The following is a 72,089-nucleotide window of genomic DNA, read 5'->3' on the forward strand; positions in this document are numbered from 1 at the left end:
TCCAGCCAGGCTCCGGCGCCTCCGATAACCTTGCTTCCGGTTCAGCCCCCTTCGATGACATCACTTCCTATACGGGCCTTTAAAGCCGCCATCTTACCACCAATGAATCAGTTCTGTTTTGGACTCAGTCTTGTGAACAACTCTGTTCTTTTCAAAAAGCCTTTTGCCTTTAGGGATGTTATACGGGTGGCTGCCCCAAACCTTTTCACGATGTCTGGTCTGTTTTTCTATCACAGTACATAGGAGGTGCGTGTGTGACGTGCGTGTGAAGATGGTTGTGCGTTTGTGTGTGTCTGTGAGGTGCGTTTGTGTGTGTGTGTGTGTGTGTGCTGGTGAGTGGACAGCCCGAGTGTTTCAAAGTGGGCTTATGTTAGAGGAAGCTGAATGGACTAATAAAGGTAATTGCACACCAGGCCAGGAGGGGGCAGCAGTGCACTAAACCTTCCTCGGTTTTTTCTGCAGACCAAATATGGGAAATTCTGCCCAATTCAGCTTTGATGACATCACTTCCTGTTCCAGCACCAAGAAATACATCACATTGCCTGTTCCGACCTAAATGACATCACTGAAGACCTTTAAAGTTTCGGATTCCAGCCCGGGCACATCAGTGCTACTTTTCAAGCCCTTTTGCAGTCTGGGGTGTTATATGGGTGGCTGCCCCAAACCTTTTCATGATGTCGGGTCTCTCTCTCTGTGTTTCTATCACAATACATACACTATATATATATATATATATATATATATATATATATATATATATATATATATATATATATATAAATTGTGGACAGCATACCCCCAAAACACAGACAGACCGACACCAGAATGTCCAAAACACACTTTCTTTATTCTTTACAGCAACACAATACCTTCAACCACCAACTCTCTTCCTTTCTCTTCCTTTCTCATCTTCTTTCTCTTCTTCTTCTTCTTTCTCTCTCTTGACCTCCTGTTCCCTCCTCACAAGCTTCGTCTCCTTCCTTCCAACTCTGGCTCGTCTACTGGAGGGAGGTGGCCCTTTTAATCATGACCCAGATGAGTCCCAGGTGCTCCCCTTGATGTCACTTCCTGGTGTGGCGGAAGTGTCAGGAAAGCACATGGAAGCACTCCGGGTGTCCTTGGAATTGCTTCCGGCAGCACTTCCTGGTATGGCGGAAGTGCTGCCATCCAGGATTCTCTAATTGTCCTGGCACCACCTGGCGGTGGCCACGTTCTTTCATAATGAGCGTCCCAGCTCTGTCCCTGTGGCCCCCAAATAGACCCGGGCGGCTGCCATCTCGTGGCTGAGGAGAAGTATCGTCCAACTCGTGGACAATCCAGGCATCCCAGCCGGGCAGTGTCCTCGCTCATTTGTGACAAAATATAAATAAAATGTATTTATACACAGTATGCAGCTGAGGTGATTTAAAGTTACCTACCCAGCTGGGAGGCCGGCTTAACAGACTAATCACGTGGAGTATTTGCTCCTCCGATGCAATAGGTGGGAGTCTTCCTGGGCTTTGGTGCCTGCATTGATATCCGCAGAGCGGCCTGGGAATTGCAGTTCCTTAAGACAGCCCTGCTGGGTTCCATGGGTGCTGCTTGGGGGAGCCATAGACATAGAATTACTAGACGCCACATGACCAGCAGCATCGTACGTCAACGTCGCCGCCATATTGCGAGTGGCACTGCTGTGGAGTGAAGTAATGGATAAAGATGCCTCACAAATGTGCTGCTTGGGATTGTACAAACTGCTCCAAACCAGATCCTGGAGGATTACATTTCATAGGTAAGGCTGAACAATTGTTTTGCTTATATCTGGCCATCAGAAAATCCCGTTTTATAATCTTAACTTTAGCTACGCCAGGCTAAGCTAGCAAAGCTATGCATTAATGTGCTCAAGTGAGCCTCCAAACAATGTTTTGGCTGAACGCATTTAGTCACTAACTATGTAGATTGTTGTTAGTCATTAACATTGGAAGGTCAGGTGGCCCATAGACTGGATTTGGAGAAAACTGTCCTGTGACGTGTGCCGTGCTAGTTTTGTAACAGACTCTGTACCGGCGTCATATGATCAAAGCTACCACTCACTCACATTAAGAAACAAAGGAGGTTTGATGATTCCTTCTGAGGGTCCAGTCAAGGTGGTCAAAGTAGCTGAGCGTGTTATCAACAGTCGACATGAGGGCAAGATGTCTGTGTGTCTTTGATCAATCAGTTTGTTCGGGCTGAGATTGGTTCAGATGAAGGAGCACATCGAGGAAACACAGTTTGAAATTGACAGCCACCATTTGATGCTCATGTCTTTAGCTGTGTCTGTCCTCCACAAACTAAGGCTGCACCACATTGACAGACTGAATCCTCTCAAATTACAGAGTGGCAACACACGGAAAAAGCTATGGAAGACAGTTCTGTTTCAAGGATTTTTAGATCCTATCTTGTATATATTTAAGTAACCACATTATGTGTGTGTGAGAGAGACAGAGATTGAGAGAGGAATGAGTGAAATGTTTTCAGAAGTTATTAAGCCAATTTGTATACAATGAAATTATTTATTTTTGTCATTGAGTGAATCATTTCACTGTTAAAAGAAAGACCAGACTGCCAGTTGCAGTCTTACTATTTTGATTTTCAGACATTGGCCAAGTTTTCATCTCAATAATTAATAATAATAATAATAATGCTGCAGTGGGCTGGGATTGGCACCAGCAGACCCCTGTGACCCTGTAGTAAGGATATAGGGGGTTGGATAATGGATGGATGGATAATAATAGTAATAATAATAATAATAGTAATACTACTACTACTACTACTACTACTAATAATAATAATAATAATAATAAAAATAATAATACTAATAATAATACTACTACTACTACTACTACTACTACTAATAATAATAATACTAATAATAATAATACTAATAATAATTAATAATAATAATAATGCTGCAGTGGGCTGGCGCCCTGCCCGGGGATTGTTTCCTGCCTTGCGCCCTGTGTTGGCTGGGATTGGCTCCAGCAGACCCCCGTGACCCTGTAGTAAGGATATAGGGGGTTGGATAATGGATGGATGGATAATAATAGTAATAATAATAATAATAGTAATACTACTACTACTACTACTACTACTAATACTAATATTAATACTACTACTACTACTACTACTAATAATAATAATAATAATAACATTAATACTACTACTACTAATAATAATAATAATACTAATAATAATACTAATAATAATAATAATAATAATAATAATAATAATAATAATAATAATGCTGCAGTGGGCTGGCGCCCTGCCCGGGGTTTGTTTCCTGCCTTGCCCTGTGTTGGCTGGGATTGGCTCCAGCAGACCCCCGTGACCCTGTAGTTAGGATATAGTGGGTTGGATAATGGATGGATGGATAATAATAATAATAATAATAATAATAATAATAATAATAATAATAATACTACTACTACTATTATTACTACTACTACTAATAATAATAATAATAGGGTGGCGCAGTGGTAGCGCTGCTGCCTTGCAGTTAGTGGATGCGGGTTCGTTTCCCAGGTCCTCCCTGTGTGGAGTTTGCGTGTTCTCTCCGCATCTGCGTGGGTTTCCTCCCACAGTCCAAAGACATGCCGGTTTGGTGGATTGGCGATTCTAAATTGGCCCTGGTGTGTACTTGGTGTGTTTGTGTGTGTCCTGCGGTGGGTTGGCACCCTGCCCAGGATTGGTTCGTGCCCTGTGTTGGCAGGGATTGGCTCCAGCGTGACCCTGTGTTCGGATTCAAAAGGTTGGATAATGGATGGATAAAATTAAACAACATTAGTAAAATTAAAACAAGAGAATGATAAATCAAAAAGCAATAATTAGCAAACAAACAAAGATAACTGGCAGTAACAGTGCAAAATTCACAATTGGTACACCAGTTTGGAAAGATACGTTTTGAGGGTAGTTTTAAAATTTGCTATTGAATCGAGCTGACGGATATGAGGAGCACTAGGAGAGACGCTCGAGCTCCCATAGCACTGAGTCTGACGTGTGCTACAGAAAGTCGAGCTGCAGATGAGGATCTGAGTGAGCGAGAGGAGTGTCAGTCTGGAGGAGATCAGTGAGGTGTGGAGAGCTTTAAATGTTTTTGTAAATGTATTGTAATCGGTAGTGAACAGGGAGCCAGTGAAGTCGAGAGAGAATCGGTGTGATGTGTGCAGTGGATTTAGAACAGCAGGTTATTATCCTGGCAGCAGAATTTTGAAGAAGTTGTAAGCGATGGATACGTTTTTGTGGGATGCCAGATAGAATAGCATTACAGTAATCTATACGTGAGGTGACTCGGGCATTGACCAATACTTCAGTACTGTGTTGGGTAAGAACAGGACTAAGTCTAGAAATGTTTCGGAGATGGAAGAAGGCAGTCCAAGAAATGTTACTTATATGGGAGGAATTATTTAATAACAATAATTATTATTATCTATACTAATAAAAGGCAAAGTCCTCACTGATTGACTGACTGACTCACTCACTCACTGACTCATTCATCACTAATTCTCCAACTTCCCGTGTAGGTAGAAGGCTACAAAAGTTAGGCAGGTTTCATTTCGAAATTCTACGCGTAACAGTCATAACCGGAACCTACTTACATACATATATATGGCCATAGCCTGCAGCTCGGTCGCCGGTGAGGCGGAGTTGCGTCTCTCATCGTCACGCCTCCCACGTAATTGAGTGCCTGCCCATATAAGGCCGTCCGTCAGCGGCAATCCAATAGAAACACTCTGCCGCTAAATATTTGCGGGTTTAGGGCCGCATACAAGCATATTCATAAGTGCAGCTACTGCGGAAACAAACCACGCGGTGGAAAAAGTCAATGTCCCGCTAAAGGAAGACGGTGTAAAAAAAAACCCGTGCATACAGTGAGTCACATCTCAGATAAAGAGGAAGACGAGCTGTTTATTGCTGCAGTAAGAAACAAATCGATGAATGAAACCTGTCATCTTTACAACGATTGACAAACACGGAATATAACTTGAACACAACGCATCCTACAAATACGAACCTGATTGAAAGAAATAATGAGAAGCAAATCCTTGATGACAGCAACACTCATAACAGTCACAAAACAATCACATTGACAATCAGGTTATGTTATTTTTAAAATGTTTCCTTTTCTTTTTCATAACTTCTTTAACACACTACTTCTCTGCTGCGAAGTGCGGGTATTTTGCTAGTTATTTAATAATTGCCATTATTAGTGTATAAATGGATAAAAATAATTCAAGGACTGCACACGAGCGATAGCTGTAGCCCCGGTGACTTAGGATCACAGGTCACCACTTACCGCTGGGAGCCGCCCGAGGGACACTACACTGCACGAGCAGCAAAATCGCCCCCCTCAGGCCTCTGCTTGCTGTGTCCCCAGGCCAAAGATGACGGAGTGGCAGTTACTGAGGCACATGCGTCACAGCTGTGGCCACGTTTGTAAGTCGTAGGTTGGATGTCCGTAACCTGGGGACTACCTGTATGTAAATGTTGTACCGCTGTCCTGGGAAATGTCATTTCATGCCATTGTATGCTGCAGTCTGAACTGAAGGGGGCACTAGAGGTTTATTGTGACTTTCTGGAATGAACTATAAGCGTGTTACCCACAGATGATAAATTTGGTCATTTCCACCATCAAATTTTGCCCAGCCAAAAAATATGTGTCCTGAAATATGTGTCTTTTAAAGCTGGGAAAAGACCCTGTAGCGTGTACAAGCTATCAATCTAATTATTTGGTAATTGATTTAATTGTTCCACCCATCTTCTAGCGCAAAAAAAAAAAAAAGATCAGAGATGTGAGATGTTACTCCAGTAAATGTTATTAAAACTCAGACTGAAGTAACTTTAAACGAGAAGACACTAATGAAATTGAAAGGCTTACATTGGAAATACACAGTCTTGCTTAGTGTGACCATCTTACTGTCCAAAAAAAAAGTGACCATAAATTACTTACCCCAACAATCTGTGAATTTCAACTTCATAAGCATCTTTTTTCAAGCTTAATCGGGGGGGGGGGTAAAACAAAGTGAGAAAATTGTGATTTGTATTGTCTACAATAAGCATAATATTCAGGGGAAAAAGAAAAAGAGGTGCCATATTCTTGGTGTGCCTTTTGAATTTATATAAGAATATAATGAGAAGTCAAGCAAAATGACACCCCCCTGAAGAGGGTGCCGGAGTTGCCTCGAAAGCTTGCATATTGTAATCTTTTAGTTAGCCAATAAAAGGTGTCATTTTGCTTGACTTCTCACTGCATTCATAATGGCTAACACGGTACAACACCCTAGTACAGGGGAGGCGAACTCCAGGCCTCGAGTGCCGCAGTGGCTGCAGGTTTTCATTCTTACCATCTTCTTAATTAGTGACCAGTTTTTGCTGCTGATTACTACTTTTAATTAACTTGACTCAGGCTCCATAGCTGTTTCTTTTTCTTTAATTAGCAGTCAAACAAACAACACTGCTCTCAGGAGTGGGCAGGAGGAGGAGTATAGGGACCTAATCAAGGACTTTGTTAAATGGTGCGACTCAAACCACCTACAACTAAACACCAGCAAAACCAAGGAGCTGGTGGTGGATTTTAGGAGGCCCAGGCCCCTCATGGACCCCATGATCATCAGAGGTGACTGTGCTGAGAGTGCAGACCTATAAATACCTGGGAGTGCAGCTGGATGATAAACTGGACTGGACTGCCAATACTGATGCTCTGTGTAAGAGTGGACAGAGCCGACTATACTTCATTAGAAGGTTGGCGTCCTTCAGCATCTGCAATAAGATGCTGCAGATGTTCTATCAGACGGTTAGTGGCGAGCGCCCTCTTCTACGCGGTGGTGTGCTGGGGAGGCAGCATAAAGAAGAGAGACAAACTGGTGAGGAAGGCAGGCTCTATTGTAGGCACGGAGCTGGACAGTTTGACATTCATGACAGAGCGACGGGCGCTGAGCAGACTCCTGTCAATCATGGAGAATCCACTGAACAGGATCATCTCCAGACAGAGGAGCAGCTTCAGTGACAGACAGACTGCTGTCATCGTCCTGCTCCACTGACAGACTGAGGAGACCCCACACTATGAGACACTTCAATTCCACCTAGTGGAGGTAAACGTTAACATTAGTTAGAGTGTATGAGATAATGTGGGAGGTGTGGAAGGAGACAAGAAGATTTTGTTTTTTGCTAATGTGGAAAGGATATGGAAGTACCATAAAATAAAACAAAATACATTGCACCCCCTACTGGTCCTTATATATATATATATATATATATATATATATATATATATATATATATATATATATATATATATATATATACTGTATATATATATATATACTGTATATGTATGTACAGTGCATACGGAAAAAATTCACAGCGCATCACTTTTTCCACATTTTATGTTACAGCCTTATTCCAAAATGGAATCAATTCATTTTTTTCCCCAGAATTCTACACACAACACCCCATAATGACAACATAAAAAAAGTTTACTTGAGGTTTTTGCAAATTTATTAAAAATAAAAAACTGAGAAATCCCATGTCCATAAGTATTCACAGCCTTTGCCATGAAGCTCCAAATTAAGCTCAGGTGCCTCCTGTTTCCCCTGATCATCCTTGAGATGTTTCATTGGAGTCCACCTGTGGTCAATTCAGTTGACTGGACAGGATTTGGAAAGGCACACACCTGGCTATTCACAGCCTTGGCTCAATACTTTGTCGATGCACCTTTGGCAGCAATTCCAGCCTCAAGTCTTTTTGAATATGATGCCACAAGCTTGGCACACCTATCCTTGGCCAGTTTCGCCCATTCCTCTTTGCAGCACCTCTCAAGCTCCATCAGGTTGGATGGAAAGCGTCGGTGCACAGCCATTTAAGATCTCTCCAGAGATGTTCAATCGGATTCAAGTCTGGGCTCTGGCTGGGCCACTCAAGGACATTCACAGAGTTGTCCTGAAGCCACTCCTTTGATATCTTGGCTGTGTGTTTAGGGTCGTTGTCCTGCTGAAAGATGAACCGTCGCCCCAGTCTGAGGTCAAGAGCGCTCTGGAGCAGGTTTTCATCCCGGATGTCTCTGTACATTGCTGCAGTCATCTTTCACTTTATGCTGACTAGTCTCCCAGTTCCTGATGCTGCCACCACCATGCTTCACTGTAGGATGGTATTGGCCTGGTGATGAGCTGTGCCTGGTTTCCTCCAAACGTGACGCCTGGCATTCACACCAAAGAGTTCAATCTTTGTCTCGTCAGACCAGAAAATTTTGTTTCTCATGGTCTAAGAGTCCTTCAGGTGCCTTTTGGTAAACTCCAGGTGGGCTGCCATGTGCCTTTTACTAAGGAGTGGCTTCTGTCTGGCCACTCTACCATATAGGCCTGATTGGTGGACTGCTGCACAGATGGTTGTCTTTCTGGAAGGTTCTCGTCTCTCCACAGAGGACCTCTGGAGCTCTGACAGAGTGACCATCAGGTTCTTGGTCACCTCCCTGACTAAGTCCCTTCTCCCCCGATCGCTCAGTTTAGATGGCCGGCCAGCTCTAGGAAGAGTCCTGGTGGTTTTGAACTTCTCCCACTTACAGATGATGGAGGCCACTGTGATCATTGGGCCCTTCAAAGCAGCAGAAATGTTTCTGTAACCTTCCCCAGATTTGTGCCTTGAGACAATCCTGTCAGAGGTCTACAGACAATTCCTTTGACTTCATGCTTGGTTTGTGCTCTGATATGAACTGTCAACTGTGGGACCTTCTATAGACAGGTGTGTGCCTTTCAAATCAGGTCCAATCAACTGAATTGACCACAGGTGGACTCCAATGAAGCTGCAGAAACATCTCAAGGACGATCAGGGGAAACAGGATGCACCTGAGCTCAATTTGGAGCTTCATGGCAAAGGCTGTGAATACTTATGGACATGTGCTTTCTCAGTTTTTTTATTTTTAATAAATTTGCAAAAACCTCAAGTAAACTTTTTTTATGTTGTCATTATGGGGTGTTGTGTGTAGAATTCTGGGGAAAAAAATAAATTTAATCCATTTTGGAATAAAGCTGTAACATAACAAAATGTGGAAAAGTGATGAAGCGCTGTGAATACTTTCCGGATGCACTGTATGTGTATGCGTACGTTCAGTACATTGCCCCATGTTTAAACTTTTGAAGTGTTTTGTGATTTTGACACGCTTTTTATTTTAAGACATTTTATCGACAGTCAACTTGCCCTTGAACTCTCCCATTTATGCAGCGCCTTTCATCACACTTCACTGCCATAGTTCAGTGGTGCTGCCTTCGTGACGGGTGGTCCAGCACTCAGTTCACTAAGCCAAGGGCTCTGCCCGTTTGTCGGGATCTTTCCACAGATGTGGGATCTGGAATTCAATCCACGACTTGCTGTTGTTCTGCCAGGGGACGACACATCTCCCACCCCTGGCGCTCCAAACCACTGAGTGGTAGAAAACAAACTATTAATAATAGTAATCATAAATGTTATTAAGTAGGACCTCCACCCTGTGGTGTGGCCTACAAAGCAGGTCTTGAAATTGCAAAATTGTTGATGGAACAAATCAAAGAGGCTGAGATGCAAACATCTTTAAATTGGGTAAAGGGGGCCATGTGCAGGGTGGGAGGCCACACGGCACCCGATATTCTCGCCACATATGTTTTGGTGTTTGCACTCGGGTGGGACGGTGGTGAAGTGTTTAGCTGCAAAGTCCTCCTGACAACGAATAAATGTCTATGTGAACACAGCACTCTCCTTGTTGCTTCAAGTTCAGCTCATTTGTGCCACAGATGTCCTCACTGCGGGTGTGCATGTGACTTTGTCCTGCCATGCTGCTTTCTGTCATGTTAGGCATTTGACCCCAGAAACAGAATGAGGGGAGCCATCCTACAAACGCCATGGAGGAGCCTCTCAGCTCCATCTCCACAGATACCCGACCTGAGGCCACACATCAGTGGGACTGCAGGTCCACCGACTCAGGAGCCATCAGCTTTGCTAAACAAGAACATGGACACCCCCATGAAAAGGGCTGTGAGGACCCCGGCGTCTACTACAGGGGCCATCAAGAACAGAAAGACGACAGGGCAGAGCTCAGCGACTGAGGGGACTGATCTCAGCAGCCCATCCTCCAGTTCACTTATATGAATAGTCAATTTAAAATGGGGGTCGTCCCCCAGCCTATCAGTCTCTGTGTATATACACCGGCCACTTTATTAGGAATGCCGTGCAAGAACCTGGGGGTCGGACCCCCTGTGGCCCTAATTCTTCATGGCAGAGATTCAACAAGATGCTGGAAACATTCCTTTGAGATTTTGGTCCATATTGACATGACAGCATCACACAGTCACTGCAGATTTGTCAGCTGCACATCCATGACGTGAATCTCCTGTTCCACCACATCCCAAAGGTGCTCTACAGGATTGAGATCTGGTGATTGTGGGAGGCCATCTGAATCCTGTGACCTCATCGTTTTGTTCAAGAAACCAGTTGGAGATGATCTGAGCTTTGTGACCTGGCACGTCATCCTGCTAGATGGAGCCAGCAGAAGACGGGGACACTGCGGTCATAAAGGGATGGACATGATAATCCAGAGGGGACTGGGCGGTCTCATGGTCTGGAATCCCAGCAGAGTTTATTTTTTTTCTCCAGCCGTCTGGAGTTTTTGTTTTGTTATTTCTGTCCACCCTGGCCATCGGAACTTACTTTTATTCTATGTTAATTAATGTTGACTTATTTTATTTTCTTATTGTATCTTTTATTTTTCTATTCTTCATTATGTAAAGCACTTTGAGCTACTGTTTGTATGAAAATGTGCAATAGAAATAAATGTTGTTGCTGATGATCAGCAACAAGACTCAGGTAGGCTGTGGCTCAGTTAATACTAAGGGGTCCAAAGTGTGCTAAGAAAATATCCCCCACACCATCACACCACCAGCAGCAGCAGCCTGAACCGTCGATACCAAGCAGGATGGACCCCTGCTTTCATGTTGTTGACCCCACCATCTGAATGTCGCAGCGGAAATCAAGAATCTGCTGACCAGGTGACATTTTTCCAGTCATCTGTTGTTCAATGTTGGAGAACCCATGTCCATTATGGACAGGAGTGTCACCCGGTGTGGTCTCCTACTGCTGTAGCCCACCTGCTTCAAGATCTGACATTTTCAGAGCCGCTCTTATGCACACCTCACTTGTAACGAGTGCTTATTTGAGTTCCTGTTGTCTTTCTATCAGCTTGACAAAGTCTGGCCATTCAGCCTCTGGCCACCTCTGGCATCAACAAGGCATGTAAATCCCTGAGATGTTTGTGTGTGAAAATCCCAATAGATCAGCAGTTTGTGAGAAACTCAGAGCAGCCCGTCTGGCACCAACAGCCCTGCCACGTTCAGAGTCACTTCAGTCCCCTTTCTTTCTCATTCTGATGCCCGGCTTGAACTTCAGCAGGTCGTCTTGACAAGGTCTTGAGTTACTGCCGTGTGATTGGCTGATTTGATATTTATGGTAGCAAGCAGGTGTACCTAATAAAGCGGCCGGTGAGTAAAAAAAAATATTATGTATATATATATATATATATATTGACAGTTTAGGGCTCTCTCGCTCCCTTGAACACTCAGACCACTCGTCGGACACCAGGTAAAAGTCCAATAGTAATATTTATTATTATAAATAATTGCACAATGATAGATAGATAGATAGATAGATAGCATGCTCCTCTCCACAATTCTCAATAAACCAATCACGATAACAATCCTCCAAACTCCCAGACTCTTAGCCACCCTGCCTCCCAACTCAGCTCGTCCGTCTGGGATTTCCCAGAGTCCTTTATAGTCCTTGACCTGGAAATGCTTCTGAGCCCTCAGTCCATGTGATTATCCAGCACTTCCGGGTCAGGTAAAAACTTCTCTTTTTCTTCAGTATATTATTTCTTTGGTTCCCGTGACTTGGAAATACTTCTGGGCTGTACGGAAAATATAAATCCCTGGGCCTCCCAGCAGCGACTCCTGGTGGCCCCCATGGTATCCAGCAGGGCTGTGTATTATGACTCCACTGTCCATGATTCCCTGCTGGCATTCGGGGCACCTCTATGCTGCAAGGAGGGCTCCATCTGGCGGCCTGGGGTATTGGCCGGGATGAATGGCTGGCCATATCTCACAATATATATATATATATATATAGTATACTGCTCAAAAAAGTTAAAGGAACACTTTTTAATGAGAGTATTGCATCAAACTTGTGGTCTGTTGATCTGGTCAGTGAAGGAGCAGAGGGGCTTGTTCATCACTTTCATCTTCTTTGGTGCACTAGAGGGGCAACAATGAGACGAACTCCAAAACGGGAATGAATGGGTTACCAGGTGGAGCGAGGCCACTGACATCTGTTTTGTCACTTGTTTTCCTTTTGGCTACGGTCAGTGTCACTACTAGTAGCATGAGGCCATATCTGGACTCTACAGAGCACAGGTAGTCCAACTTCTCCAGGGTGGCACATCAATACGTGTCATTGCCAGTAGGTTTTCTGTGTCTCCCAGCACAGTCTCAAGGGCATGGAGGAGATTCCAGGAGACAGGCAGTGACTCTCAGAGAGCTGGACAGGGCCCCTCATAGAAGGTCCTTAACCCATCAGCAGGACCCGCCGGTATCTGCTCCTTTGGGCAAGGAGGACCAGGATGAGCACTGGCAGAGCCAACAAAATGACCACCAGCAGGCAGGCAGGCCACTGGTGTGAATGTCTCTGACCAAATAATCAGAAACAGACTTCATGAGGGTGGCCTGAGTGCCCGACATCTTCTAATGAGCACCGTGGAGCTCAAGTCACATTCGCCATAGAATACCAGAAGTGGCGCCCTGTGCTTTTCACAGAGGACAGCAGGTTCACCCTGAGCACATGTGACAGACGTGAATGTGTCAGGAGAAGCCGTGGAGAACATTAAACTGCCTGTAACATCGTTCAGCCTGACCGGTTTGGTGGGGGGTCAGTGATGGTATATCTGGGGAGGCATATCCATGGAGGGACGCACAGACCTCTACAGGCTAGACAACGGCACCTTGACTGCCATTATGTGTCGGGATGAAATCCTTGGACCCATTGTAAAAAACTATGCTGTTGCAGTGGCTCTTGGGTTCCCTCTGGTGCACGACAATGCCTGGCCTCATGTGGCGAGAGGATGAAGGAAATGATACCATTGGCTTCCCCCCCATTCACTCGCCTGACCTCAATCCAATAGAACACCTCTGGGTGGGACATTATGTTTGGGTCCATCTGACACCTCAGCCTGTCCTGGAGCTCAGTGATGTCCCCAGGACACCATCCAGTGTCTCATTAGGACAGTGTCAGGCATGTATAAAGTATCTAGATAGATAGATAGATAGGAAAGGCACTATATAATAGATAGATAGATAGATAGATAGATATGAAAGGCACTATATAATAGATAGATAGATAGATAGATAGGAAAGGCACTATATAATAGGTAGATAGATAGATAGGAAAGGCACTATATAATAGATAGATAGATAGATAGGAAAGGCACTATATAATAGATAGATAGATAGATAGATTGATAATTTCACTGCTGCTAACTGTATTGGTCCCCTCCCAGCTCATTGGCAAAGTGCTGCATGCCTCTTGTCATGTGATAACGTAAATATAAATTGTCCCCCATGTCCCTGCATGCCTTTGAGTTGTCACCAAGCAAAGCAAAGTACATGTGACAAGAGAGTCAAGTATTTCTAATTCCACAAAGATCTTCTAAAATTGCCTGGTCACATTTGTTGGGACCCCTAGATAAGATCGTAAATCATTGAATTTGAGAGATTTTCCCGTCTCGCTCTTCTCTTGAATTCATATCCCACGTATCTCCAGTCATTTAGACATTTTAAATGGAGAGAGTCGTCTCTCTGCTGTTTGATGTCATCGTGTGTCCCCCACCCTGGATATGGAGCAAAGAAACCAAAGGAGAGTGTCATCTGAGGAGATCAGAAAGCAAATGATAGATAAGCATGTGGAAGGTGAAGGCTAGAAGACCATCATCTCCAAACGGATTGATGTTCCTGTGACAACAGTGTTAAATATTAGGAAGAAGTTGAAGGTCCATGAGACTGTAGCCCACCTACCTGCATGAGGCCACAAGAGGAAGACCTATCCCAGAATGGACAGAAGGGCATTAAAATGGTAGACAAAAAGTGAAGGACAACTTCCGAAGAGATACAAGCTAAGCTCCAAGGTCAAGGTTCCATCAGTGTCTGACCGTACCATTTGTCACTTTTTGAGTGACAGTGGGCTTAATGTAAAAAGACCCCGACACACACACCCGTCACTCCGGAATCAGTTCGTGTCCCGGGATGCCTCGAAGTTGGAAACTCGTTGACAACTCCAAGTTGACATGGCCGTCCCGCTTCATTGCCTGCCGAGTGTGTCTGCGACACTTAAGTTATTGGGGGTACGGGGGTGTGCGTGTATGGGTGGGGGTTATCAAACACAGTTCAAAAGACAAAAAGGTGAAACACCGGAGAAGGTGACAAAGGCAACTTTTAATTCAGCGGCTTTACAGACTGACACGGGGTCCAATTCACGTAGCCCCCCATCCCACCCCCCCAGCGGAGCCCCGTTACCTCCCGTCTGGCCGAGCCGCCTGTTCTCCTTCACGTCGGCACCCTCAGCCCGTCCTTTTCTGTTCTTTTATTTTTCCATCTTGGCAGCTGCAGCCTCCGCATTCCAGCGCCGCGTCCTCCTCAATCAAAAGCACATGGAGGTTTTTGGCAGAACTCACTGAGCGATGTGAACGGGGAGGGGAGAGGGGATGAGGGGGTCGGGGGTCCACTCCACGGTCTGGCCATACAACGATGGCGTGAGAGGCGATATGTACATACTGATTGCTCAATATAGTGCCTTCCACCCCACCCAGCACTTGATCTACCAAATCATTTCGCCGTTGTGCGCCCCCAAGCACTTACTGACTGATATAGCGCCTTTCGTACTAACACCGGAATTCTCGTGTAATTCGTGCGCTGTTTTCCTTTGTATTCCTCTTACAAAGGGCTTGTAATGAAACCGGCTGAAAAAGGCGCTATAAACAGCCGATGGCTGTGGCCTTTTATTGCAGTATCCAAATTACGCGGTTGTTTGTTTTCCTTTTTGTTTGTAATATACATCCCACTCCCACGGGACCCTGAACTTGGTTAACAAGGTGGAGAATGTGGTGGTTGTTAAAATATCGCATTAGTTAAACAGAAGCTGACAGTGCACGGCGCTATATAAAGGCTGATTGGTAACCTTGCACTTGCACCTTATAGTAGGATTTACTTTATAAAGCACCTTTCTCGGATATGGCGCCGTCTTCACGAATTGTCCTATAGCTTTAATTTTTTGAGCCCTGCGTCTCATTTTCGTATTCATATTTCGTTTGCCAAGTGTCCCTGTGGCCATTGGGAAGAGCGGCAACGCAGAGTGACTGCCTGTCAGCGCGCCCTTCACTTATCTTGTCACTGCTTTTCGTGTAAACGGCCTTGCGATTGTGCTCGGTATTCACACAGGTGGCGCAGTGGTGGCGCTGCTGCTTTGCAGTAGAGGTTCGCATTCCCGGGGCCTCCCTGCATGGACAGCGCTTTGAGTACTGAGAAAAGGGACATACCGAGGTGTGGCAGAAAAGTAATGAGACTGGCAACACTGCAAGCGATCTGGCAGCGCTGCGCTGTTGTCCTTGATAGAGCCCGTGTATCAGTGCCCTCCCATAGCTCAGTGCGAGTTTCAACTCCTTCCGTTAACTACGTGATTTTTGTGACTGCTATTAGCGAAGTTGTGTTTTTGGTTGTGCGTCACGCATAATGGAACAGCGGAATTTGGAGCAACGTTGTGCCATTAAACGGCAAGTGTGACGTTTGAAAAGTTAAAACAGGCCTATGGGGAACATTCTTTATCCCGAACTCAAGTTTTTCGCTGGCACAAATCATTATTGGAAGGCAGAAAACACGTTGAAGATGAACACCGTTCAGGGAGGACTTCAACTTCGAAAACCAATGAAAACATCGAACGTGTGAAGACTCTCGTGAGATCAGACCGTCGTTTAACATTAAGAATGTTGAGTGAACAATTAAATTTGAACAGATTTACCGTTCATCAAATTTTGACTGAACATTTGCACATGAGAAAGGTCTGTGCCAAAATGGTGCCGAAAAACTGCCCTCTCCATAACAGAATTTTTGACCTCAAAAGGCATTCCTGTGGATCCCCAGCCCCCTTATTTACCTGACCTCAGTCCTTGTGACCTAAACTGAAAAATGTCCTCAAAGGACGTCATTTCGGGACTTTAGAAAACACCCAAAAGAGTGTAATGGACATGCTGAAGACCATACCGGTTTAAAACTTCCAGCGCTGCTACCAACAGTGGGAACAACGTCTCCATCGGTGTGTGGCTGCCCAAGGGAACTACTTTGAAGGGGATAACATTGATGTTTGAAAAAAATAAAAACTTTGGTAACTAAAAAATCAGTCTCGTTACTTTTCTGCCACACCTCGTATAAATGTAAAGAATTATTATTAAAGAAATTACAGGAAAGGTGTAAATATTTGGTGACAGTGAAAGGCGCTATATCGGATTTTAAAAAATCACTTAGTCTGACAGACGTGTAACTGTTTGACGTCAGTGAAAGGGGGCATAGCAAATGAAATCTGGGCAAGTGTGACCATCTGATGTTAGTGAAAGGCGCTATATGAAGTTAAGATACCAAGTGCCACAAGAGAGATGTAAATATATGACGCGGATGAAAGGTGCTATATTAAATAAGAGTACCATCGAAAAAGATGACAGTGAAAGGCGCTATATCGGATTAAAAAAACACTCAGTATGACAGACGTGTAACTGTTTGAGGTCACTGAAATACGGCATGTCAGATAAAATCTGGGCAAGTGTGACCACCAGATGTTAGTGAAAGGCGCTATATGAAGTTAACATACCAAGTGCCACAAGAGAAATGTACATATATTGACGCAGATGAAAGGCGCTATATTAAATAAGAGTATCATCGAAAAAGTAAATGTGAAAGGCGCTATATCGGATTAAAAAAAAACACTCAGTATGACAGATGTGTAACTGTTCGGCGTCAGTGAAAGAGGGCATGTCAGATAAAGTCTGGGCAAGTGTGACCATCTGAGGTTGGTGAAAGGCGCTATATGAAGTTAAGATACCAAGTGCCACAAGAGAGATGTAAATATATGACGCCTGGGAAAGGCGCTATATTAATTAAGAGTACAACAGAAAAGGTGTAAATATTTTGTGATAGCGCCCAAGTTTGAACTCAGGGAAAGACACTGAGATACCAAATACTAAACAGACCAAGTACGCGAAAAAGTGAATGTTGGTGCATTGCGGCACTTCTTGTGTGATATTGGGCTATACAAAAATACATTGTATTGTATTACATTGTACACTTAGATAAGTGTAAAATATCGGATGCTCGTGACAGTCGTTACATCAAATTCAATCAGACCAAATAGGTTAATGTCTGATGTTAGTGAAGGGGCTATATCAGAATTAAAAGATATCAAGTGGCACAAGGAAAGTGTAAATATTACGTGTACGAAAGGCGTTACATGAAATAAAATCAGACCACTTACGGGAAGTGTGAATGTTTTATGTTAGTGAAAGGCGCTATATCAAGTTATAAGATACCAAGAACCACAAGTGAAGTGTAAAATGTTTTAATATTTCTGTGAAAGGCGCTATTATCAGATTATTGTAATAAATATGCAGATCCCAGTCGAGAAGTCAAAGGCTGACTTCAAGGCGTCTCTAATTAACCAGCTTAAGGTGTGAAAGGGGTCAACAGAGGTCTAGTGCCCCCTACAGGGCTGATTCCTTACATCTGCTAATGGCTGCTGCAGCGCTACACAGCCCTCCCTGCCTGGCAAACGAATAGATGACAAATTTGATTGGCTGTTTAGATTTGTGCCTGGTGATGGACTAGCGCCCTCTGTTGGGTCCGTTGTTATACTGCAGCTGTGGGGGCTACAATGCCGACAGCATACCTTTTATAAGACATGAATGGTGGGCTGTGACAAACTGGCGCCCCCTGGTATCAGAAAATGGCCATGCATGGGGTGAAAGTCTGGCGCCCCCTCCAGGCCACTCGGTTTCTATCTTGCACTGCTGTTTACTGGGGTGGGTTTCACCCTCCTTTGACTCTGTATGGGAAGCGATGCTTGACTTCTGTTTAAATGACCCAAGTGATGTGTATGTGGGGGGCAAATTGATAGGTACCCCCTACAGGACAGGCTGCTACCTTTCACTTCTGGGATCAAAATGGGCCATGCATAAGAAATGTAACTTTGGCAGTGGCCTTTAAATTCTGTAGTGAGCAGTGAAGGTCTAGCGCCCCCTCCAGGATAGGCTCCTACCTTTGCCCTGCTGCTTATTGGGGTAGCCTCCACCTTCCCATAGCGTGACTGGCAGAATGCCGTTTTAATACATTTTAATTGATGTGAGTGTAGATGTGTGCGTGGATTGGCGGCCCCTACAGCCCCTTATCGCTGATATGATTGGCTCCACCTCCCCATGGCCACCCGATGAGAAAATGAATGAAGGAATTCTGACGTGTCTCCTTTCATCGTCTGACCAAAACCAAGTATGTGGAGCATCAAGGGACGGGTGGCACAAGGAGTGTGGTGTCAACCACCACCAACAACCTAGGAACTCGATGTCATCGGCTCCAATATGAAGTGGCTGTTTGTCTTTAAGGTGAACTTGGTGTGGATTGTTAAAGGTTAAGGGAACCAAAGATGTAAATGCTGTGTCCTAACTTTGGTGGGGACAAATGACATTGACAGCCTCCATACTAAACAGAAAGTCACCAACACAAGGGCTCGGGTGCCACTCTATGTGCTGCTCGGTTTGGGCATTAGAGGACAAAGAGAATGTGGGGGTCACTTATGTGGACACGGCTACATGTCTGACAACCCATGTTCTTCACAACTCGACAAGCTAAGTATGTGGGATGCCATTCTATATAGCGCCTTGCCCAGGCTAAGTGGCTAGAACCTCATGTGAGTCCCTGAACCATTAGAACACTAGGGGGCAGCAGAGGTAAGCTTACAAAATCAATGTGGGGTTCACTTAGGGGGTCAGGCTTATTGCTCTGTTCACACCTGGTCTTCACAGCTTGTGGGGTGCCACTTTATATAGTGCCATGGTCATGGTGTCTGGCTATGACCTAACATGAAGTCCCTTCATCATTTGGCCACTAGGGGTCAACTTATAAAACGAATGTGGGGGTCACTTGTGTGGACAGAGCGATATGCCTGGCAGCCCCTGTTCTTCACAACTCAATAAGCTTATTATGTGGGATGCCATTCTATATAGCGCCTTGCCCAGGCTAAGTGGCTAGAACCTCATGTGAGTCATTGAACCATTAGAACATTAGGGGGCAGCAGAGGTAAACTTACAAAATCAATGTGGGGTTCACTTAGGGGGGTCAGGCTTATTGCTCTGTTCACACCTGGTCTTCACAGCTTGATGAGCCAAAAACATGTGGGGTGCCACTTTATATAGTGCCATGGCCATGGTGTCTGGCTATGACCTAACATGAAGTCCCTTCATCATTTGGCCACTAGGGCTCAATTTATAAATTTAACGTCGGGGTCACTTGTGTGGGCAGAGCAACATGCCTGGCAAACCTACTGTATGTTCTTCACAACTCGACAAGCCAAATATGTGGGTGCCATTTTATATAGCGCCCTGCACACAACTTACACCTAAAACCTAATGCGAGTCCCTGAATGTACGAATGTAGTAAAGGAGCTTTATGATGGGGGCTCAGAAGGGTGGCCACTAGGGGGCAGTATTTTCACTAGCTATAGCTAGAGCCTCAGCTGAAGCAGGACTACATTATGAGCCTTTAGGGGTATTATGGGGTATAACACCCCAGCTGGAGTGCCCGCTACCCTGGGCAATGTTATTACTGCCCACTACCTGCCAAGCACAAAGTAACCGTTAGCATTGAGAATGGCTGCCAGAGGAAGGAAGCGAGAGGCGTTGAAACACTGTGAGGGCATGAGGCTCAAATTGGGCAGCCAGATGCCCCAGACTAGTTAAGCCCTCATCAGGTGTTGCCTGGGCTCAGGTCCATGCTTTGGCGCAGAATCCATTCACCTCAAGGCTCATGAGGATGAGTGATGTGATCACTGTGCCAATTTGCCACACACACCCCAAGGTACAAGATTTGCATTGGCAGCAGTGCTGCCCAGGAAGTGTGAGCCAGCCATATTGTGCATGCTGGAGGGGGAAGCAGGTGTGCCCGCTCTGAATGTGCCATGTCTTTGGGGTGCCAACTACATCTGGCATTTTCTCACAGATGAAGACTTGTGGCAAACCCTGTCGGCCCTAAAGGAAGGTGACGTCGTCCTGAGACTGGACCCAGCGCCAGTGGGCATCGTATTCCAAATGGATTTTGCCACCCAACTTGTAACCATCCAGGTGCAGCTTGCCATTCTTGTAGGGCTTCTGCTTCGGACTTGACTTCGTGGTCCCCGACGAGGTGGTACCGTTATCCGTCACCGGCTTGTCCAGGTGCCCCTTCCGTTGCTGATCTCTCATGGCTTTGCTCTGCTCAGCTTTCCCAGGCTCCATGACAGGCTTGGTCCACACCGGCTCGTCCCGCTGAGAGTCCACTTTGTGCGATGGAGAACCCTGACCCGGCGATCGGCCCCGGTCCCGCTGCTGCTGCTGCTCCAGTGCACATCGGCCCAAGGGGCCATTCTGGCCACCTGGAGGAGGACACGTCAATGGTTCAGAGGTTGAAGAACAGTACTCGTCCATTTCGTCGGCCAGCGTGTCCAGATAGCTGCCGATGGAGATGTTGTCCAGCTTGTCGTTGGGGTCCTGGAGGCTGTTCCAGCTTCCTCTGCGGGATGTCTCCAGGCTCTCCACCAGGCTGTACTGGCTGCTGGTCAGGCTGCTGCAACGGCTGGTCAAGGTCCCCTTCTCTTCCAGAATCCATTTGACAGCCTCGATGCCCTCATTGACTGCTACCAGCTGCTGGAGGATCTTCACGTCAATGGAGCGCAGGTAGGCCTAAAAAAAAAAAAAAAAGAAAAATTGTGGCATGAGCTCCAGTGCAAAGATGAAAAGGTGGGGGGGACGGTGGGTGGGGGGTTGACTGTGCAAAACCCTGGCCATTAAACACAACTTTGAATTATTTATTATCTGTATATTATTAGCTGATTTTTTTCCATCTGGCACTGACCCTATGCTGGGTGTATTCAGTGTTACTTTTTGTGAGGTGCCACCTGTTAGAATGCATTCTAGAATGTATGTAGTGATAAACTGCACTGCAGTTTCCATTCCAACAGATGGTGACCACATTAGCTCTTCTGTTAAGTATCCCATAGAAAATGCTGTCATTCCAACAGATGGTGCCCACATTAGCTCTACTGTTAAGAATGCCATAGAAAATGCTGTCATTCCAACAGATGGTGCTCGATGGTGACCACATTAGCTCTACTGTTAAGAATGCCATAGAAAATGCTGTCATTTCAACAGATGGTGCCCACATTAGCTCTACTGTTAAGAATCCTTGATGCTTAGCTTAACTGATGCAAAACAGAAACTGCACCTACAACTTGGTAAAGGAAAAACTAAATAGAAACAAATGTCTGCGTCATAGAAGTCAATTTCTGTCCTCAGGACACGCTCACTGAGGTCACTCACAACATGTCATCCAGCATCCCTTGGGTAGCGCTTGCTGATGTCATGGCTCACCATCAACCGTTGGGATGTGCCTACTGATGTCACTCACAACTTGTCCATCAACATCTCTCAGGACACGCCCACTAATGTCACACCAGAGCAAGAGTTAGAAATAAGGATGTTACTGAATTTGCAGTAATTGGTTTAAATTTCTACATTCAGACAAGATGGAATATAGTCAGCGTTAATATTTACAATGCTCCATCTATTAGAACATATTTTGCAATGCATGTAGTAAAAGCATACATTGCAGATTTCATTCCAACAGATGGCGCATCAGAAACATTAGCTCTGCTGTTAAGAAGCCCATAGAAAATGCTGTAGAAAGTATGTGCCTAATGACGCCACTCACCGCATGCCTACCCACCTTCCTTCAGGACACACCCACTGATGTCACTCACTACATCCCTGATGACATTCTTACAGGACTCATGACGTGCCCGCAGACAGCCCACTGGACACCCCCACTTAGGCCATGACAGAGTTGTAGGTAAAGCAAGGCTTAGAAATGAAAACAATAGTCAATTTGCTATAATTGGTTTACACTTTCAACTTCTGACAAGATGGGAATATACTCAGTGTTCATTTTTACAAAGTGCCACCTATCAGAAAATATTTTGTAATTGCATGGAGTAAGAATTTCATTACAGCTTTCATTCCAACAGATGGTGCATCAGAAACATCAGCACTGCAGTTTAGAAAAGACAACTAATCCTGACAACTGTACCTGTACAATATGAGCCAATTACTGTCTTTGGACACGCCCTCTGATGTCACTCACAACATCCCTGCCAGCAACCATGGAGACATTCCCATTGATGTCATTCCTAACTTGCTCCCCAACAGTTCTCAGGACACACCCACTGATATCATGAGGTAAAGACTTTACTGAATTTACTGCAGTTGGTTTAAATTTCTATGTTCAGACAGGATGGAATATATTCAGTGTTAATATTAACAATGGTCCCATCTATTAGAATGACTTTTGTAAGGTATGTAGTAAAATCATACATTGCAGATGTCATTCCAACAGATGGCGCATCACAAACATTAGTTCTGCTGTTGAGAATCCCTTAGAAAACACCGAAAAACTGAGGCAACAGACAAACTGACACTACAGCGTAACAAAGTATGTGCCCAATGACGCCACTCACCACATGCCTACCCACCTTCCTTCAGGACACGCCCACTTGATGTCACTCACAACATGCCCACCGACATTCAGTTGGGGCACACCAACTGATGTCACTCACGACATGCCTGCTGATTTTTGTTCAGGAAAATCCCACTGATGTCAGTCATGATGTGCCCACTGACAGCCCACCGGACACCCTCATTTAGGCCATGATAGAGTTGCAGGTAAAGCAAGACTTAGAAATGAAAACACTGGTCAATTTGTTGTAATTGTTTGACACTTTCAGCTTCCGATGAGATGGCAGTATATTCAGTGTTCATGTTTACAAAGTGCCACCTGTTAGAATGTGTTTTGTAATTGCAAGGAGTAAGACATTTCATTACAGCTTTCATTCCAACAGATGGTGCATCAGCATTGCTGTTTAGAATCCTATGGAAAATGTTGGATAAAACACAAACTGGTCCTATAAACTTATTAAAGGAAAAATGAAATGGAAACAAATACCTGTATAATTTGAGCCAATTTCTGTCCTTGGGACACGCCCACTGAGGTCACTCACAACTTCCCTGCCAGTAAACATGGAGAACTACCCAGTGATGTCACTCATGACATGTCCACCAACAGCCTTGAAAACACACCCATCCAGTCTTCATTATCAGAAGTCAATTTAATGGCAGTCAGTTTATTGAGAAAAGCAGAAAGATCGACATGGCAGAGTATGAGGCAAAGCCAGAGATGGTGTGGGGACGCGTGCCTGCTTCAGGACCTGAGTGACTTGCCATCACTGAGATGAGCATAAATTCAGAAGGTAGTGATGGAGAACATCTGGTCATCGGTCTGTGATGTGAAGTTCATGCAATTCTGAAATTCAACCATCTGAGGCACATGAGCAAGACCGCCTCAAAATTAAGGTCCTGAAGTGGCCCAGTCATAGTCTTGACTTGAAACCCAACAAGATCCTGTGATGCCACCATAAATGTGCAGTCCATAGTTAAAAACCAATCTGTGGAGGAGAGTTGCATTGCTGTTTCTGCTGTACTCATTTTAGGGGGGCTTATTACTTTTTCACACAGGTGATATGTATTGGCGACCTTTTTTTCCCTTCAATAAATCAGATAGATAGATAGATAGATAGATAGATAGATAGATAGATACATTATTAATCCCATGGGGAAATTCACAAAGGGGAAATCAAATGATCATTTAAAAAAACAGCACATTGTATTTACTCAGGTGGTCTTTTGTTTTCAACTAAATTTGTATGGAGATCAGAAACAATAAAGCACTACAATGAAGACAAAAACAGAGGAACTCAGGAAGGGGACCAATACTTTTTCACGGCACTGTATGCTCACATATCATTGTAGTTTTGTTTATTGAGCATGGATGGGTAAAGTGCTATATAAATAAAATCCATCCATCCATCCATTTTCTAACCCGCTGAATCCGAATACAGGGTCACGGGGGTCTGCTGGAGCCAATCCCAGCCAACACAGGGCACAAGGCAGGAACCAATCCAGGGCAGGGTGCCAACCCACCGCAGTATATAAATAAAATGTATTACTAAATTATTATTATAATTATTATTGTCAGATTTTACAATACATTTACTGATTTGTGTATTTATTTATTTTTGTTTAAATTATTCCTCCATAAACAAAACATGAAATACGCCTCAAAATGAAAGCTGTCAATTCCACCCATCAAAGCTGAGAGGGCGGGCTCTAGCAAGTGCTGCATTTTGATTGGCGGATCTTCAGTTTAAGAGTTGTGACCTTGTGAAGTAGCCACTTTAGTTCAAGGTGGTGTGGTCTGCTGTAAATGGGGCACTTGATGGCCGATGATCCCCATCCACTCTACTGACAACTGACCAATACTGACAAACCTATCACTTATGCGACAATTTTTACGTGTGGCTTTACAGCATCAAAAGGGTTAAAGCTGCAGTCCTGCGTGCGCCCGCCCTTCGGCGCCCTTATGTGATGCACTCCCACGCCGCAGCCTCTTAAATCAAGCGCCTCTGCTCCCACACAGGCCGCCCTGGCGCTCCCTTCACGACGTCCTCCGTCTTATCGGTCGGCAGGCAGGCGCACCCTCTGCACATCTGCTTCACATTGCAGCCCCTCCTCCTCCCCCTTTCCCAAAATAGGTCCATCCGAGCGGAGCAGCTGCTGACCGCAAGCTGACCGTGACCACCGAGGGAAAATGAAAGGAGGCACCGGGGCTGGCCGGGCAGGCGAGCGAGCGAGTCTGTGAAATGAATGGCCTGCGCAGTCTTGAGTGTCGGCGTGTGGACGGCCAGAAAGAACCCAGGGATCGGAAGAGGTGAGGGTTAAGCCAGCAGGGGGCTCTTACTCTGTGGTCTGATCCTAATGTCCCAGTGCAGTGACGGGGACGCTGCGGCGTGAAACTCACACAAGCTTTCGGACGAGATGTAAAACTTGAGGTGCTGACTCTCTGTGGTCATAAAACACCCCTGGGCATCCTTCAAAAAGAGTAGGGTGTGCCTGATGTGCTGACCTAACTGCCCACTGTGACATTGTCCATTGTGGCCACCTGTCCCTTACTGTCTAACTCACCTCTTCACCATCTAACACATGATGTGTGGTGAGTGAATAAAACAAGAATGGCTGCCATCACATCATCCTGCTGGGTGCTCCAAATGGGTGGTCATTGAAGTGGCTCCCCCTGTTTATGTGATGTGTTTTGAGTAGGTTAGAAAGGCGCTATATACATATCATTAATTAATTATTATTACTAGCTGTGCTGTCTGTCTAAGATGGATTGAACATCTAAGCACTCAGACCTCAGCGTATTCTATCTTAATGTCTGCAGTGCACCATCCTATTGGAATATATTGTGTAATGTATGTAGTAACAAAATGTACTGCATCTTTCATTCCAACAGATGGTGTATCACAAGCTGAAGTGCATCTGTTCATCACGTACGGCAATCAGAATGTTCTACTCGCCCTTTCCTTTAATGCTTTCGGACACTCCGCCTGTTGCTCTTCTTCACAAGCACAACTCTTCCTCCATCGGCAGAGTCTCACTTTCTCAGTGGTGACAAGGTTAGGGAGGTGACATTGACCCAAAACTGCCATTTAAGGACTAGGAGAATGTCAACATGCTGATGCAACGGGCCGCAACACAAATAAATATGCTTTGGCTGCTGAAGGCGCGCACATGCGTGCTTTATGTTTGCGGCCTTCATGTGGGGCGCATAAACAAGCCCACCAGAGGTGACACGCACCTCAAAAAAGTCACAGCAGAGAAAGCGAGGAAGGGCAATCACTGACTTGCTTCTTCCTACATCTTCGTCTTACTCCTATGTGGCGTTGATGTGCTTGACCAACCTTCTCCAAACAGCTCAGCCCTGCACCTCCTCACCAGATCTTCTTTGACTTTCTCCATCCACCTCTGCTTTGCCCTCCCTCACTTTCTCTTCTCCTATTCCATCACTCCTTTCCCTACATCATCACTTGTCCATACCACTTCAAGCTTAGTATTCTGCCCCACTTTTGTTGGACCTCTGATTGTCACATTTCTTATTCTGTCTGTTTTTTCTGTAACTCCACACAACCATCTCCATATTCTCTTTTCTGACACATCTCACTTCTTCATAATACATATGCTTGGGAAGCAGTCAGTGGGCTCAACTAACAACGCCAGACCAGGGGTTGACATGGTGTTACTAACGTCTCTCTTCCTTCCTCTGCAGATCCCCAGAAGCAAAACCTACCTAATGTCACTTCTGATCCCTCCAAAGAGTGGACTTCTGGTCCCGCTCCCAGAGAACTCCCGTCCAATCCCAAAGCACTCGTCATTTCCGTTTTCAGTCTCAGAGACACGCCCCTTCCGCCACTATAAAGCCGCCATATTCCCATCATTAGTCAGTCAAACACTTGCCTGACTCCATCCTACAAGATCCCTCTGTGGCATTGCAGTTTTCCTTTCTTTTCTGTTAATTATATAGGGGGGATTCTCCAAATCTTTTTCTTTGTTCTTGTCGTTCTTGCAGCCCCATTTACTGTCCACGTCTCAACTCCATTGCTGTTCTTAAAAATCTTCACCTTTAACCGTCGCCTTAATTCTTCAATCACTCGATACTCTTGATACCTTCTCCTAATTGTCCCATCCACACTGCCCTCTATGGGTTATCCCCACTTCTAATTCTCCATCTTGGGCTCCCGCTGATCCTAAACACTTAAACTTCTCCACTCTTTTCAATGGCTCACCCTGCAGCCTAACTTCTGAATTCTGATCATCACTAAACCTCACATATTCCCTCATCCTCTTCCTATCAGACCCTTCTCCTTCACATCGTCTTTGACTTTATCCATCCATTTCCGCTCTGGACTCCCTACTTTTCTCTTCCCCTGGACTTCCATTCCCATCACTCTTTATTGTCTTTCCTCCTCACAGGTTTATACCACTTCAACCTCCTTTCCTGTATTTTCTTAGATGTCTCTCCCATTTTTGTTTTAAATCTGACTGTCTCATTTCTTATTGTGTCCATTCTTTGTAGCTCCACACATCCATCTCCACATTCTCACTTCTGACACATCTCACTTCTTGGGCTCGACTAAGTGTGTGGTGACGCCGGACCATTGGTGGACAGGGTGTGCCAACTCCTCTCTTCCTTCTTCTGCAGATCCCCAGAAGCAAAACCCACCTAAAGACACTTCCAGTCCCACCCCTAGAGAACTTACATCCAATCCCAAAGCACTTGTCATTTCTGCTTTCAGTCTCAGAGACACGCCCCTTCCGCCACTATAAAGCCGCCATATTCCCATCATTAGTCAGTCAAACACTTGCCTGACTCCATCCTACAAGATCACTCTGTGGCATTGCAATTTTCCTTTCTTTTCTGTTAATTATATAGGGGGGATTCTCCAAATCTTTTTCTTTGTTCTTGTCGTTTTTGCAGCCCTCTTTACTGTCCACATCTCAGATCCATTGCTGCTCTTAAAAATCTTCACCTTTAACCGTCGCCTTAATTCTTCAATCACTCGATACTCTTGATACCTTCTCCTAATTGTCCCATCCACACTGCCCTCTATGGGTTATCCCCACTTCTAATTCTCCATCTTGGGCTCCCGCTGATCCTAAACACTTAAACTTCTCCACTCTTTTCAATGACTCACCCTGCAGCCTAACTTCTGAATTCTGATCATCATTAAGCCTCACATATTCCCTCATCTTCTTTCAACCAGACCCTTCTCCTTCAGATCATCTTTGACTTTATCCATCCACCTCTGCTTTGGACTCCCTACTTCTCTCTTCTCCTGGACTTTCAATCCCATCACTCTTTTGCCCACATCTTCATTGTCTTTCCTCATCACAGCTTCATACCACTTCAACCTGGTTTCCTGTACTTTCTTAGACGTCTTTCCCACTTTGTTTTAAATCTGATTGTCTCATTTCTTATTGTGTCCATGTTTTGTAACTCCACACATCCACCTCTATATTTTCATTTCTGACACATCTCACTTCTTGGGCTCAACTAAGTGTGTGGTGGTGGAGGACCAGGGGTGGAGAGGGTGTACCAACTCCTCTCTTCTGCAGATCCCCAGGAGCAAAACCCACCTAATGACCCTTCCGGTCCCTCCACAGAGTGCACTTCTGGTCCCACCCCCAGAGAACTCCCATCCAATCCCAAGGCTCTCATCATTTCCGCTTCCAGCCACACAGACACGCCCCTTCCGCCACTATAAATGTGCCATATTCCCATCATTAATCAGTCAAACACTTGTCAGACTCCGTCCTACAAGACCACTCTGTGGCATTTCAAGTCTTTTTTCTTTTCTGTCAAGTATACGGAGGGGATTCCCCAAATCTTTTTCTTTGTTCTTGTCATTCTGACAGCCCCCTTTACTGTCCACGTCTCAACTCCATTGCTGCTCTTAAAAACCTTCACCTTAACTCTTTGATCACTCGATACTCCTGATACCTTCTTCTAATTGTCTCACCCACACCTAATTCACTCGCTGATCCTAAACACTTATACTTCTCCACTTTTTTCAATGGATCACCCTGTAGCCTAACTTCTGAATTCTGATCATATATTCCGTCTTCTTCTTCCGATTCATCTTCAATCCTCTATCTTCTCCATTCTTCCAACTTCCTCTCCACTTCCTCTTTTCTGTGGCTACACAACACAATGTCCTCTTCACAAAGCCCACACCGTTATGGGGGGACTGGTCTTTGTATCCCACAAGTCAACACATCCATAACCATGAAAGAAATGGAGTGTCAAACTTATTGGCCAAAAGTGGTGAAAGAAGGCAGAATGGATATTCTCATGAGTGGGGGTCCTACGCGATGACAGTTTTGCATGTCTTGTCTTGCACTTTGATGAGCTGCTGTGTCACATTCAGGTCTTTCATTCCTCATTCTGACACTCGTGTCACCCTAACCCTCACCTTCAAATTCAAAACAGCGTGGCCTTCATATGCTGGCAGTGTGGTGTAGCGGTTAAGGCTTTGGATTTCAGACCCTGAGGTTGGGGGTTCAAATCTCACCACTGTCTCACCCTGAACAAGTCACCTGACCTGCCTGCTCTTCAATTGGATAAAGAAATGGAAGCAATTTTATCATAAATGACTAGGGGGCTTCACTCTCCATCCCGGCCTGCGCTACGCGCCTGCCACTTATGTACATGGATTTCACTTTCACCAAACAAATGTTTTAATTCTCGTGGATACGCCTCTTCATTGGGAAGAAACACTACTTTTACCTGATGGCAACACGAATTAGACAATCTACAAGTCTCAAATCCAAACAATATATTCAATCGCTTTTTGCTGTTCCGTTATTTCACCGAACAATAATTTCCGTTTGTTTGCTCTAATGCGATCTTTACTATCATTTTTTTGGAGACTTTCGAATTTTCGTATTTTCATTATCTCTAACCTGCCCTGCATGTGTATCGCACCAATGTTTTTGAATTCCTTACAACATTCTACTTTGTCTTCTACTCTTTGTCTTTTATTTCCGGCCCCGGGCCTGGTTAAATCTCTTGGCACACAGTCTCGTCTCCCGGGACGTGAAAGTGTCTCTCTGAAAACGATCACATCTCGTCCCATGATTTTTTTTTTATTATAATAGAGAGATGTAAGTCAGGATAAAGGCGTTGACCCAATAAGTCAGTGTAAATGCCGAGTTACTGTCCACGCTGATTAATCAGTTGGGGTATGAAATGTGACAAGACCACTAGGGGGCGTACCAGCCACCCAACCTAACACAGACAGACACAGGAGGCACACTTATAAAAACAAAGTGCTTTTATTTTTCTTCGCCTTCCCCCTTCGCACAGGCACAACACGGTCCCAGCACTAAGCACAGAACCACACCAATCCACCAGTCTCTTTTCTTTTCTTCTCCACCACTCCTCTCCGGCAAGCTTTGTCTCCCTCCTCCCGACTCCGGCTCCTGGTGTAGTGACTGCTAGTTCCCGGAAGTGCTCCAGGTGCTTGAGTGCTGGTTTCCAGCTGCACTTCCTGGTGTGGTGGAAGAACCACCCACACAGGCTTAGGAACCACTGCAGCCCCGATGGCACCCCCGGATCCCAACAGGGCCAAAGAGAACTCCATCTCCCATGGAGCCCTGTGGACATCTGAGGCACCACTGCCACCCAGGGAGGCTGCCCTCTAGCGTCCTGGGGGAGGTATTGAATAGCCGATGCCATAAAGGAACCATTTTCGGTTCCCAAAAGATCCATCCACATGAAGGTTCCAGAAAGAAGCCATTGTTTATTTAGGTCCGTGCCAGGCACCTAATCATGGATAGAAGGTAAGAGATTTGAGAAACACCAATGGCTCCTGATGTTAAAAGGACCCTCGCAGCACACCATAACTCAGGCTAAGCTCAGGTTTCCTTAACCTGTTAAGTGTCCTGCCAGGCAGCCAACCAGACATTCAAGATTTCAGGCTTCATTCACATATTTAGGAAGTTTTTCAAAGTACAAAGAGGCAACTTCAGAAGCAAAGAACCTGTCCCAGAATGAAATGCGGCCTGAATAATCAATGGCTCTACGTGGAACCACACCACCAAGTGAAGAACCATAAAATGCCACTCATGAACCAGAGGGGTCTAAAGAGTCAGTCAGTATCCAACCCGCAGTATCCTAATACTGAGTCACAGGTGTCTGCTGGAGCCAATCCCAGCCAGCACAGGGCGCAAGGCAGGAACAAACCACAGGCAGAGTGCCAGCCCACCATAGGGCACACACAACAAGCACAATTTAGGATCACCAATCCTGCATGTCTTTGGACTGTGGGTGAAAACCCACGCAGACACGGGGAGGACATGCAAACTCCACGCAGGGAGGACCCGGGAAGCGAACCCGGGCCTCCTAACTGCGAGGCAGCAGCGCTTACCCACTGCACCACCGTGCCGCCCGGTCTAAAGAGTGTCAATTGAAAATACTGGCTCTCCAATGGCACTTTATGGGTTCTGTTAAGTAGCTCCATTGTTTAACCAGGCACCATTTAAACTCTGGGACGGGTTCTTGGCTGATGAAGCTGGTTCTTCGCGCTTTGCAAAACATCCTCATATGCGGAAAAAGACGTCGATCTTGAATGTATGGTGGGCTACCGAACACAAACATGTATGCAGCGAGGGTCCTTCTAACATCGGGAGCCACTGCTGGTTCACAGATCTGTCGTCACCCGTTCACGGTTAGTTACTTCATGGAGCACCTTATGGATCCAAATCAATAAAAGAGTCTTTCTGGAAGTGTAAGAGCCAATCTTAGAAAGTTCAAGCTTTAAGTTAAACTCATATTAGTGTTTGCTTAAGTAGAATACAGGTGCATCTCAATAAATTAGAATATCATCGTAAAGTTAATTCATTTCAGTAATGCAATTCAAACAGTGAAACTCCCATATTCTATTGATTCATCACACACTGAGTGATATATTTCAAGCATTTATTTCTTTTCCTTTTGTTGATTATGGCCTACAGGTAATGAAAACTCAAAATTCAGTATCTCGAAAATTAGAATATTGTGGTAAAGTTCCATATTGTAGACTCCCTGTGGTGGGCTGGCGCCCTGTCCGGGGTTTGTTTCCTGCCTTGCACCCTGTGTTGGCTGGGATTGGCTCCAGCAGACCCCTGTGACCCTGCAGTTAGGATATAATGGGTTGGATAATGGATGAATGGATTGTAGACTCCTGGTGTCCCACTCCACTCAGATAATGAACCCAACACACATGCAAAGGGGTCCTGAGCCTTGAAGTGGTCTCTCAGTCTGCTTCAGCAGGCCACACAATCAAACCGCTGACTTGACAGTTGTCCAGAAGACCGCAGCCAGCCATCTACCAGGACATTTTACAGCACTTCATGTGCACCTCTGCTGACAAGCTTTATGGAGAGGCTGACTTCATTTTCCAGCAGGACTTGGCACTTGCCCACACTGCCAAAAGTACCAATACCTGGTTTAATGACCATGGCGTGTATCACTGGGCTTGACTGGCCAGCAAACTCACCTGACCTAAACCCACTAGAGAATCTATTGTCACAAAAAGACTCCAGACAGTCAGAAAGGTTTGGGGCAGCCACCCGTATGTTATGATGCAGGCAGCAAAAGGTTGAAAATTGAGTCCAAAACAGAGCTGAATACGTGGAGGAAAAGAATGTGGTTTTAAGGGCTGGTGGAGGAAATGATGTCATCTATACCGGAAGCGGAAGTGACGTCATCAGAGGTGCCAGGACCTGGCGGGATTTCCCGGGAATGGTCTGCAAGTAACTGAGAGAGAGAGACAGTCAGCCCACTCCGCCACCCCCTGGTCTGATGTAGTATTACACTTACTCAAGCCCTTTAGCTGTCTCTTAATCGCACGTGTGTGACACTATCAAGAGGAAGATGAGAGACAGCAGAGCCGACAATGCAGACGAGCTGAAGGACGCAATCAAAGCATCCTGGGCATCCATAACACCTCAGCAGGGCCACAGGCTGATCGCCTCCATGCCACGCCACATTGATGCAGTCATTCATGCCAAAGGAGCCCCGACCGAGTATTGAGTGCCTACATGGACGGACTTTTCAGTAGGCCAACATTTCTGTATTAAAAATCATTTTTTTTATTGGTTTCATGTAATATTCTAATTTTCTGAGACCCTGAATTTTGATTTGTCATTACCTGTATGCCACAATCAGCAAAATGAAAAGAAATAAATGCTTCAAATATACAACTCTGTGTGTGATGAATCTATAGAATAGAGGAGTTTCACTTTTTGAAGTGCATTACTGAAATAAATTAACTTTTCAATGGTATTCTAATTTATTGAGATGCCCCTGCAGAATATCATTTTCATTCGTAGTTATACATTATGGTGTACAGTATAGCCTTACCCCCTGTAAGTTAATATGCACTTTCTTAGCTGTATCTGTAATTCAGTGTGTGTTTTGGAATAGGAACATTGCCAGCATGGACTGACAGACCCACTTGCAGTTTGTGAATGGGGCAGGCCGGCAGTTTTCTAACCGTTTAGAAACCGTATGAGCAAACTTAAAGAATGAAACAACATATGTAAGTTTTTAACAGAACTTTTCTTTTCTTTGCTATATCAATTTTATTCTCTCTATTTTTGTGTGAACCGTTTTATGTCACACGGTTGCCAGAATCTCTAAAGCTGCAGAACTTTGGTACTTTTCGGCAAACGCAGGAACCTTCATGTGGACGAGACTTTTGGGAGCCAGAAATGGTTCCCTTATGGCATTTGCTCTGAAGGACCAATCTGGCACCTTGATTTTTTAATTAAGAGTGTATAAGGTGTCACACACGTGTGCATGGGAGGCAGCTAAAGGGGCCCAAATGAAGGCAATTCATGCCAGACCAGGGGGTGGTGGTGGAGGGCACTAACTCTTTCTCTCACTTCTCTGCAGTTATGGGGAAATTCTGCCTGGGTCCAATGACGTCACTTCCAGTTCCAGGGTGTGTATATGTGTGTGTGGGGTACTGATGACACCACATCCGGTTCTGGCCCCAATAATGACGTCACTATCTCTGCTCTCCATTAAAGCCGTCGTCTTTGTGCCAGCAAATCAGTTCAGTTGTGGACTCCACAATCTGTACAAATTATCCATCTGAAGCCAGGAATAATATATGGGTGGCATAACGTGAGCTACCAGAGCTATGCTGATAACACACAACTGTTATTTATCTATAACGCCTGATGACCCCGACTCTCTTGATTCACTGACCTCAATGTCTTACTTGTGTTTCAGAATGGAAGAGTACAAATTTTCTCAGACTAAATGAGGAGAAAACAGAAATCTTAGTGATTGACAGAAATGGATATAATGAGGGTATTAGGCTTAAATGTCAAGACAGAGGTAAAGAATTTAGGGGTTAACTACTGACTCTGACCTGAATTTTAAATCGCATTTTAATCAGATCACTAGGACAGCATTTTTTCACTTAAGAAAAAAAGCAAAAGTTAGAACATTATAAGAGGCTGAAAAATTAGTTCACACTTTTGTTTTCAGTCCACTGGATTACTGTAACGTACTCCTCTGAGGACCACCCAAAAAAAGACATCAATCGATTGTAACGAGTGCAGAATGGAGCTGCTAGAATCTTAACTAGGAAAAGAAAATCCGAGCACATCACGCCAGTCTTAGCGTCACTACACTGGTTACCTGTGCCATTTAGAATTGACTTTAAAATACAGCTGATGGTTTACAAAGCCTTCGATAATCTGCTCCATCTTATATTTCAGAATGTCTGTCACCTTACACTCCAAATCGTAACCTTAGATCTTCAAATGAGGGTCTGCTTAGAATTGCAAGAGCTAAACTTAAAACAAGTGGTGAGGCGGGCGGGCGGCCTTCTGCTGTTATGCACCTCAAATCTGGAACAGCTGACCGATAGAAATTTGCCAGACTAATACGGTGGAGAAAACTGCTAAAAACTCATTACGGTAACATGGCTTTCTCATAGCTTTATTTTAGTGTAACCCCGATATTCTGTATATGCATTGAGTTATCATTTTTCTTGTGGCTCTGAAATCTGTACTCACCCCTACTTTCTCTGCTGTTCTCTTTCTAGTTTTCTGTGATGCCAATCTGTGCCACCACCACCTAATCAGGGCACCGTGCAGTCCCTACATCGATGGATTGAAGGCCAGAGGTCAACATGACAATCATCGTCTAGTTCTTCCACGTGAAGCCTGAAAACCACAAGGACTGATTGAGGTCATTTATGTTAGGTAGAATGCCTAGTGGGGGCCGGGTGGTCTCATGGCCTTGGAACCCCTGCAGATTTTGTTTTATTTCTCCAGCCCTCTGGAGTTTTTTTTTGTTCTGTCCTCCCTGGCCATCGAACGTTACTTTATTCTTTGTTAATTAGTATTGCCTATTTTTTTTTTTCTTTTTTCTTTCTTCATCTTGTAAAGCACTTTGAGCTACGTTATTTGTATTTGTATGAAAACGTGCTCTAGAAATACATGCTGTTGGTGTTTTTTTGTTTTTGTGGCTCCTTTGTCATGCTTATGATAAAGGGTACATACATACTGTATATTTATTTCCTCATTAAAAAATAATTAATGTATGGGCACACCCCATGCCAAATGAGGCTGGTGGTCACCCCCCAAAAAAAAAAAAAAGCCTGATCAGAGCGTCCGGGGTCGAAGTGGACATCGAGGGTTGATAACATTTATGGGCCAATTGTGCTGCCGTAGACCCCCTTTACAAATTGTCATAAATAAATGAGTGCACTCATTTAGTACATCAGTAAGAATGAACATCACCAGGGTTCACTTCCTCTGCCCAAATAAATACCACTGCGGCACGTTGTTCCAATGATGGTGCAATCCCCGCATGGGAGCATCCAGGTGTCTTTGACTTCGACTTCAACAAGACTAACAGCAGGGCACTGAGCCGCACATATTCACACTACCCATAAGCCATTGTGACGCGTTGTATCGCGTCCACTTCTATCCATTTCCAAATTGATGTCTTAACCCTCTGTCAATAGCAGATGAAAACTTTACAGACTTTACCTGCAAACAAACTGATGATTTTTTTTAAAGACAAATTCATCCTCGGTGGTCTCGGCAGGAAAACTCTGAAGGCGTTTTTAAGAGGACAGATTATTTCAGATCTTTTTCCATGTAAAATAACTTGGAAACCAAGAAGGCATCAGAGTTAATCAGTGAGATTACCAGAATAGGTGAAGAATACGCCAGGTCTCCAAATAAGGCACTTTATTGGCAGAGACGGGCTCACTTTACTTCTGGACAACTAAAGTAATGGAACAGCTCAATGTTTGAATTACAAGGTTATTACTATGAACACGGACAGAAGGCCAATAAGATTTTCTCTCAACAAATCCACAAGTAGGAGGTTCAAAATGTAATAACAGAAATTACCAACACAGACCATAAAAATACAACACACGTTTCGAGAGTACTAGAAGTTCTTGTATTCTACAAAGAAGATAAGACACAATCTAATGGCGCATCACTAATACCACACTTAGATACTCTTAGTGTAGAGGAACTGGATAATCTGGACAAACCTCAGACACTCTCAGAATTACTAGATTGCTATAAACTCACTCCAATGTGGGAAAACAGCAGGCCCTGATGGCAACCCAGTGGAATTTCATAAAACAATTTCAAATGAGTTAGTTCCACTACTGTTAGCAAAGTATATTGAAGCTAAAGACAACAAAAATTCAACTTCAAACTTTTCACCAAGCATTAATTACCGCCTTTCCTAAGAAAACTAAATAAATAAATAAATAAATAAAAGAAAAATAAAGACTTACTACAATGTGCATCATACAGACCAATCTCACTTCTGAATAACGATGTCAAGATACTTTCCAAAGTTCTAGCTAGGAGGAGGTGCTTCCTCCTGTAACATCACAAGACCAAATGAGATTTATTAAAGACAGATGCTTAGCTTCAAGTCTCAATGTTTGTTTAATGTAATATACAGTCACACACCTGCACATGGGAGGCAGATAGAAGGACCAAAAGAAGGTAACTCCACACCAGGCCAGTGGGTTGCAGGATGTAGTAAACCTTCCTGCAGACCAGACACGGGAAATGCTGCCTGATTCTAACGACGTTGTAACAAATCTGCTTGCCACGCCGAAACGGGTCGATTGTTACCGTTAACCTATTCCTACTTTAAGGCAGATGATAAAAATGATAGGCCAACATCACACCCTGCAGTACACCACCGTACAGGCCTTCTTTAAAAGTTCATATAGCTGGTGGTCAATATTCATAAACATTGAGAAATATATCAAAGAAAAGACAAGAGGAGAAAAGAACAATAACAATCCCTTTCATCTGCCCCCACAACCCAAAAATCAACGTGCCGATAAAAAAAAAAAAAAATGGAAAACCCGGGTTCGCTTCCCAGGTCCTCCCTGCATGGAGTTTGCATGTTCTCCCCGTGTCTGCGTAGGTTTCCTCCCACAGTCCAAAGACATGCACGTTAGGTGGATCGGTGATCCTAAATTGTCCCTAGTGTGAGCTTGGTGTGTGGGTGTGGGTGCCCTGCCCGGGGTTTGTTTCCTGCCTTATGCCCTGTGTTGCCTGGGACTGGCTCCAGCAGACCCCCGTGACCCTGTAGTTAGGATATAGTGGGTTGGATAATGGATGGATGGACAGTTTAAAAGTCTAGGAGTAAACATCACAAGTAAATATAAAGATCTTTTTCAACACAATTTTGCTATCCTCATGGAAAGAAAATCAAACAAGATGTGAACAGATGGTCTACCCTCCATCTCACATTCGCAGGGAGTGTCAATGCTGCCACGATGGACATCCACCAGGAGGTGACGTCAGGGGGAGCACCTGGGACTCATCCGGGTCCTGATAAAAGGGGCCGCCTCTTTCAAGTAGATGAGCCAGAGTTGGGAGGAAGGATACGAAGCTTGTGAGGAGGGGACAGGAGGTCAAGAGAGAAAGAAGAAGAAAGGAAGAGAGTTGGTGAGAGAAGGAGAGAAAGAAGAAGAAGAGAAAGAAGAAGAAAGGAAGAAGAGTTGGTGAGAGAAGGCATTGTGGTGCTAAGAATAAAAATAAAAGAAGTGTGTTTTGGACAATCTGGTGTCGGTCTGTCTGTGTCTGGGGGTACGCTTTCCACAACAGTTAGTATATACCAGGCGACTGCCAGCAGTCTTTATGTTTGAGCAGCACCGCGGGCGCCAGATGATTTTCAAATTAATTAGAATTGGCCGGTCCCGAGCATCAACTGGATGATAACATACATACAAGACTGCAAGACAAGGACATTAGTGAGTCTTTATTGTTTGTTAATTGATTTTTATTTTTAAAAGTTGTGTTTTTCTCAAACAATTAAAACATCCGGAATTAAAACACTTAAGACATCTGTACAGATAACGTCTTCAGATCCGGCTGTCCCTCCAAACTGGATGGAAGAGCAAGGAGGAAACTGGTAAGAGAGGCTACCGAGAGGCCAATGGCCACTTTGATGGAGTTACAGGATTTGAGCGGTCATTAATGGTGTGCAGGTGACAACAATTTGACAAGTGCTCCTCCACCATTGTGGTTTGTTCAGGAGGGCTGCACTTCTCAAGAAAGGCCACATTAAGGCTCATTTGAGCTTTGCCAGAAGGCACCTTGAAGATTTTGATGCCAAGTGGAAAAAGGTCTTCTGGTCAGATGAGAGCAAAATCAAACTATTTGGCCTCAATACCAGACGGTCCACCAATGCAGCTCACCATCCATAACACACCATAACGACAGTAAAGCATGGAGGGGGCAGCATCCGGTTATGGGTGGCCTGGGGCTCTCGTTAGGGTAGAAGGAAAGATGGATGGGGCAAAATACCATCAAATTCTTGAGGGAAACCTGCTACCCTCTGCCAGAAAGTTGAAGATGGGCAGAATATTCACCTTTCAACACGCCGATGAACCGAAGAACACAGCAAAATTGAGCACACAGTGGCTGAAGGAGAAAAAAGTGAATGTCCTGGTGTGTCCAGTCAGAGCCCAGACCTAAATCACAGTAAAAATCTGTGGAAAGATCTGAAGACAGCAGACCACCAACACTCACCATCCAATTTGAATGAACCTGAACAGTTAAACTGGAAAGAAGAGTGGGGGGCAAATATCCAGTGGGCTCAGTCTAGATGTGCAAAGCTGATTGAGAAGAATCAACAGACTCAAGGCTGTCATTAAAGCAAAAGGGGGGTCAACAAAATGACATGGGGGGGGGTGATCTTTTATTAATCTCAGTAGGTCTTGTTTTTGATTTTTTAATATTCTTCTGAACTGTAGCTGTGATGTCTTTCACTTGCATGTTAGAGGTGGCATTGAGTAAGTAAAGCTGGGAAGAAATATTCTTTGCGTGTGTTTTCAGTTAAGGGGGGGATTCTTTTCTATTTCCGCTGTACCTGTACTCTACAAGACAAAACCCTTCGCCATGCCAATGTGTGGCTCCAGCATCTACAAGCGGGCACTGAAAGGATTTTAGGAGTTGTAGGTGCCTCTTTTTTGTCAGTAGTTACCAAGGCAACGTAATAATAATAATGCCCTCCCCTCCACCAGTATATAGGGGGTAGTCTGTATCTTGCCACTCCAGGGCTGAAAGGCACTCTGACAGCATCCCCTACCGAGGGGAATCTTGATTAAGAAGTTGTGTAAAATTTGTAATGCATCACGAGGAGAGTCAAGAAGCTGGGAATGATGTCATACCTGGAGTTGATCACGTTACAGTGAAACAGTTGGAAAACCAATATGGATGCATCCAGGAGAATATTTGCAGTGCTAGCAGATGATAACAACACATTACTCTGCATTTTATATATCCAGAAAATGAAGCAACATGTCCACGGTTAAAAGTTGGACAGTACTGTACGTATGGCTAATTTAATGAGACGTAGATGGACAGAAGTGCAGTTGAATATTATAGCGCCTACTAACATTCGCGGTGTTTGCCGCCATTTTGGATTGACGTCATCATCAAACTTGGACTTGATAGGCCAGTCCGAGTTGGAAATCCGACTTAAGGGGGCGTTCCAGTTGAAAATTCTGACCGCGAACTCCCCACTTGAAATGGAACGCGGCGTCATTTGTCTCCACTGTGTCCTCTAACAATGAACGGCTATTTCAAGTCGCAGGTAAAGTAGACGAAAACGTCGCCCCCTGTTACCAGCCCTGCATGCAATTCTTTGGGAATGTGGATAAAAAAAAAACGCAATGGCCGAAGGGAAACCCACACAGACAACTCGGAGTGCGTTTGGACGCAGGACCTGTGAGAAGGCGGCGCTCAGCACTGCGGCACCGTGCCACCCCATATCGCTCTTCTTATAGTCTGTGCGGCAGACACGCGAGACGATTTATGAAATCAAATCTACACACATAATCTCTGAGTGTTTCGGCCACATGTTCGGCTGTTGATGATGACTGCCCAAAGTGCCTGAGTATCGATTTCTCTAAAGGTTCTAACTGCGGGGTCCATGACATTGAAAGCGTTAACAGACTGGGGTGTCAGCCTCGCCATGTATCGATGACACGGCTGGCAGGTCTCCCCGCCTTGCAGTGACTCGGTGACGCCACGGATGAAGTGACGAGAGAAGCCGGTGAACAGATGGCAGCCAGTTAATAATAACCACACACACACAAACACCCCTGCCGCCTCTTCCGATCTCTCCAAAGAGCGCAGTCAGCCCGCCGACTCAGTGAGTCACTCCGCGCCCGATCCGCACAGACTCTCGACGAATCACGTGATCGTCCTTCACAACTTCACGCGCCCTAAAAAAACACCAAAGCCGCCAAAGTTGTCGAGCTGCCCAGCTGCTAAACATTGACGTCACGCGCGGCCGCGAAACGCGACCAATCAGCGCGCGCGTGGGAGAGAATCTGCAGCAGAAGCAATACGAGTAATGGTGGGCATGCTGCGCTAAGCGCTTTGCTCTAATGGACGACCATTAATTGACCGGGCATTGTCTGATGGGAATTGCCTGAATCAGATGGAAAGATTGCGTCCTAAGAGGGTGGGCACTTAAGAGTGTCCGACCTGAGCGACACTCGTATGTTGCCAGTTAGCCCAAAAACGGAGCCACCGCGGAGAACGGCGTGTGGTCTGAACCCTGAACCCTGGACACTTCAGTCAGCGGCGGTGGAGTTAGAAAAGGAAGAAGACTTGTGCTGCTTTCCACCGGAGCCCCACGTCCATGGAAAAGGAAGGCGACAGACCCGCGTGCCGACCCCAGAAACCCATGTTTGACTGTCACTTGCTCCTGAGGACAACTGGGCCAAAGTCAATTACTCACCGACACTCGACCAGCTTGTCAATTAGCGATTCTAAATATACTGACATGGACCAGGGCAGTAAGTCTATACTTGGCACCCAGAAACAGAGCCAGCCAGTGCTGCCCATTTATCAAGGCTATCCATTGTTCTACTGTACTGTATATCCATCTGGGGTCACGGGGTGGTTGGAACCAACCTCAGCAAGCATCAGGCACAAGGCAGGAAAAATACCCAGGGAGTGCCAGTCCATCCCAGGGTAAACACACGCTATTATGTATTTGATTTATCGTTTCCCTGTTTATCCTTTAATGTTTGTTTCTTGTTCCATCTGTTATCCATGCCAACAGATCAGAGCAACCATCACTAAAGTTTGTCCTGGCAGTTACTGGGCACTTCAAGCCACTTCAAGGTGGCGCATGAGTCCGCCTCACTTACACTTCACCAATTCGCTGCAGACACAAAGGGAATGAAAAAAAAACAAAAACAAATGAAGGCTACACAGACACGGGGAGAACAAACAAACTCAGCAAAGAAAGGGATATTTGCGCTGGGAGATGTGCGCTAAGCACTGCACCACCCTGCTGTCCAAACATTTTATTAAACATAACACTTCAAAGATTTTAAAGATGACGCAAGGGTGCAAGCTGGCACCTGCCATTCACCCCACCAATACCCTGCATGTACTCTAAGTGGTGTCAGCCATCACATTTAATGAACTATGTGTAAAACACTGCGGGAAAGGATTAAATGTTAAAAGGCGCTATGACAAAATCTCCAGGTGACCCTCACCTCTGAGGGGTCACATCACAGAAATTTGGAGTCCCATTCATAAGTCACCTTAGGATGGAAATCGGTATCAAAGGCGCTATATGCAACCACAAAGGTAAATCTAGGCTACTGCCCCCCTTGGCGATCCTTCCGCACTGCAGACATAAGGAAACAATTTTGCAAAACTTGCACAGCAACTTAATGAATAAAACGCCCCTAAGGAAAGGTGCTATATACAAAGACATATGTGACATGTGACCCTGAGTAAATCATGGCAATGACCAGCATTAGAAACACATCTACTGTAGTAGGATCAAAAAATACCAAGGCAGGGTGTGCACTACGGAAAGGCGCTATATAAAACACATAGGTAAACCTTTAGCATTAACTACCAGCAAGTCACCTCACCTACTGCTGCTGCTGAAAAGGGAGAAACCAGAGAGCATAATACATTCCTAAGGAAAGGCGCTATATACACACACACAAGTAAACCCTCAGTGCTGGCTAGTGGTGAGACCCTGAGCAAATCTTTTCTTCGTCCAGCACTCTAAATACAGAAGTACAGGGAAAAGAATGAGGGAACTTATAAAAAATACCATGACAGGTGGTGCACTATGGAAAGGCGCTATATAAAACACATCGGTATCCCTTAACTAGTAGCAAGTCGCTTCACCTACTGCTGCTAAAAAGGGAGAAACGTATAAAGAATTTCACAACACCGGTGTAGCACCAAAGAGCATAATAAATTCCTAAGGAAAGGCGCTATATACAAACACATATGTACACTTTTGGCACCGGCTAGTGGTCCTCAGCAAGTCACTTCACCTGCTACTGCTAGAAAGGCACAAATATTAAAAGAATTTTACATCACCTGTAAAGAATCTTAAAATGATCATCTCCTTAGAGTCCACACTCCATCCTTTATCCAACCACTATATCCTAACTACAGGGTCACGGGGGTCTGCTGGAGCCAATCCCAGCCATCACAGGGCGCAAGGCAGGAAACAAACCCCGGGCAGGGCACCAGCCCACTGCAGGGCACACACACCCACCTACACACCAAGCACACACTAGGGACAACTTAGGATCGCCAATGCACCTAACCTGCATGTCTTTGGACTGTGGGAGGAAACCCACGCAGACACGGGGAGAACATGCAAACTCCACGCAGGGAGGACCCGGGAAGCAAACCCAGGTCTCCTAACTACAAGGTGGCAGTACTACCCACCGTGCCACCCTCTCCTTAGAGACCCAAAGATGAATTCCTACCACTGACCCCTGGTGACATCCCAAGAAAGTCACCCATCACCTACCAATACTCCAAATTAAGAAACACAGAAAGAACTTCATTCTACTGTAAAGGTACCCCAGGATTGTATGTACTGTTGAAAGGCGCTATATACAGACACCAATGTAAATCTCTGGCTCTGACACCTACAGTGGCTCTGATCAAATCACTTCAATGGCCAGGACTCTAAATCTGAAAATCACACAAAGACTTTTATAACACTTGTAAAAGCACCATGGCAGGATGTGCACTATTGAAAGGCGCTATATACAAACACAAGGGTAAAAACTCCAGCACTGACACCTGGTATTTTAAAGACAGAAATGTAGAATAAAATTTTCAACACCTATAAAGTACCTTATTATTATTATTATTAATAGGCGGCATGGTGGCGCAGTAGGTAGCGCAGCTGCCTCGCAGTTAGGTTCGCTTCCCAGGTCCTCCCTGCGTGGAGTTTGCATGTTCTCCCCGCATCTGCGTGGGTTTCCTCCCACAGTCCACAGACATGCAGGTTAGGTGCATTAGTGATTCTAAATTGTCCCTAGTGTGTGCTTGGTGTGTGTGTGTGTGTGTGTGCCCTGTGGTGGGCTGGCACCCTGCTCGGGGTTTGTTTCCTGCCTTGTGCCCTGTTTTGGCTGGGATTGGCTCCAGCAGACCCCCGTGACCCTGTAGTTAGGATATAGCGGGTTGGATAATGGATGGATGGATAATAATAATAATAATAATAATAATAATAACATCTAATAAAAGTGGCTATAAATATTCACAAAGAGGAATTACTACCACGGACTCCTCGTGACATTCCAAGACATAACCAGCTAATGCCCCAAATGCAGAACTATAGTAAGAATTTTATAATACCCATAAAAGTACATTTGCTCAGATGTGCCCAATTGGAAGGCGCTATATACCACCGCATAGGTGAACCTCTAGCATTAACCGCTAATGTGATCCCAAAGTCCCTTCACCTCTCAGCACTCTAAATGCCAAGAAACTGAAAGAATTTTGCAACAACTGTGAAGCCCCAGAATAATAATCTGAAGGGAGAGGCACTATATAGAGTCACAGAGATGGATTCCTACCCTGCACTGATGATGACATCCCAAGTAAGTCACAAATCACCTGCTTTTGCTCCAAAGGATGAAATGCAGAAAGGGTCTTATTCTACTGTGAAGGCACCACAGGAGCATATGTACCATTGAAAGGCGCTATATACAAATACAAAAGTAACGCAGAACACGCGCTTCACAGGTCCAGTTCCCTTGTCTGCAGGTGTCAGTGCTGTGAGCTCTGGTGGATGTTAAAGTCACAGACTTGACTTAAAGGCAGAGACTAAACCCGTGCCCCCATGATTTTATATAGCGCCTTTCAAACGGTGAATGTAATTCTAAGATGCTTAAAAATGAGTTTATTTCTTTCCACACAATGAGTGAAGCAAACCTGGGACTTTGCCGTTTTCTATAGCGCCTTTCATTTTTTATTGTTATTAATCTTTTATTGAATTGATTAAAAGCATGTAACATTCTAAACATTCAAGTCAAACTTAACCAAACTAAATTGTATATATAGCGCCTTTTAAAGGCGAGCACTGTCTTAAAGTACTACACAGGTAGAACTGCTAATTTATTTCAGCCGTGTGAGGCATGGCGGGCAAGGGGACCTTCTTATGGTCACACAGAGAGTGACAGGCAAGAAATCACCCGGTGGCCTTGCGATTTTATGGAGTGCCTTTCAGAAGTGGACATGGTTCGAAATTGCTTGGGCGGTACAGTTTTATTTTTTACATAATGAGAGAGAGCTGGGAACTGAACACTTAACCTCGTGATCTGATATAGCGCCTTTCAAAGGTGAGCACATTTCTAGAGTGGTTTACTAATAAAGCCAATGATTGTTCTTACAATGAGGGAGAATCAAGCAGTGGACCAGGGGCTTTGTGATTTCATATAGCGCCTTTGCAATGGCAAACACCCTACACTTAGAGAGCTTCACAGGTCCAATCCACTTGTTTGCAAGTTTCAGTGCCGTGAGCCCCGGTGCGTGTTAAGGGCACAGCGGGAATCGCTGAATCCGTGCCCTTGTAATTTCATATAGTGCCTTTTTAAATTGTGAATGCCTCAAAACTCTGGTGGGTGTCAAGGTCACAGATTGCGGGAAGATACTGAACACCTTGTAATGTTATGTAACACCTTTCAAATGGGAAACACAATTCTAAAGTACGTTACAAGTCCAGCTTAACTTTTGTTTTCATACAATAAATATGTGAACTGGGAACTGAATGTGGGACTCTGTGATTTCTTATAGCGCCTTTCAAATGGTGGCCACAACTCTAAGGAGCATTGCAGGTCCAGTGTGTTAAGGGCACAGACCGAGTCAGAGGCAGATACTGGACCCGTGTCCTTGGAGTTTTATATAGCGCCTTTCATAGGGTGACCATCCTACCTCTACAGAGCTTTCCAGCTCCAGGTTTGGATGTTTCTGTGCTGTGAGCTCAGATGGCTGTGAAGGGCACAGAACGAGACTAAACCTGTGGCATTGTGACTGTATATAGCGCCTTTCAATATTCTAAGGAGCTTTACAAGCCCAGTTGACACGTTTGAAATGTTCAGTGCCCGTCGGCGTCGGAGTCAGAGCTGAAGCCGTGCCCTTTGAGTTTTATATAGCGCCTTTCAAAGGGCGAGGCTCTCCAGATTTGGCTCATTTGTTTCCATGCCATGAGTGAGAGTTTTGGGGTAGGTCGGGGGGACCTGGAGCTTCTAATTTTATACAGCGTCCATGAAATGGTGAACACAACTTTAATGTGATGTTTTACACGACGAGTGAGAGGGAGGAAACTGAACCTGGACTCCTGTCCGTTTATATAGCGCCTTTCAAACACAATTCTATTGACCATTACCTGTCAAATTCATTTGTTTGCAATGCTGTAAGCCCTGGTGACTGTTAAGGGTGCAGATTTAGCCAGAAACAAATCTGAACCCATGCCCCTGTGATTTTATATAGCGCCTTTCTATAACGACCCCCATCCTGGTCACTTTACAGTTTTAGATGCTGTACTGCAGTGGTTCTCAAACTGTGGGGTGGGTCCTCCTATGAGGGCACGAAGTAACAAAAAGGGGGGCGCGAAGATGTGAAAAAAAGAAAACAAGAATCGAAAATATGAAAATTACATCTATTGAAATCAAAACAAATTAACTTAAACTACCTTCTGATACTAGAAAAATAAATATAATTAGATAAATGACGATAAAGATAAAGGCAGGGAAGCGAACCCGGGTCTTCTAACTGCAAGGCAGCAGCGCTACCCACTGCGCCACCGTGCTGCCCATAATAAAATATGCATCTATGATATATCATTAATTAAAAAAAGAACAAATTGGTACTAGTGGGCTCCTTTCAAAAAACGTTATGGGGGTGCAATTAAAACTATTATGAAAACTCGGGTCGCAAATACGTAAAGGTTGAGAAACGCTGCTGTACTGTTTAATCCGCAATGACCCAGTGGGTAAGAAGCTGCAAAACCACACAGATGCCAAGGCAGCCTGAGAAGCCCCCGTAAAGTCCAAATCGGTCCGGCTCTGCTGTGTGTTTCCTAACGAGGGGCTACGCGGCTTAATGAAGGAATCGGCACGTCGTCTGGAGGCAGGCAGGCCAGCCTGACTCACATCTGTGACTCACATCTGCGACACTAAGAGCTGTCATGTCAGGTCCTCTCACACAACTCACAGGGGCAAGAAAAAAAAATGAAGTCCAACTCATCACAAAGTGCTGAGAGGATGAAAAAGAACAACAAAAAAAAAAAGAAAAAGAATTATCCCCCCGTGGGCAGCGGGGAGACCACCATTCCGGGCCTTCTTGATTCCTCTGGGAATTGAGCAGGGCTGACTTTGATTTATTGATTTATTTTTCTTCTCCTGTTCCCCTCCTGGGGCTCCTGACACTTTCTGCAGCCTCCCACCCAAATCTTCCAGAGTTTGCCATCTGCTCCTCTTCCAAGCCTGTCATCTTCCTCGAATCCTTTCCAGTTGGCTCTTCTGCACGTGACGTGTTCTCAGGGACGTCCATCTCACAAGCTCTCCAACTGGGCAGACCCTCTGTGGGAGATGGCCACGCTCTAGGTTGGTCACCGAGCTCAGGGGTCTTCCAACCTGCCCCACACGGCTCGTCTGATCCAAACCAGTGACCTCAAAGGGTCCAGAAGTGCAGAAGAGGCCTGCACCCCAGCCCACCAAGTCACAGTCAAAGTGTAAAGGTGTAAATATGGAGAGAGCGTTCCTGTGTGGGGTACTTTCAATGGTATTGACGCCAGCCATTTGGTCAGTCTGATCTTCACAATTTGAGTGGCTTAGTGTCCATTCACTGTCCACTACTGCTAAGGTTCCATGGACTGTGCCCCAATTACTGTCTTCTAAATGTGTGACCCCACTGTCCACTAGTGATACTGAGGTTGGCCCCACAATTTCTTGAGGTGATGGATGTTCTGATCCAGTGTCCATGGCAAACTGTACTGGTCCTCCAAACTGATCTTCCACAAGTGTACAGGCACTAAGTTAGCTGTTGATCTCAAAGGGTCCACCCTTGGATGTGATTGTGGAAGAGACCAAACCATAGTAGTACCAGGTAGATGGGCTTGAATCATCAGTGAAATGGTGGAGTCTTCATCTGGAGTCTTCTTCCGTCAGCCAATACAGGGCTTGGGCCTCGATTCGTAGAGGTACAGGGTGTTCTGATCCAAAACACTCACAGAATATTGTAATGGGTCATCCAGATCAATGTTCCCGAAGGTTCCATGGTCTGTGCCCCAATTGCTAATTTCTAGACGTGTGACCCCAAAAGGGTCCATCCACTGCTCTCTATTTCTTTTAAGACTTCCCCACAATTCCTTGAGGTGATATATGTTCTGATCCAAAGTGTCCACAGAACTGGTCCTCCAAAATGATATTCCACAAGTGCCCAGGCACTAAGTTAGCTGCTGATCTCAAAGGGTCCATCCTGGATGTGATTGTGGAAAAGACCAATCCATAGTAGTGCCAAGTAGATGGGCTGAATCATCAGTGAAATGGTGGAGTCTTCATCTGTCAGCCATTACAGGGCTTGGGCCTCAATTTGTAGAGGTAAAGGCTGTTCTGATCCAAAGCACTCACAGCATATTGTAATAGGTCATCCAGATAAATGTTCCAGAAGGTTCCATGGTCTGTGCCCCAATTAGTAATTAGGTTCCATCCAGTGCTCTCTACTGCATTAAAGACTTCCCCACAATTCCTTGAGGTAATGTATGTTCTGATCCAAAGTGTCCACAGCACTGGTCCTCCAAATTGATGTTCCACAAGTGTCTGTGCAGTCTGCTCCAATGACTAAGTTAACTGCTGATCCCAAAGGGTCCACCCCAGGATATATATGACTGTGGAAGAGACCGGTGCACAACGCCATAGCAGTCCACGAAGCCTTTGCGGTGCCAAGCAGATGGGCCGAATCATCACTGAAATGGTGGGAGTCTTCTTCTGCCTTGATTCATAGAGGCAAGGGCTGTTCTGATCCAAAGCCCTCACTGCATGTTGTAATGGGTCATCCTAATCAATGTTCTAGAAGGTTCCATGGACTGTGCCCCAATTATTACCTTCTTAATATCCATCCCTTGGATATGACTGTGGAAGAGGCCAGTCCATGAAGCGGTGCCAGGTAGATGGGTTGAGTCATCACTGAAATGGTGGAGGTTTGGGTTGTCTTCTGATCCTCCAAGTACTTGAGCTCAGTGCAGTCTCACTTAAACGTCCATCACAATTCAAAGAGGTAAGGGCTGTTCTGATCCAAAGCACTCATGGCATACTGCACTGGGTCATCTAAATCAGTGTTCCAGAAGGTCCCATGGACTGTGGTCTAATTACTAACTTCTAGATGTGCGATACCGAAGGGTCCATCCATCATACACTATTTCTTTCTAGGCTGCCCCACGGTTCCTTGAGGTGACGGATGTTCTGACCCAAACAGTTCACAGCAAACTGTGCTGGTCCTCCAAACTGATGTTCCACGAGTGTCCACAAGTTAACGGCTGATCCCAACTGGTCCATCCACAGCTCTCTATAGCTTTTAAGGCTTCCCACAATTCCTTGAGGTGATGGGTGTTCTGATCCAAAGTGTCCACAGCACTAGTCATCCAAATCGATGTTCCACAAGTGTCCAGTCCCTCTGTGCCAATTACTAAGTGAGTTGTTAATCCCAAAGGGTCCATCCACCGTCCACTACTGCCATTCAGGCTGACCCCACAATTCCTTGAGTTAAGGGGCTGGTCTGACTCAGCGCACTCGCATCACTACCCCAGTGGCCAAGCGTCCATCCGCTTCGTCTCATTCACTAACTGAAGAGTTCCCCTGGTCCGCAGCGTTCACTTCTAAATGAGACGATCCCAACGGGTTCATCCACTGCACACGACTGCGGAAGAGACTTTTGAATGTTTCTCTTTTTACACCCTGGCATGCACTGCATCGCTGCTGGCGGCAAGCAAAGTGCTGGCAGGAAGACTCCTATAGGAAACGCAGCCTCCTGGAAATGAAAAATCCATTCGCAAGTAAAAACGTTCTCCTTCTCCCATTGCCGTCGTTTTCCAAGTCCATAATCGCTTAAGAACAGATTGAAAAACACTTCTAAATTATGCAAAACCATCACAGTGCTGGGCTGTGCAGAGAGGCTGCCCGTCACGTGCCAAATGGCACAGGCACTGACTGATGACAGCAAATGTTCCAATTGATTTCTCCCCCCTCTCTGATCCCAGGAATGTTTAATTAAAGGAGGGGGGGTGGGACAACAGATTGAAACTATGAATGAGAATTCCCTAGGGGGTCCCCACGGCTGGAAAAGGCAGACTTCATCCCAGCAGGGTCAAAATGCCAGCCCACCTGTACCAAGAAGGTCACATGAACACACACAAGTAGGTACTTCCAGTGTTTAAAAGAAATCAGATTCTGCTTGGGCCTGAAAGCCATCAGACAAACTGGGATCATCGGATGCCCACCCGCCTTGTTGGCGAGTGCTCTATGGGGTGCCTACTAGAACTTACCCTGTGGTTTCTCAAACTCAAGGATGGCACCTCACCACATCATAAGGCTAACCAGATCTTCAATGACACAACCTACTAATCAATCAAGTGTGGTTCAATAACTATTTTAGACGCATATTTCATGAAAGAGAGGAAATGGGGGTTGTCCCCTTTAAAGGTTTGTGAACATTGCGAGAGAGATGCTATGCTGGGCGCATGCGCTGATTCAGCGCGTTGCCGCACCCACCACACGACGAACCACCCGGATTTGGACCCGAGTGCTGCCGTCCAACAGGCGACCCATTGGTACAGTGTTTTTTTTACGGTGACTGGAGTGCCAATCCTGTTACCAGCCGCCAAGTTTTCCCTGTAAATTAGTGGACCTGGATGCAGATTAACGTCACACGTCATAATCGCACATATAGATGATTGGACATGGGCTCCCCGCTTTAGTTTCTTGCGTGTTAATTGGAATGACCTGTCTGTTTAAATTTTGTTAAACTAAAGTTTAATACAATAAAACGGGACGCAATGCAGAAAAGAAAGCATGAAAGAAACGGGACGTCCGGCCATCCTAATTGTAACGCGGTCGAGTGCCATTGCCCGTTACTCAGCGTTCGTGACGTTACAAGCGCCCCCTACTGTTTGCCGAAGCTGCGCTCGCTGTCATCATCTTGTTTGCTCTGAAAACCGACTCTGGGTGCTGCTAGAAGCGCTGTACAAAATAAAGGTTGATTGATTAGCTGATTAGGATGAGACGTTCGTAATAGCTTACTGAAGGATTTGGGTCACCGGCGTCAGCGGCTTTAAGGCAGTTCAGTTTATGCCAGAGTGGCATTTCATGGAGAGCCCACATTTCACCCACGTCCACCACTAGAGGAGCTCAGAGCTCGAACGCGAAGTTCACCCCACATTCATCTTTCCCCAAGATTGGCACGGGTCACATGACCCTCTCGGTGCAGTCGCCCAATACCTGCGCCTCAGCCAACTTCATCAAAGGTCAGGGGCACTGCCCATCAACGTCTGTCTACAGCTTAAGAATGACTCTTACCATCTCAAGCCTGAGATCTCGAATCTTCTCCGCCAGTCCCTTTTTCGCCACCAAGGAATCTGCGTCGCGACGCTCGCAGGTCTCCAGTGTGCTGCCGCCGGAGTGCGGAGCCGAGTCCTCCCGTAGCCATCGTAACAAGCCTTCGGGCGTCTTCCTGCCGACTTTACTCTCGAGGTCCCTGAGGTCCGGGAGAGGCTCACAGGTCGACTCCTCCATCGCCACTCGCTCTCCTCCCGGTCTGTCCGATGCACCTGATCCGCTGCGCAGACCGTGAACCCCAAAAGTCTAAGCGGCGAAGAAGGGGAAGACAAGCAGGCAAGTCTTCGGAGCGTGACGCCGTCTGCCAGCTGACTCCTCTCCGCTCGGCATCGACGTGCCACTAAAATCAGGCTGTGACCTTCTCACCTGACCGCGATAGCCTGCATCATCGCTTGCCCGGGACAGGCCAGCTTCTCCGCTCGCAGTCACCTGCTTGGACGAAGGAGCGAGTGGGCTGAGACGCCACCGCCGCCAGAGCAGCAGCAGCAACTTACATGCGACTGCGCATTTGCGCAGCTGCCGTACCGTAATCCGCCTATGCACTGTACAGCAGCAGTACCGTAACACGCCTATGCAATGCGCAATTCAGATACCGTAAAGCACTGAAGGACTGCTCTGAGTATCGTAACGGTCCTTCCCTTTCTTCTTCTTCTTCTTCTTCTTCTTCTTCTTCTTCTTCTTCTTCTTCTTCTTCTTCTTCTTCTTTTCTCATGGCTAGGAAAAATATTAAGCCCATGTCCTGTCGGGACGCCTGTCCATTTATTTGGTGCTTCTACATCAGTTCTGGTTAGGGGGGTCCATCCATCCATTGTGCCACCCACAATAAGAAACATCTTTGCAAGATATGGGGGTGACATTCACTTTGTAAAATCCTATAAAAACTGGGCTTTTAGAAGATGTCCACCTTAAAAGATGATGCGTGGGTTGAAATGACTTTCATTACGAAAAGCACTATATAAAATCCTGCTTTGATATTCCTTGTGGCAGATGGCACATGAAAATGTTATTTGGGGTGGCATTTGCTATCAAAGGTGCTATGTAACGCTAGGAAACACCTTTGGTGTGGGGTTCAGTATGACATCTGCTATGCTAGAAAATCAATCAACATTTATTTCTATAGCACATTTTCATACAAAAAGTAGCTCAAAGTGCTTTACACAATGAAGAATAGAAGAATAAAAGACACAGTAAGAAAATAAAATAAGTCAACATTAATTAACATAGAATAAGTAAGGTCCGATGGCCAGGGTGGACAGAAAAAACAAAAAAACTCCAAAAGCTGGAGAAAAAACATAAAATCTGTAGGGGTTCCAGACTACGAGACCACCCAGTCCCCTCTGGGCAATCTACCTAACATAAGTCAAACAGTCCTCTTTGTATTTAGGGTTCTCATGGAAGGACCTGATGATGATGGTCACGTAGACTTCTGGCTTTCATTCCATCAATGTTGGTGCATCAGGATGCTTTGAGTAGGTGGTGGAGGTGGCGCACCAGAAAGAAACCGGAAAAAGAAACTGAAGAGAAAGTTGGGGTCAGTACGGATTTTGGAGCCACTAAATAGAAAATTAATAGAAATATATAAATATTATAAATATATATATATATAAATAGAAAATGTGTTTGGGGCATGACAGATGGCATACAAAACTGTGCTTTGGGATGATGTCCACTATAAAGGATGACATGAAACTGTTTTGGGGTGAAAGGCACTATATAAAATCAAGAATCATGTTTGACATGACCTTCAGTGTGAAATGCGCTATGTAAAGTGCATGATTGTCTTTGTGAGTGTTTACACATGAAACTGTGACTTGGGGGTGAAAGCCGCTAAACAAGGTGGTCCAGATCTAATTATGCAGACCCAGATCGTCTGGATGACTTTGATTTATACGGGGAAGATTCCAGTTTGGCGTGAAGACGATTCTTTATGTCGTCAGTTTGCACACTTCTTGATGGTCCGGGATTTTTCTGGTGATTTTCTGTGTAATAAACTTAATGAGTCCTGTTCAGCCAACATACATCAGACTTCCAATACAACTCGGAGTCCTGCCACGTGCAAAAGTTCGCTGATGACACAGCTATGGTGGGCTGCATCAGGAGTGGGCAGGAGGAGGAGTATAGGAACCTAATCAAGGACTTTGTTAAATGGTGCGACTCAAACCACCTAAACCTGAACACCAGCAAGACCAAGGAGCTGGTGGTGGAGTTTAGGAGGACCAGGCCTCTCATGGACCCCATGATCATCAGAGGTGACTGTGCAGAGGGTGCAGACCTATAAACACCTGGGAGTGCAGCTGGATGATAAACTGGACTGGACTGCCAATACTGATGCCCTGTGCAAGAGAGGACAGAGCCGACTATACTTCATTAGAAGGCTGGCGTCCTTCAACATCTGCAATAAGATACTGCAGATGTTCTATCAGACGGTTGTGGTGAGCGCCGTCTTCTACCCGGTGGTGTGCTGGGGAGGCAGCATAAAGAAGAAGGATGTCTCATGCCTGGACAAACTTGTTAGGAAGGCAGGCTCTATTGTAGGAATAAAGCTGGACAGTTTGACATCCGTGGCAGAGCGACGGGCACTGAGCAGACTCCTGTCAATCATGGAGAATCTTCTGCATCCACTGAACAGGATCATCTCCAGACAGAGGAGCAGCTTCAGATACAGACTGCTGTCACCATCCTGCTCCACTGACAGACTGAGGAGACCCCACACTATGCGACTCATCAATTCCACTCTAAACGTTAACATTATACAAAGTTATTGTCTGTTTTACCTGCACTCTTTTATTTAATTTTGTTCTTTACCAGTATGCTACTGCTGGAGTATGTGAATTTCCCCTTGGGGATTAATAAATGGGAGGCACGGTGGCGCAGTGGGCAGCGTTGCTGCTCGCAGTTAGGAGACCTGGGTTCGCTTCCCGGGTCCTCCCTGCGTGGAGTTTGCATGTTCTCCCCGTGTCTCCTCCCACAGTCCAAAGACATGCAGGTTAGGTGGATTGGCGGCTCTAAATTGTCCCTAGTGTGTGCTTGGGTATGGGTGTGTGTGTCCTGCGGTGGGTTTGCGCCCTGCCTGGGATTGGTTCCTGCCTTGCGCCCTGTGTTGGCTGGGATTTGCTCCAGCAGACCCTGTGTTCGGATTCAACGGGTTAGAAAATTGATAGATTAATAAAGTATCTATCTATCTATCTATCTATCTATCTATCTATCTATCTATCTATCTATCTATCTATCTATCTATCTATCTATCATATAGTGCCTTTAATATCTATCTATCTATCTATCTATCTATCTATCTATCTATCTATCTATCTATCTATCTATCTATCTATCTATCTAAGTTATAGCGTAATGAAAATTCCATAGTTAGATCTGGACCACCCTATATAAAACTAAGAAACGTCTTTGTCTGAAACCGTGCAGTAAGGTGACCGTAAAAGACGCTATATAAAACCAACGTATCAGAATGTAATGTAATAAAAGTCACGAACCGTCAAAATGGGCGCTTTACTGGACTAAAACAGAAACACCGCATTCAATGGTGCCATTTCATTTTCCACTCTTACACTGCAGTGTGCGTGTCTAAAAATGGAGAATTTCACACCGAGAAGATGCTGTTCTCACGACAGGCTGTCCCGCCGCCAAGTCTCAGTTCCTTCAGTTAATTTATTTATTTTATTTGTAGAAGAATGTCGGGGTTTCTATAAAAAGACGCTCACACCGACGAAGCAGTTTTGAAGGCTTAACTGGGGATCCGCCGCGTTTGTTTTGTTTAACCCGTTCGGTGTTCGCATTTTCCATTTGTCTTCCAGAAAAAAAAAAAATCAAAAAATCGTGTGGTCGGGTCTTGATCGGAGGAAGTGGCGCTTGTGTCGCACAGTCCCAGTGGCCTGAGCTCAAGTACGACAGCTGTCTCTGTCTTCTACTGCGATGCGCCTCTTTACACGTAGCGGAGCTGAGCCGCCAGTTTCCGGGGTCATGGCAAGGAAAAATAATAAAAAATAAAAAAAAACAGCGACCACCCCTAGCAGTTTATTTTGTATAACACAGAGTTTCTCAACCACTGGGTGGCGCAGTGCCAGACCCCCTCCCGAATCTGACGATCGCGCTCGATTAACCAATAAAGACAACATCGCACACAAACTCCCCAAAGCCCCCACCCCAACAGGTGGGTCACGAAGACACTTACGTGGGAAAAAAAGTGGGACTCAACACCAGAAAGGTTAGGAAAGAGTGACAAGTAGCGAGCAGGAAAGCTTAGATGTTGCGTTCATATTTTTACACGATATGCACTTGAAAAGTGCAAAGGCCCCTTCAAGACTTAAACTGCATTCAGGCATGGCGCAATTTTTTTGGGGTCAAAATACCAACACACACACACACAAGATGAACTGTTCCACCCTTTCAATTTTAACGAAAGCAGTTTTGAATTTTTGTCAATGCACAAAAGGTGGAGCCACAAAGACTTTGGACTCCTTCATTCTTTTCACATTTTCTTCTGTTGCAGCCTTGCGCTAAAATCATTTCAATTTTCAATTCATTTTGCCCCTCATCAAGCAACAGACAGAAATGACAAAGAAAAACAGGAGTTCTGAAATATTTGCATATGTAATAATAATAATAATAATAATAATAATTATTATTATTATTATTATTATTATCCATCCATCCATTATCCAACCCGCTATATCCTAACTACAGGGTGACAGGGGTCTGCCGGAGCCAATCCCAGCCAACACAGGGTGCAAGGCAGGAAACAAATCTCGAGCAGGGTGCCAGCCCACTGCAGGGCACGCACACACACACCAAGCACAATTTAGAATCGTCAATGCACCTAACCTGAATGTCTTTCGACTGTGGAGGAAACCAGAGAACCCGGAGGAAACCCACACAGACACGGGAAGAACATGCAAACTCCACGCTGGGTGGACCTGGGAAGCGAACCCAAGTCTCCTAACTGTGAGGCAGCAGCGCCACCATGCCGCCCTATTATTATTATTATTATTATAAACAATCATATGGGCTCAATTGTTCAGATCCTTTGCTTTGACTCAGATGCAACCCAATCAATTGAACATCACTACACCTCATTCGAAGTCCACTTATGGTCAATTAGAACATTACAACATTACAACAATCTGGATCAGAACAGGCCATTCAGCCCAACAAAGCTCGCCAGTCCTGTCCACTTATTTATTCCAGAAAAACATCAAGTGGAGTTTTGAAAGTCCCTAAAGTCTTCCTGTCTACCACACTACTTGGTCTCTTATTCCAAGTGTCTTTGTGTAAAGAAAAACGTACTAATGTTTGCGTGAAATTTACCTTTCACAAGTTTCCAACTGTGTCCCCGTGTTCTTGATGAACTCATTTTAAAGTCACCGTCTTGATCCACTGGACTAATTCCCTACATTATTTTAAACACTTCAATCAGGTCTCCTCTTAATCTTCTTTTGCTTAAACTGTAAAGGCTCAGCTCTTTTAATCTTTCCTTATAATTCAACCCCTGTTGCCCTTTTTGTAGCCAGGAGACCAAAACTGCACCCAGGACTCCAGATGAGGCCTCACCAGTGAGTTATAAAGCCTGAGCAGAACCTCCTGTGACTTGTACTCCACACGTCAAGGCGCTATATAACCTGACATTCTGTTAGCCTTCTTAATGGATTGTCAGGAAGTCGATAGCTCAGAGTGGATTCTCGATTTTCTGACCGCCCATTGTATATTCAAACTTAACATTTTTACTTCCTATGTGTAATTCTTTACATTTACTGATATTAACTTTCATCTGCCACAAATCTGCCCAATTCTGTCTGCTATCCAAGTCCTTCTGTGATGATATAACGGATTCCAAATTAACTGCTAATCCACCTGTCTTGGTATCGTCTTCAAACTTGACCAGCTTATTACTGATATTCCTATCTAAATGATTTATATTTATTAAAAATAGTAGCGGCCCCAGCCCTGCCCCCTGCTGGTCACCACTCTTAACATCGGCCAGTTCTGATGAGGTTCCTTGCACCATCACCCTCTGCTTCCTGTGTCTGAGCCAATTCTGCACCCATCTAAAAACATTACCCTGAACTGGCACTTCTTTTAATTTGATGCCCAACCTCTCATGTGGCAACTCATCAAATGCTTTCTCAAAGTCCAGATGAATAATCTCATCTGCTCCATTTTGATCGTATCCTTTTGTTGCCTCCTCATAGAATTCCAGCATGTTAGTAAAACACGACCTCCCTCTTCTGAGCCCACACTGACTGTCCATTCAAACTCCTGTCCTTGCCACGTGTTGCTCAACCTTATCTTCTTATATAATACTCTACCGTGGCTGTTTACTTGTCTGTTCAGTACTTTAAGTCACCTGTAGCTCGCAAACCGTTTCACCTATTGACCTGATATTTGGTACACATACGTTATGTGACCTCTACTATCCACCTTTGTGGTGATGATTTTTATTACTCTTTTTATTTTTATTTTATTTTATTGTAGAATCACCTCTTGGCAGTGTGCCATAGGGTGGCCGAGCAGCGCATGCGTACCACCGTACCACCTGTGCGATCACTTCCCCTACCTCTTCATATCTTTAATCAGCGTTTCTCAACCTTTAAGTATTTGCGACCCGAGTTTTCATAACAGTTTTAATTGTGCCCCCCTATCATTTTATTTGAAAGGAGCCCACTAATACCATTTTGTTCATTTTTAATTAATGTTATACCATCCATCCATCCATTCTCTAACCCGCTGAATCCGAATACAGGGTCACGGGGGTCTGCTGGAGCCAAACCCAGCCAACACAGGGCACAAGGGTGCAGGGTGCCAACCCACCGCAGGACACACACAAACACACCCACACACCAAGCACACACTAGGGCCAATTTAGAATCGCCAATCCGCCTAACCTGCATGTCTTTGGATTGTGGGAGGAAACCGGAGCGTTCGGAGGAAACCCATGCAGACACGGGGAGAACATGCAAACTCAGGGAGGACCCGGGAAGTGAACCTGGGTCTCCTTACTGCGAGGCAGCAGCGCTACCACTGCGCCACAGTGCCGCCCCTAATGTTATACCATAGATGTATATTTTATTATGGGCGGCACAGTGGCGCAGTGGGTAGCACTTGTGCCTCACAGTTAGGAGACCCGGGTTCGCTTCCAAGGTCCTCCCTGCGTGGAGTTTGCATGTTCTCCCCATGTCTGCGTGGGTTTCCTCACACAGTCCACAGACATGCAGGTTAAGCGCATTGGCGATCCTAAATTGTCCCTAGTGGGTGTGTGTGTGCCCTGTGGTGGGTTGGTGCCCTGCCCGGGTTTTGTTTCCTGCCTTGCGCCCTGTGTTGGCTGGGATTGGCTCCAGCAGACCCCCGTGACCCTGTAGTTAGGATATAGCAGGATGGATGGATGGACTCTAAGGAGATGATCATTTTGAGATTCTTTACAGGTGGCTGGAGAAAAAAATAAAATCTGCAGGGCTTCTGATGCCACAAGACCACCCAGCCAGCCTCCTCTAGGCATTCTACCTCCCATAAATGAAACAGTCCTCATTGTATTCAGGATTCTCATGGAAGGACTTGATGATGACGGTCACGTGGACTTCTAGCCTTTAATCCATCAATGTAGGGACATCACGGTGCTTTGATCAGCTGGTGGTGGTGCAGATCAACACCACAGAAAACCGGAAAAAGAACAGAAGAGAGAGTAGGGGTTAGTACGGACTGTGGAGCCACCATGAATAGTAATGATAATGAATTGAATTTGCAAAGCATCAAAATTAAATTAAAATGAAGTTATGAGAAAGCCATGTAACAGTAGTGAGTTTTTAGTAGTTTTTTTAAAGTACTCCACCTTATTAACCTGGCAAATTCCTATCAGTCAGCTATTTCAGATTTGAGGTGCATAGCAGCAGAAGGCCGCCCGCCTCACCACTTCTTTTAAGTTTAACTCTTGTAATTCTAAGCAGACCCTCATTTGAAGATCTAAGGTTACTATTTGGAGTGTAAGCTGTAAGACATTCTGAGATGTAAGATGGAGCAGATTATTTAAGGCTTTGTAAACCATAAGCCGTATTTTAAAGTCAATTCTAAATGGCACAGGTAACCAGTGTAGTGACGCTAGGACTGGGGTGATGTGCTCAGATTTTCTTTTCCTAGTTAGGGTTCTAGCAGCTCCATTCTGCACTCGTTGTAAACGATTGATGTCTTTTTTGGGTGGTCCTGAGAGGAGCGAGTGCGTTACAGTAATCTAGTGGACTGAAAACAAAAGTGTCAACTAATTTCTCAGCATCTTGTAATGATATAAACGGTCTAAATTTCTTAAGTGACAAAATGCTGTCCTAGTAATCTGATTAATATGCGATTTAAAATTCAGGTCAGAGTTAATAATTAACCCAAAATTCTTTACCCCCGTCTTGACTTTTAATCCTAATGCATCAAGTTTATTTCTAATAACCTCATTATATCCATTTTTGCCAATCGCTAAAATTTCAGTTTTCTCTTTATTTAGCTTGAGAAAATTACTATTCATCCAATTAGAAACACAAGTAAGACATTGTGCCAGTGCATCAAGAGAGTCGGGGTCATCAGGCGCTATTGATAAGTACAGCTGTGTGTCATCAGTATAGCTGTGGTAGCTCACGTTGTGCCCCGAGATTATCTGACCTAACGGAAGCATGTAGATTGAAAAGAGCAGCGGACCCAGGATAGAGCCTTGCGGACCACCATATCGGATATCATGTGTCTTTGAAGTACAATTACCACAAATCACAAAGAATTTTCTACCTGTCAGGTAGGATTCAAACCAATTGTAAATCTATATTGTAAATTAAGAACAAACAAAGCATAAATGTTTGGGGCATCATCAGGCAGACACCATATAAATAAAAACAAAATAATAAACACATTTGGATAATGACTTTCCACATGCAAGTCTATGATTAGATTGAGGCAAGACTGTGGTGGGCAAGATGCAAGAGACGGGATCAGGAGGCAGGATTCATCGAAGTGGTGTTAGTGATCTTCCTGTTGCTGGTCATCAGGCGTTCAGCAGTAAAGGGAGGAGAGGCATTAGGACATAGTGGCAACCTTCAACTCAAGGTGGAATTACCATTAGATGAGCCCTGAAGTGGACTATTGTCACACATCTGCGAGTAGGAAGCAGCTAAAGGGCCTGAGTAATCGTATTACCACAACAGACCAGCGGGTGAAGAGGTGTGCTGACTGTCTTTCTCAGTTCCTTGCAGACCATTCCTGGGAAATCTCGTCAGGTTTTGGTGCCCTTGATGGTGTCACTTCTGGTCCCGATGATGTCACTTCCGGTTCTGGTGCCTTGGATGCCGTCACTCCCCGTCCCTATGACGTCACTTTCTCTATGGGCCATCTTGCGTCCAGTTGATCAGTTCTGTTTTGGACTCAGTCTTGTGAACAACTTTGTTCTTACTCTCAACCTTTTGCAGCCACAGCCTACGGGTGGCTGCCCCAAACCATTATAATGTCTGCCGTTCATTCCTGTCACACAATTTCAATTGGGTATCTAATTCACACACTTGCACACATGCCCTCATGCTGAACGGATCCACAGTCCACTCTCCTTTCTTGATCCCCACTCAGGTGAACCCTCTCTTAAAATTTCCGGGTCCTCGCATGGCTTTGCACTAACCAGCACGCCAACCTTCTTCTGCCAGTGATGAAGCACCACCAGATAGGCACATGCTCGTCCGCCATGTTCACCCACGGGCCACTCCCTAGCCGCTGTCCAGCCTCACATGCTGGCACCCCACATTGCTCCCGTGGAGCTATCCAGCCGAGTTCCCAGGCCGTACCACCCCTCCTCCTTTCATTACGGTAAGAACTAAACTTTCCGTTACACAGAAGGGTAAACTAATATCCCCAGTCCCACCATCTTGGGCTCTCACCTAGCCATCTAGCACCATGACAGCCTCATTTTGTTTTATTTGTCCAGCGTTGGTTACCTTTGGGTCTTGTTCTATTAGAAACTTTGCTACGTCCGTTCTCCACAATAGCATTATATTATAATTTATTTTGGCTATCAGTGCCAGCTACATGGGTTCAGTAAGGTATAAAAAAAATTTTTGGGTGGAGTTTTCCTTTAAGCAAATGGAGATGAAGATATAATAGTTTGTAAAGTTATAAAGAGAATTAGTACAGTGGATCTCAACTCTTCTTCAAAAAGAACAGACTGAAACTCATGAAGGCCAAATTTTGCACAAATGTCTTCAGAACTATAGACACATGTACGTAGTGTGGCAGACAGTAGGACTTTGGGGACCCTCATAATTTGTCTTGATACCACTGTCGAGTGGGTAGGTGACTTGGACTATTGAGGTTGTTGGCCTGAATGGACAATTCTTCTTGAAATTCCTCTAATCTTCTTATAGGGTTTTCCAGTTCTCTCTCTCTCTCCTCCTACATCCCAAAGTGGTATTTATTTGGTTATTATAAGTAAAAACCTGCCACCAGAGGGCAGTCAAACCTAAAGTGAATGGTGAGGGCATCAATGGAGAAGATGGTTAATGGCAATGGGTACATGATAGGGGGCTGAAGCCGCTGGTGTTGTGATACAGCAACACAAAATGGTGAAAATGGGTGGACAGACTTCCGAATAAATGAAAATGGACTTCAATAGTCAGCCTCAGAAACAAGCATCACCCCAGACAGCCAGACCCCAAACTCAAGAAGCAAGCATTCACAAGTGTGTCCTTCCACAATGAGGCACTGGCTTTTAAAATTCAAAAATGTGTGTAGGCCGGGAATGATGAAGGTCTTCTACTTCTGGACCTTTTCTTCTTCTTCTGAAGACCAAATTGGTGTCCGCTTTTAGTAAGAGGTGACAAGTCCATCTTTAGTCCGTGTCATGAAAGTTGCTTCACTCCTTGCACCACCTGAAATGCACCATCACTGGACTTCCATCCTTCCTTTAAGTAAGAAACATCTGCAGGCTCCTTTGGAGTTTGAGTTGATCTTTAAAAAGCAAACCCATGATCCACAAGTTACTTGTATATAGTGCCTTTCACAGTTAACACCATCCTGTCATATTTCATTGTTTCTTATGCGCACAAAGAAATAGGATTTCTGTCCTCAAAAGGCTTGATGATCAGGAAAGTTTCTGGTGATTGCTGAACTCCAAAGCTGGGGTCCAAACATGAGAAAGAGGCAAAGATAAGACTCAAAACAAAGAAGCCCCCTCAATGTATTGTGCTTGTTTTTTTTTTGCTAAGGTAAAATGGTGCCTAGAGAATCACAGTAAATAGAGTGCTGTGTTGCCACCCGATTCATCCATTCTGAGTACATCTCTGGGTGGGCGCCCAGTAAAAGTTACACAATAACGAGAAATGAGGCACAGCTGGTTTACCCCCCTTTCTCTTCCTCATTCTCAGCTGTTTCCTTCCAGAGACCACTCATCTGTGCTGCCATTGAGAGACTCGAATAGAACTCTGAACTGTCCCATTAACTCGGACCGAATGGGACACTTAGTAATTAGCAATAGGAACACTTGCCATCCACTTCTCCCATTAAGATTTCTTTCGGGCTGGGGTCCACTACCTCCATTCTTTACAATATGGCTATTTAATAAGAGGCCTCTTCTTCTCCCCCACAATATACCGTTGTTCTCAGTTAATTTTCCTTCGCTCACTCAAATCCTCATCAGGCATCCAAACAAATCGCAACTCCTGCTTGTGCTGCCGATTCCCTTCCATATGAAGATCGGCCCCATTAACGTTTTGTGATAGGTTCTGTGCTAGAAATGGCTTGCTGCTGCTGCTAACTAGTGGGTGAATTTATTATTGGTGTGAAACACCTAGAAAATCGAGGTGTTTACCAAATGGAGATAGGACTTCATGACTTGGAGATGAAAAGGGCAAAGGGCCTAAATACAGGTTAGTGTGAAACCTTCAGGACAGCACTGTGGCAGCACCTCCACTTCTTCCAGATTGTCACTGGAGATTAAGCTTACCAGCACCATATTTCACAAGGGTGTTGGAACTTGAGTTAGCGTGAGGGCTTGAGTTTGTGAAGGAAAATTATCTGAGAAGAACGGGATATTGTGTGGAGAAGAACTGGCTTCTTATTGCATAACCATAATGTTAATGGAGGTAATGGACCCCAGCCCGAGAGAAACTTTAATAGGAGAAGTGGATGGAGACTGTTCTTATTGCTAATTACTAAGTGTCCCATTCGGTCCGAAGTAGTTTCTTTGCAGCCTTTGTCGATTTTCGTAAAGCGTTCGACTCAGTTGATCAAGCTGCCCTGTGGGACATCCTGAGGGTTCGCAGAATCCCCTCGAGGTTGCTGGATATCCTGGCCAGCCTGTAAACTGGTACTGTGACTGCTGTGCAAACTGGAGGCAGAACCACTCAGCTGATTCTGGGGTTCGTCAGTGGTGTGTTCTGCTCCAGTGAACTCTGTTCACTGATACCATGGACTGGGTGTTGGGCAGGGTTGTGGGGTTCAGTGGCTATGGGGCATCTATTGGTGAAGAGAGATTCACGGATCTTGACTTGCTGACGGAGCTGTGATCTTCGTGGAGTCAATGGAAGCTCTGATCGGGGCTCTTGAGAGACTGAGCGAGGAGTCTGAGTGTCTGGGCTTGCAAGTGTCCTGGACAAAAAACCAACAGCCAGGCCTTTAATGACCTCTTGGGCATGACCATCAGCAGTGTGTGTCTCGGTGGAGAGAGTGTCGACCTCGTCGAGAGGTTTACGGACCTCAGCAGTGACATTCGTGTCTCTGGTGACTCTTCCTATGAAGTCAGTAGACGGATTGGGAGAGCATGGGAGGGTCATGAGGTCACTGGATAGGGGTGTGTGTGGCACTCCTGATATCTACGCAAAAGGACAAAGGTCCAGTCTTTAGAGTCCTTGTGCCCCATGTTTGTTTATTTATTTTATTTATTTATTTATTTATTTATTTATTTATCAAGCACCTTTAAACAACTTTCATTGACCAAAGTGCTGTACAACTAAAAGACAAAAAGGTACTACACAGCATATATATACTCAATATACATTGCACACTACTATACTAAACCAATCAATAAGATCAAAACAAAATAATAATAATAATAATAATAATAATAATAATAATAATAATAATAATAAATAAGATGAAACCAACTTCATAAAATCAAGAGGAATTAAATGCACATGAAAACAGATGTTTTAAAATGATTAAGATTCTGGGCTGCTCTCAACTGCAAGGGGAGGCTGTTCCACAAACTGGGGGCTATTACCGAAAATGCTCTGCCTCCTCTGGTTTTAAGCTTTATTCTGGGGATATGGAGTAACTGAAGATCAGAGGATCGCAAAGTTCTGACAGGAGAATACAGAAGAAGAAGCTCCGACAAGTAGGCAGGTGCCAAATCGTTTAAGCTTTTAAAAACAAGCAGTAATATTTTAAACTGGATCCTGAAATGAACAGGAAGCCAGTGAAGGGAGGCCAGTATAGGTGTTATATGGTCACGCTTTTTCTTCCCCTGAATTTGTGCCTGACTGAGCCCTATGTATAATGAGTTACAGTAGTCAAGGCGTGATGTAACGAAAGCATGTATTACTGTCTCAAACTGTTAGATAGATAGATAGATAGATAGATAGATAGATAGATAGATAGATAGATAGATAGATAGATAGATAGATAGATAGATAGATAGATAGATAGATAGATAGATACTTTATTAATCCCAAGGGGAAATTCACATAATCCAGCAGCAGTATACTGATACAAAAAAACAATATGAAATTAAAGAATAATAAAAATGAAAAGAATTAAAATAAAAATTAATGTTCGCATTTACTCCCCCGGGTGGAATTGAAGAGTCTCATAGTGTGGGGGAGGAACGATCTCTTTAGTCTGTCAGTGGAACAGGACGGTGACAAAAGTCTGTCACTGAAGCTACTCCTCTGTCTGGAGATGACACCGTTCAGTGGATGCAGTGGATTCTTCATGATTGACAGGAGTCTGCTCAGCGCCCGTCGCTCTGCCACGGATGTCAAACTGTCCAACTTTAATCCTACAATGGAGCCTGCCTTCTTAACAAGTTTGTCCAGGCGTGAGGCGTCTTTCATCTTTATGCTGCCACCCCAGCACACCACCGCGTAGAAGAGGGCACTCGCCACAACCGTCTGGTAGAACATCTGCAGCATCTTACTGCAGATGTTGAAGGATGCCAACCTTCTCAGAAAGTATATTCTGCTCTGAGCTTTCTTACATAGAGCATCAGTATTGGCAGTCCAGTCCAATTTGTCATCCAGCTGCACTCCCAGATATTTATAGGTATGCACCCTCTACGAGGACATTGGACTTTCCAAAAGCAATAATTTCAGTTTTGCTTTTGTTCAGACTGAGAAAGTTTATCTCGATCCATGTTTAAACATCTCGGAGACAGTTCAACAAGGTCTGAATAGCTGGGTGACTATTTGATGGAATAGATAGATAAATTTGAAGATCATCAGCAAAGCAGTGGAAAGCGATTTTGTGCTTTCTAAAAATAGACCCCAATGGAAGCATGTACAATGAAAAGAGGATTGGCCCTAAAATGGAACCTTGGGGTATCCCACAGCCAAGAGAAGACACTGAAGATGAATACTTCCCTAAATGGACTGAGAAACTCCTGCCTGACAAGTAAGATTGGAACCATTTAAGAACAGAACCTTTGATTCCAACACATATCTCAAGACGTGATAGCAGGATACTATGGTCTACTGTATCAAACGCTGCAGTCAGATCCAATAGAACCAGAATGGCAGAATTACCAGAGTCAGCAGCTAAAAGTAAATCGTTAAGCACTCTTAGGAGGGCAGTTTTAGTGCTGTGGTTTGGTTCCTGCCTTGTGCTCTGTGTTGGCTGGGATTGGATGGATGAAATTTTTCAGAGATCCCATTTGAATCAAGTTAAGCCTGTGACTGGTTATAAACAACCTTTTCTAAGACTTTTGATAAAAAAGGGAGTTTAGAAATAGGCCTAAAGTTGGAGAGAACTGAGTGATCCAGGTTGCTCTTTTTGATCAGCGGTTGTACTTCAGCATGTTTAACACTAGAATTACCAGAGCCTACGAAAAAACTCGTAATTCCGTCCCACCTTAAACTGCTTCTTAAATCCCTTCACACCTCTCCGCCAGCGCCCTTTGTTTTCTAAATGTGCTGATAAAGAGAAGCTTGGAGCAGCCGGCTATTCCATCCCCACACCAATTTAGAACGTGCACGAACTTCTCTCAGCTCACGCCTTGATTGAGTATCTGGGAGTGAAGTGGAGTTTTAGAGTGGAAATAATAGATCGTTATTTGGAACACACGCATTTCATGTCTGTTCCGTTTCTACAGTAATCTGTTTCAACACATTGTTAAAACAGAAACGTTTTTTATATTCTAGTAGTAGATGACAAAATGTAGGCATAAACTATATAATGTATGAAGCCTGAAGTCCAAATAGCAAAGAAACATTTTCACAAGAATAACACAATTGCGCTTTTATTCAAAAATATAACTGCAGAAATTGCACCGGCTGTTACAGACTGAAATCAAATGTATGCTTTTATTCTAAAACAGTAAGACTAAGAGCAGTTTACTTCTCAAAACGGAGGGGCGCAGGATCGAACCCATGACCCCTTGATTCCCAAGCGGGGGCTGAATCTATTGAACCACAGAGTCAGTTACAGTAAACTGGTGTCAATGTCGCATGTTAAGGCGGCTTTTTGTTTCTGCAGTTATATTTTTGAATAAAAGCGCAATTGTGTTATTCTTGTGAAAATGTTTCTTTGCTATTTGGACTTCAGGCTTCATACATTATATAGTTTATGCCTACATTTTGTCATCTACTACTAGAATATAAAAAACGTTTCTGTTTTAACAATGTGTTGACACAGATTACTGTGGAAACGGAACAGACATGAAATGCGTGTGTTCCAAACAACGATCTATTATTTCCACTCTAAAACTCCACTTCACTCCCAGATACTCAATCAAGGCATGAGCTGAGAGAAGTTCGTGCACGTTCTAAATTGGTGGGGGGATGGAATAGCCGGCTGCTCCTAGCTTCTCTTTATCAGCACATTTAGAGAACAAAGGACGCTGATGGAGAGGTGTGAAGGGATTTAAGAAGCAGTTTAAGGTGGGTCGGAATTACGAGTTTTTTCGTAGGCTCTGGTAATTCTAGTGTTAAATGCAGCTGGAACACAGCCAGACATCAAAGATGAATTAATTAGGTCAACAACATGTGGCCCGATGGAACTAAACACATCCTTACAAAGACGTGGTGGAATAGTGTCAAGAGGACAACAGGATGGCTGCAGATGCTTAACTATTTCACTTAAGGTGGAGAGAGAGACTAGTTCAAACTGATGGAAGACAGCTTGGCATGTATACGAAGTGGAGGGGTCTAAACCCGAGGTAGATGGTACACATCTGATATTTGCAATTTTTTCTTTAAAAAAGTTAAGAAATTGCTCACAGAGTGCAGGTGAAGGTTCAATAACAGTAGAATCAGAAGGATTAATTAAATTATTCAGAGTATTAAAAAGAACATGTGGTTTTTGACTGTTATTTGCCACAACCTCTGAAAAGTATTGTGATTTCGCTGTTTTAACTGCTCCCTGATATTCCTGGAGACTGCTTTTAAAGATGTCCAGTGAGACTTGAAGATTGTCCTTCTTCCACTTTCTCTCAGTCCGCCTACAAGAGCGTCTGAGAGCGCGTGTGGTCTCATTCAGCCACGGTTCAGTCACTGGTTTGGAGCGTCACAGGTAGGCCGGTACAGACGCCAGGTGTGGTGGAAGCTTGGATGACTGCTCCCCAGAATAGTGATTAGTTTTCCAAATTTCTATAGATGGTCTTAAGGCAAGAAGAGTTTGACGATCATATCTCAGCAGAGCTAAAACATGTCGTGAGCATACACAGAGTAAAAAATAATAAAAAGATAATGCAGGACGGCTTGTAGACTGCTGCCATTCATCGGCGCCATCATTTCTTATGATAGATTGTTTGTGAGACATGGACGCTATCCAGTGACCTGAGACGAAGACTGGACTCCTTTGGGTCCTGTGTCTCTCCGGAAAATCCTTGGGTACCGTTGGTTTGACTTTGTGTTGGTCATGGAGTCCTGAATGAGGCACATTACCTGCATTGTGAGGGAGCGTCAGTTACGGCATGTTTCCCCGAAGGTGATCTGACTCGTAGGATCCTCGTTGTTGGAGACTCGAGTGGCTGGACCAGGCCAAGGGGTCGCCCACGTAACACCTGGCTGCAGCAGATAGAGGGGCATTTCCGGAAGGTGGGACTGGACCGCATATCTGCTTGGGGGGTTGCAAACCAGGGTCCCAAGTTGTGTCATCGTGTGGTGGGTGCGGCAACGCACTGTACCAGTGCATGCTCCCCAACTTGACTTGACTTGACTTAATGGGACAGCTCGGAGTTCTATTGGAGTCTCTCAATGGCAGCATAGATGAGTGGTCTCTGGAAGGAAAAAGCTGAGAATTTGGCAAGAGAGAGAGGAGTAAACAGGCCACGCCTCATTTCTCATTTCTCATTTTCATCTTACTTTGATTGGGTGCCCACCCAGAGATGTACTCAGATGGGATGAATTGTGTGGCAGTGCAGCTCTCTATTTACTGTGATTCTCTCGGCACCATTTTACCTTAGCACAAACAAAACACCAAGCACAATACATTGAAGGGGCTTCTTAAATGTTTTGAGTCTTATCTTTGTCTGTTTCTGATGTTAGGACCCTTGCTTTGGAGTACAGAATCCCCAGAAACTTTCCTGATGTGATGGATAGCTGGGGATCTTTCCCAGCCGGGATGCCCTTTTAAAGAGAAGACTGCAGTACCTCTCCTGGGACACGAGAGGGCAGTCCTCCTGGTTTACATTGGGGCTTGGAAGCTCAACCCGGCAGGGGTCCATGGCCACCACTAGGGGGCGCCTGGACAGCTCCGGAGTCTGGGGATGCAGCACTTCCACCATGCCCGGAGGTGCCACCAGAGGAGGGGCTGAGTTTATATGCAGCACTTCCGTCATACCCGGAATGTCCATCGGAAGACACCAGGAGCACTTCCAGTGCAGTATAAAGGAGGCCACCTCACTCCTTTCGGGAGCTGAAGGCAGGAGGAGGTGGACAACACTTAGAGGAGTGGAGTGGAGGAGGTAGAACAAAGAGAAGAAGAAGAAGAAGAAGAAGAAGAAGAAGAAGAAGAAGAAGTCAAGGAGAACTGTATATGGTGGTGATTGAAGCATTGTGTTGTGTGCAGAACCTAAGAGGGAGAATAAACACATGTGTCTTGAGACCTTTGGTGTCGGTCTGTGTCTGGGGATCAAGTTCACACTGATCACCAGACCTTTTGAGGACTGAATCCCTTTGCTGAACTTTAATGTACAGTAATGAGTGTAAAGGCGATTCAGCAGGGGGCTCAGGATATACCGACGTTGAGGATGAGGGTACTGGAGATGATATCATCAACCTTCACTACCGATGGTCTGTCTGTCAGCAGGCTCAGGACCAAGTCACAGGTGGAAGAAATCAGGCAGAGATCTCTGGGCTTGGTGGTCTGCCTGATGGGTGCTATGATGTTGAAGGCTGAACGATAGTCTATGAACACCAACCTCACAGAGTTTCCTTTGTCGGTATCCTGGTAAAAAAGGGTGGAGTGAAGGACGTAAGAGTTGACATCATGCGTACACCTATTAGGTCGATATGCAAACTGAAGAGGGTTTAATGAAAGAGGAAGAGTCCTTGATGAGTTGCTGGGAACACCTCATCGCCGATGAGGTCAGTGCCATGGCGTAGTAATCATCTTAATCTATATGAATCGATCAACTTTGGGGAAAGGACAATAGTGGATCTCTCCTGAAGGACTGGGACATAGTACTGGACCAGGAACAGGTTGAAAATAGAGGTGAACATGGGCTAGCTGGTCAGTGCAGATGCAACTGAGGTTACCAACAGGATCAGCTGCCTTAATGCTTTTAATCCATCTCAGAGCTTTCCTTACATCATGCTATGAAACCATGAGTAGATGGTCTTCCCTCATCGATATGCTTGCTGCCATGTCACTACTCATATCACTAGCTGCTGCGCCAGCCTTAGTCCTGTTAGTTCCAAAGTGAGTGTGGAAGTTATTTTAAGTTATTTACCGTTTATATTACCGGGGAATGATCCATATTAGTTCAATCAATCAATCAATCAATCAACATTTATTTATATAGCACATATTCATACAAAAAAAATGTAGCTCAAAGTGCTTTACAAAATGAATAGAGAAATAGAAGACACAATAAAAGATAAACATAAGTCAACATTAATTAACATAGAATAAGAGTAAGGTCCGATGGCCAGGGTGGACAGAAAAACAAAAAAAACTCCAAAGGCTGGAGAAAAAATAAAATCTGTAGGGTTCCAGACCAGAGACCCCAGTCCCTCTGGGCAATCTACCTAACATAAGTCAAACAGTCCTCTTTGTATTTAGCGTTTTCATGGAAGGACCTGATGATGATGGTCACGTAGACTTCTGGCTTTCAGTCCATCAATGTTGGTGCATCATGATGCTTTGAGTAGGTGGTGGTGGCGCAGGCCGCCACCACAAAGAAACCGGAAAAAGAAACAGAAGAGAGAGTAGGGGTCAGTACGGATTTTAGAGCCACCATGAATAGTTATTATGAAGAATTGAACATACAGAGTATCAGGATTAAGTTAAAGTGAAGTTATAAAAGGCCATGTTAAAGTAATGTGTTTTCAGCAGTGTTTTAAAGTGCTCTACTGTATCAGCCTGGCGAATTCCTATTGGCAGGCTATTCCAGATTTTAGATGCATAACAGCAGAAGGCCCGCCTCACCACTTCTTTTAAGTTTAGCTTTTGGAATTATAAGGAGACACTCATTTGAAGATCTAAGGTTACGATTTGGAATATAACGTGTCAGGCATTCCGATATATAAGATGGAGCGAGATTATTTAAGGCTTTATAAACCATAAGCAGTATTTTAAAGTCAATCCTGAATGACACAGGTAACCAGTGTAGTGACATCAAAACTGGAGAAATGTGTTCGGATTTTCTTTTCCCAGTTAGGATTCTAGCAGCTGCATTCTGCACTCGTTGCAAATGATTTATGTCTTTTTGGGTAGTCCTGAGAGGAGTGCGTTACAGTAATCTAGTCTACTGAAAACAAAAGCGTGAATTAATTTCTCAGCATCTTTCAATGATATAAGAGGTCTAACTTTAGCTATGTTTCTTAAGTGAAAAATGCTGTCCTAGTGGTCTGATGAATATGTGATTTAAAATTCAGATTACAGTCAACAATTACCCCTAAATTTTTACTTCCGTCTTAACTTTTAATCCTAATGTATCAAGTTTATTTCTGATAACCTCATTGAATCCATTATTGCCAATCACTAAAATTTCAGTTTTCTCTTTATTTAGTTTGAGAAAATTACTATTCATCCATTCAGAAATACCAGTAAGACATTGTGTTAGTGAATCGAGAGAGTCGGGTCATCAGGTGCTATTGATAAGTACAGCTGTGTGTCATCAGCATAGCTGTGGTAGCTCACGTTGTAACCTGAGATAATCTGACCTAACGGAAGCATGTAGATTGAGAAAAGCAGCGACCCAGGATAGAGCCTTGTGGAACACCATATCGGATATCATGTGTCTTTGAGATTTGATTACCACAACTCACAAAAATTTTCTCCCTGCCAGGTAGGATTCAAACCAATTTAAGACACTGCCAGAGAGGCCCACCCATTGACTAAGGCGATTTCTAAGAATATTGTGATCAATGGTGTCAAATGCAGCACTCAGATCTAAGAGGATGAGAACAGATAAATGGCCTCTGTCT

The 72,089-nt window shown here is 44.8% G+C and overlaps 1 protein-coding gene across 1 annotated transcript; it reads right to left on the minus strand.

Annotated features, from left to right (window-relative positions):
* Positions 1-16,462: 16,462 nt before the first annotated feature.
* Positions 16,463-51,775, minus strand: lurap1 (leucine rich adaptor protein 1). Its single transcript, XM_039734600.1, has 2 exons — positions 51,232-51,775; positions 16,463-21,046 (listed from the first exon to the last, which is right to left on the minus strand). Exons 1-2 carry the CDS (start codon positions 51,445-51,447, stop codon positions 20,357-20,359), a joined length of 906 nt encoding a protein of 301 aa, XP_039590534.1. The 5' UTR covers positions 51,448-51,775; the 3' UTR covers positions 16,463-20,356.
* Between the last annotated feature and the right edge of the window lie 20,314 nt (positions 51,776-72,089).

Source organism: Polypterus senegalus, chromosome 14, assembly GCF_016835505.1.
Source record: "Polypterus senegalus isolate Bchr_013 chromosome 14, ASM1683550v1, whole genome shotgun sequence".
In the NCBI taxonomy this organism is placed as follows: Eukaryota; Metazoa; Chordata; class Cladistia; order Polypteriformes; family Polypteridae; genus Polypterus; species Polypterus senegalus.

What these genes read in the sequence shown, in the direction of transcription:
- lurap1 (XM_039734600.1), bottom strand. Translation starts at nt 51,447, where the DNA reads ATGGAGGAGTCGACCTGTGAGCCTCTCCCGGACCTCAGGGACCTCGAG. An exon ending in GAGATCTCAGGCTTGAGATG is followed by an intron (nt 21,047 to 51,231) that starts GTAAGAGTCATT and finishes TTTTTTTTTTAG; the next exon opens with GCCTACCTGCGCTCCATTGA.